Here is a 72089-nt window from a genome sequence, read left to right on the forward strand (position 1 = left end):
CGGTCACTGTTGCGACTACTTTGTTGACGAGTCCAAATGATGAATGGATGTTTTCCATTTCTGCACCAATTACATCATACGTGCGTCTACCGCGAATTATTCTACATGCTAATGCAGCCGTGTTGCGTTCTAATGTAGATCTATTGATCTAATGGAGCGTAACTCCCATATAGCTTTTGTTATTAGCAGTCCAAATATCCGCGGTAGTTGACACAAAATCGACCTCATTTAGCACGGCCTTCAGATTTTTTTGTATCTTTGCATATTCGCTCTCTAAATACATAGAAAAATGTGTTCAATGGGGAAGCTCGGCTTTCGCAGAAGTAGGAATCTTCTTTATTACGGCACGAAACGAGGGTGAATCAACCGTGTTTATGGGCAGCATTTCTTAAACAAAATTATGCCCAACAATTATCTTCAGCTCTCCCCCACTTACAAGTGTTTTTGCACCAAAGTCCAACTTTTGTTGTTTCAGAGGTGGACATCCTGCATCAGTCGCTGGCGCTGCTACCACCTGCTTTGCAGGTCGGACTTTCTCGACGAGTTTCACTGTACTGTGCTTCAACTCCGAATGTATTTTTAAATTTGACGTCGTATTTTTATAGCTCGAGAGGACTTTGTTTCCAGCACATAAAGTACAACGAACCTTGATGTTGTCTTCTTTGACTGACAGAAACTTAAAATACTGACTGTATTTCCAGGTTGAAAACGCAAATCCCCGTCCTTCCTCCATTGTTTGTGCCGCTAGTCTAGTCTTGAGTCGTGCATGCTGAAAACGTGACTTGTCGCATACCTGACGTCACTCCCCCTAGCGAGAGAGCCAAGATGACCTCATCCCATAATGCTTCACGGTTAAGGATGGAAATAGATTATTTTTACTACTTTTATGGTCCATAATGTACACTTTTTTGTTGTGTGCCCGTTGGTTGGTAAAACTAGTAGTAAAAGTATCATCACTTTTGTTTTGAATGTGCAAACCATTCACAACCAGATCATGGCTGACTTTGGTGTGGTGATCAAGGACTTCAGCCTCATCTTCATCGTAAATATAGCGGCAGTTGTTTCTGACTGCAATGGGGAGCTACTTTGTGACTCGTCAATATAAATGTGGAGTAACGCATTGAATCCCTGAATCGTAACTTTAATCAGACTACTTTGTACAATAAAATAACGCGTTAGACTACTAGTTGCTTTGGAAAGCAGATTTATTTGAGCAACGCGTTACATAACGCATTGCTCAAATAAATCTGCTTTCCAAACTAACACTGCTTATGTGACAGTATGCCGCTATCTCCCTGCATTAAATTATACGGTGAACTACTGAACTGTATGAAATGCTTATGAAATAAGATCAAAACAATAAATGTAGCAAAATGGCGAGAAGGCAAGTTTGCAGGAGGTCAAAATTAATATAAAATAAAAACAATTTATCACTACCCGCCATTTTGGTTGTTTACTTTAGTCTTGAACGCTTTCAGGTAGGAACTGAAGAAACCCAACTTGCATATATCCGACTTCCGACCATCCTCGAATGCAGCATTACTTAACTCTTTTACTGCCAAACGTTATCCAAAAAAACAACCCCAACAGTGCCAGCCGATTTCGAGCATTTTCACTCATCTTTCAAAGCAAACAGAATATTGTGTGCTACAGCTACATAAACATGGTGGATACCATATGAAAGATTGGATTATATTCTTTCATTAGAAAGGAACAAGTATGTTTCTACCTTATTCCGTTCTTTCGTAATCACCATTTGAAAATAGGTCATTTGAGTGACATGAAGCGAAAATGAAAAATGTTTTTTGTGAAAAGATACATTTTTTGCACAACAGTGACTTTGACACTAATATTTTTTGTTTAGTGACGCTCTATGAATTAGATTTTATGTGACAAACGCTTTGATCATTCACGTCATCCTTGAAAACGTTCTATTTCCTAAGATGTGCCATGTTTTTATGTAATTTGATACACGGCAGCCAATTGAAAATAGATACAATGCTCCATCTGCTGGCCATAGTTAGTGGGTGTTTTTGGATTTTCCCACCCCATTTACAAAGCAGCGCTGCACAAGACGTTGCACTGCCCATTGAGGAGAAACAAAAAACATAGTTAACGTCTCTTGACGTTATTGGCGGTATTCAGTGGGCGTGTCCTTAACGTCAATTTATGTTTTTGGCGGTAAAAGAGTTTTAAAAAAATGCCAAGCCTCCTTAGGCAGAAGGTTCAGTTACTTATACAACCCCCCACCCCCCTTCTGTCATTGTTTGCATGTTATCCTCATTAAAAATATTAAAACATATACATGTCTAGATGTTTTTAGTTAAAGCAAACACTGTTTTTTCATCCGTGTGATTTTAGGAATTCCAAAAGCTTCAGATACTTTTTCAGGCCATTGTGTGTAATATATCAATTTAAAGAGCTTATTCATTCTGCAAATGTTTAAAACAGAACACAATACATAATTTAATAAGAAATATACCATCAGTTTAAAATGCATATCCATTGTGCTCCATTCTTCCCTATGGTTCCTGCACATGACAAATTATTACTATTCTTGCCAGAAAGCGTGGGTATAATACAGGGCAGAACATTGAGGAGGCAGTCTTGGTGGTGAAAGTGGTTATTGGTGTTGGGGACAGTTTCTATATCATGCAGAGATAGAAGAGGGCTTGGAGGGGATCAGCACAGAGGTACTGAGGCTCCTCTAGCAGAGCAGAAGAAGGTGTTTTAAATGAGAGAGTCACTGTCACTGGTTATACTTCACAAAGGTAAAAACTAGAGCTAGAGACCAGCTCTGCTCACTTTTAGCTGATGGCTGGACTATCTGTGTGCTGATCTGCAGTCTCTGAGGGTAAGCTGGGCATCTCTGGAGGATCATCTGTGGTGGTGCTTGTGGAGGCTTGAGCAGGGTCCTTGTGCAATGTTGTCTCACCCTGAATCTCCGTTCCATCCTCATTCTCTTCCGACTGTACAGCTGACATGAGGTGTAGGTAGTCTGGGAGTTTAACGGGGCAGAATGCTGAGCCAGTTGGAATGAAGTTTACCTTGTTTTTGTCGGGACAGGAGAAGAGGGGAACTGATGCTGATGTAGACTGCCTGGAGCTGAAATACAGTATGTGCAGTGTCACAAGGGAACATATGCAGTGTTAAGATTTCAGAACAGCTTACCTCAACTCCTCAAAGGCTTTAATCTTCTCACAACCTTCAGGCGGCTCTCGCTTGAACATGTAGCTGTTGTTAGGTTTGGGTGAGGAGGCAAATTTGGGAAGTGGCGAGCTACTTTCACTGTCTGTAATAATAAAGACATGTTTGAAAGACTAGAATATTAAAACACATTTACATTCCAAATAAAGAGATCCTTGACTCATTGAGCCATTTTCAACAGTAAGAAGATAATATTTTGTGATAACTTCATTATTTTTCATGAAAAATGTATACCTTTAAAAACGAATTTTGCCACTTGCTGTCGACTGAAGATGACATAACCCGTGTTAAGGAAAATGGTAACGACCAATCACGGCTCAATTTGTTGACCAAACCCTGAAAACAGGTGAGCCGTGATTGTTTGTTACCTATTTCTTCAGCACAGGTGAAGTCATTTTCAGCGAAAATCTGAACTTTTTACTGTTGAAAATGTCTCAATGAGTCAAGTATCCATTTGAAAAAGCTGGCTCTTGATTTGTATCAAATAATGTTGTATGTTGCAAGTACACTAGTAAAGTAAACTACTGCCTAGTTGTGGTTCGCGAATCAACAAATTCACCTATTCACATATTTCCTCTGTGAAACCTATCGCCAGATACTTGCTGAAACGCACACACCGACACAACACCAAGCGAGGTGGTGAGATACAAGCCCGTCTCCGGCCCGCTCGCTGGCTAGCCAACAAACAACCTAATGAGCTTGCCTTGCAGTCTACCAAATGTAATAAACAGTTAAGTCTCCTTTTTGTGTCTCTGGTAGCTAGCTTGCTAGCCAGTTAACATTCTCTTTAGTTCAGTCATACTCACTGCGTGTCTCATCTAACTTTTTCGTGGTTCGAGTGGCAACTTAGAACCATCTGAAAACCCAGTTAAAAAATATATATATTTTTAATATTCTGCTACACAGATATAAAGAAAATTAAACAAAAAATTTCCTCTTTTGTGAGTTAGCTTAGTTAGGTGTTAGGTATGGAGAAATAAATTGCTTGTATGCCAATATTTGAGTCTCTGGAAGTTACTGCCCATGCATAAAAAATTACATATCCAAGCAAATCTTTGTAAGCTGCCAAAAATGTGTGAGTAAGCCATTCTAAATATTGCCTGATTGTGATGTAATTGTGCAACATAATGAGTGCAAATAAAAATTACATTTATATATTTTTGCCTAGTCACATTATTTAATACTAGTATTTAATAAATACTAGGCTACATACACATAATAGCATTTTTAGGGCCTAAGCAGTGAACGCTTGCAAGGTCCCTACATTATTGTATTTGTAGAAATGATTATTCTCCGAAATTTAGCGCTAAGGGTGACCTAAAAATTTTGAACATGTTTGAAAATTCACCTGGCGAAAAATTTGATATTTGAAAGATGTCAAAAACAATTACAACAACATGGTTCTGTAGCACCCCCTACAGTGGGGGAAAAAAGAACTTAAAAAATATCGGCACGTTTGACCTAGGGCTAACTATATTGGTAGGCACATGTAGCACCCCCAGGCGTACAAAAAAGTCTATTGGGGCTAAAATGTACAGGAATTGAGCTATGCATTTTTGAATGTCCAATTTCGGCCCATATTTGCACATTTAACTGGGTTCAAACTTTTGCCCCCTGTCGGAGACGATTCATCAGAATGACTTCAAACTTGAGCTGTACCACCTCAAGACCTGGGACAACAGGCGGGGCATCGAATTCTATATTTTATATTTGCTTCGCCACAAAGGACGAAATGCTGAATAACTCCCATGTAAATGCGCCCAAAAAATCCAAAACTTCACATGTATGTTCATAGTAACGCTCTAACGACATCAATATGATAATATTCAGGTCATACATATTGTGCCACCTAGTGGTGACAATAAATGTTGTAAAAATTTTACCTTCGACACTGAGCGTGTTGAAAGGGTCCGGTTGAAAATTTGTCAGAAAAGCCTTAACTCTTTGACTGCCAAGCATTTTCAGAAAAGAGGATGTGTGGGTGCCAGCTGATTTAAACATTTTGACTGATCTTTCAAGGTCCACAGAAGATTTTGTGTTTGGACTATGGAAACACAGATACTACCAAATGAAAGATTGAACTCTCATCTTTCATCAGAAAAAAAAAGTTTGTTTCTACCTTATTCCGTTCTTCAGTAATCAACAATAGAAAATAGATTAGTTTCACCCAAATGCTATGTTTTGGACCAAAATACGGAGAAATCAAGCTTTTAGTGAAACGATATTATTTCATGCACTCTAGTGAATTTGACACTTTTTTTTTTCCATGAATGATGCCACAAACATCTAAACAGTGCTTTACTTCTGTAAAACACTACCACCAACAACGAAAAAGTGTTTTTTGATAGCAAAATACGTTTATCTACATTCAACAGTGTAACAATTTGACAAAACAATTTGGCAAACTATTTACAAATGTGTGCAACTGTGGTACTATTTACAATTGTGTGGATGTTTCAACTACACAGTTTTTCTTTTTGTGAGGTATATTGTGTAAAACTCCCCTGCGTGCAAGGGGACGCAGCAGGATTTGCACCACAGATTAGTTTCACTGCGATTGCCCTTTCGCGTGCACTTTCTTGCCGGCCTTTTTTTCCGGGGAGTAGCAGGTATATACTGCAGTGTGTGTTTGGCCATGTTGTCATCAAGTCTACTCTCAGGATCATGATACGGTGACCTGGTGTTACGTCTGGCTTCCTCATGTCCTTCGGTTCCTATACCGGGTGGTAAGAGATGTTCTGATCCATCTTATCCACTCCATTCATGGTGGCATCGTAGTCCAGAACCAGTGTCTTCTCCGTGATCAGACTGTACCCACTCCTCCGATGAATATGCATTGGACTCGGGGTACTCTTCATCGTCTGATTGAACGTCCGCCTGTGCAGAAGTGCTCGTTTTCCGCCGTTAGCATCGCTAGCCGGTGAGGCTATACGACGCGATCGAAGCCGCCGCGTCAACGCTTCCAACTTCGGCGTCAACGGTTCCAACTTCGGCGTCAACCTCGGAGTCACCATCATCATCATCAATGTGCTCTTTAGCATTGGTCGATGCTTTTTGTCTTTGAAAAAAATGCTCAAGCGTGAGCTGCTTGCAACCGGTTGCCATTTTTGCTTCTTCAGCCATTCTCCCCTCAACACTCTAGCTCCGCCTCACGTCTTCTACTGACGCCTACCCGATCTTGTCCAAAGAGAGTCATCGCTGCCATCTAGTGCCCAAAAATAGGCATTATACTAACTCGACCTGCTTGATACTTTCAGCACAGCTTGCCAAGGCTTTCCTCCACCCGTTTAAAAAAACAAAACAAAAAAACATACTGAACGTCTTTTAACGTCTTTGGCGGCACTCATTTGGATTTTACTAAACGTTATTAAACGTTTTTGGCGGTCAAAGAGTTAAGATGTTGATCATGCCTCAGATCGAATATTGTGACTTTTCCGGCAAAGAGCGTGGCCATGACGGTGCATCAAATTCTGCAAGCTGTTGCTACGCGCTGTTTGCCAAGAAAAAAGTACGTTGATATGTATTGAGGACCAAAAGTGCCAAAATTAAATAAATTAATACACCATTAAATAATTAAATAAATGTGTCATTAATTAATGAAATGTTTCATGTATTAATTAAATATGGTATTAAATAAATCAATGTGTTATTAAATGTGTCATTAATTAATTCAATTATCTATGATTATTTGTAAATATATGTAATTATTTCTCTATTTGATTAATTATTTCATGGTCACTCTGTTGCGGAGTTTCATGAATTTATTTTATCTGTCAAACTCACCCATCAAAGTTTGGTGGGTAGGACCTAACACCTGATTGGTCACCAAGTCAAGGCAAATCCATTTCAGAATAATGAATTGATGCAGAGTGAATAGCTAGTAAACACAATTCGATAGATTGGGTGGCGCTATTTACCTCAATAGGTGCGTTACCATTAGACTCAGATTTACGCTCTCATGAGGTGCTTTTTGAGACGCGTTGAAATGGAAGTATTTCGCAAAAGTGTAAAGGAAACACTTTTTTCACATTTTCTGTAGTCTTGTGACCCCGCCCGGTCAAGTAAGTAGGAAGTACAGGACCACTCGCTTTTGTGTCGGAATTGCTTCCCAAGGGGACAACAAGTCTTATTAAGCACAAAGTGGTTTAGCTGAAGAGCCAAGGCTGCCGCGGCTCCACAAACGAAAACTACTTATTCTCGTGACGTTGCATGAGGAGCCGTTAGCGTGACGTGACCGCCTACAAGAACTGCGAGATCTCGCAAAAGTCGAGGTGGGACATTGCAAGAACTACGCCTCAGAAGCAAATCACTCTTCAATGGAAACACTTCAAGTCAAAATTGTACTTTAGCGAAATAGTAGAAATATCGCTTTTATTTTGATGTTGGTTTTGCACAACAACAAGCCTTGATCACTCTATATCAGCAAAAAAATCCATCACCGTAGCCGCCATGCTTCTAACCACTTCAGGCCTAAGCAGTCGATTAGACAAGATTTTAGTGAATCAGGCTTTAGCCCCGTCCACTAACTCCAACGGAAATTTTTTACATTATTTGCAAGTTAAAAGTATGATAAAGAAACAAATTCCAACACTTCAGGGTACGCTCCAACCGCCTGTTTTAGCTAAAGATATTACCAAGCTTTCTCCGACAACAACAAAAAAACTCTCAAAAATATATAAGTTACTTTCATATACTGATAAAACGTCTTTACCCATCTCGAAATGGGAAACAGACTTGTCTATAGCTCCGGAATCTGACTTTTGGATTCAAGTTTGTGAAAACGTTTTTAAAATGACAAAACACACAAATTTACAACTTATCCAATATAAAATTATTCACAGAACATACATTACCTCAATATATGATGAAGAAAATGGGACTCTCAGACTCCGACATTTGTCTCCAGTGTTAACAAAACACTACAGACAGTTATTTTCATGCTTTATGGTTATGTACTCCGGTTATGTATTTCTGGACTAAAGTCTTAGAAAAACTTTCCGCTGTCTTGGACTGTAGGATACCGTTCTCTCCAAACTTGTGTTTGCTAGGTGACTTAACAACAACTGACTTACCACATAAACAATTTCAATCTATACTTGTAGCCCTTACTATCGCAAAAAAAACAATTCTTGTTAACTGGAAAAATAAACAAACTCTGAATATCGACCAATGGTCTAACCTCCTCATAAATCACATTTTAATGGAAAAAATATCTGCCTCAAATAAAAACCAAATGTCAAAATTTAAAGAAACATGGTCTACGTATATAGAATTTTTAACCTAAACCTGGTTACTTAATTCTGCCTGTTAGCGAGAGCCACAGCAGCGCGATAACTTGCATTGATGTTTCTGTATTTGGCAATTTGTAACTAATGGTTGTGTGTTTTTATAGTCAGGAACCTGGCTGCTGCCAGCGGGATCGAGCGGATTAGCCTCCGATGGGCACTAGGGGTTGATATTCGGATTCACGGCATGCCAGTGGGTTAATTCTGTGGGTGCTGTCCCCCCCTGGCTGGGCATGGGCGGGTCTGCCCCTCTGTTGGCTGCTGGGTGGCGGCTGCGTCTTGGCCGTTCCCTGGGTTTCTTGGGGGGTGCTGTGTTGCGGGGCTGTCCCTGGTGTCTGGGGCGGCGCCGCTCCGGCGCGGTCCGTCGCTCTGGGCCCGGCGACGCGGTTCGGGGCCTGTGGGCCGCCCCGTGGTTCCCTCTCCCCTCCCCCTTCCTGCCTCTCCCTCCTCGCCTCTCCCCGCCCATCCTCCGCCTCCCTGTCCCTTCTCCCTCGTCACCCTTCCTCCTCCTCTCCCCCTCTCTCTGCGGCCCTGACGCTGCCCCCTGCCCTTCTTGTCGTCTCCTTCCCTCCTCCCTTCCCCCTCCCCAGTACGCCTTCCTTCCCTCCCCTCTTTGGCGCCGGTGCCTGGGTGCGGGGGGTCCCCGGGGGTTGGGGGGCTGCCGGTTGGTCGGGGTGGGGTCGGCTTTGTTGGGGAGGGGGGGGGGGGTTGCGGGGTGGGGGGTGTCTGGGAGATTGGGGACCTGGGGGCGGCTGGGGCTGGGTTGGGGTGGATGGGAGCGGGGGGGTCGTGGGGGGTGCGGGGGTTGGGGGCCGGTGGGGTGCCTGGCGGGCCTGCAGCTCCCCATCCTGCTGCGTTGGGTCGGGGGCGCGTGCCGTGTTGGGGTGGGGGGCGCTCCTGCTCCTGGGTTTGCTCTCCGGCCGGTGGCCCTGGCGGGGCCCGGGGGTCGTCCTTTGGCGCTGCCGCGGCCTGGGGGGCCCTGGGGGGTTGCGCTTGCTCTGTCCTGGCAGGGGTCGACGGCTCCCCTCTTTGGTGGAGATTTTCATGCATGCCAGATCCACCACACCAGCATCTATCGAAACTCAGACACAATCTGCTTCCTCCTCAGGTCATTGAATCGGTGGAGGCTGGTGTCTGTGGATCTCACTCGGCTTCGTCTGTCCTTCCTTCCTTTCCTCAGTCTCTTTTTTGGTCTCTTGAGGTCTCCCAGATTTTTTTTTTTTTTTGGATTTGTTGGAATTTAGATGTTTCTGGGGTTGGGGAAGAATTCTGGTGGGTGGCCCGGTGGGTGGTGTCTGGTCGGTGCTGGATTTCACCTTCCTTGGTTTTCTTTGGTCCCCTCGGGTCTCCTGACGGCGGTGTTCGGTTTAGGTGAATGGTATGGGATTTTTTCTAATAGGTTTTTGGTGAGCTAACAAATACACGCACGCACGCACGCACATACACATACTCACCCACATATAAAATAAAAAATAAAAATAAAAAAAACATGCGTGAAAACTCCTGAAATTGTGAATACACATCAGGACTGGCACAAAACAAAAAATCCATATGTAAAGGTTTATTGTGCAATTAAAAAAATATATATATTCAATGTGCCATTACCCCTTGCAGCGTTTTTATTTACTTTTATTATTATTATTATTATTATTATTATTTTTAACTTTTTTTAAACTTGAGTAAAAAAAAAAAAACACAGTCATCTAGAATCTAGGCTGGACCGAGGCAGACCAGGCAAAGCTAATCTGAAGGCCCAAACAACATAAAAATTCACAAACATAACACTCTTATAAGTAATGAAGAAAGAGGTTTTCAACCTTTATCGGGATCATAGAGTAAATCTTCTGTGGAGTAAGGACTGCTGTCATGTGATCCTGATGGACATGCGGGTGAGGGACAGGGTGACAGGCTGGAGCAACTGCTGGAGCGCCCGGGGGCTGAGGGAATTTGGTCGTCGGTGCCTCTGGAGCTACTGCTGCGCTGCTGGGGAGGGAAGGGTGCCCGGCGGCCATCGGGAACCTCTAGGGACTGCATTTGTTGTGAAGGACAGCAAAGAGACAAAATATTTGTTGAACAAACCAGAGTGATTTTTTTTTCTTAAGATACGATTTTAATTTCTACAAGTCCTCCTCAATGCTGCTCTTGTATTTGTTTGTTGTGCTTTGCTTGTCTGTCTGCCTACCTACCTACCTACCAGCCTGCCTGCTGACCCACCTACCTTTAAACATGTACGACTCAATGAAGGTTATAAATAAGTAAAAATAATAATAAAAAATCAAAACAATTATTTAAAAAATAAATACATTTTAGGGAGGGAAGTAAAAATAAAATTGACTGGACACACCTTTCTTCTGAGGCATCTATTTCATATTTTTGGCTGGTCAGCGTGACAGCGTCAACTTTTTTTCAAAACAAAGGGATCCCAGGGCAGAGGCAACAACAACCCACTGGAGATTGGTGATGTTCCACTTCTGACACGACACTACTCACCAATAGTTATGGATATTCAGAGTTTACCCGAAGCCCAATATAGTAGTCTAAAAGTACTGCTTGCAGTTTTTTTAAGTATATTCCTCTGGACTCATCTTAAAGGGGAAGTCAATCCCCACATTTTCTTTACAATATGTTGTATGAAAACTGAATAATGTGCTCCAGTTCAAGTCAATGCGCGTTTCTACACTAATAAGTCAGGCCAGCCTCAATTCGAAGTCAAGTAAGCTGCCAGAACAATTGCTTCCGAGCGTCAACTTCAAAATAAAAGCTAAGTAAAGCATTGATATCCATATTACTTGTAACATTTTTTGGGGGAGTCTACCCTCGCACCACGTTGCATAATAGCCTATGAGTAACCGTTCCGGTAGCTGGCTTGACTAGGCCTGCTTTTTGCTAACGGTTTCATTCTCCGTTATTATCCAAAGGCTGATTGATATATCCTTTAGTTATGATTGTTTGCTCTGAATCTGAATGCTTAGCTAGCATTAACATTCTGGGTTATGAAATGAGTCACTATAAATACTTCCGACAGAAATGTACCAGTCTTTAAACATCCCAGATATGAATAGCAAATTAAAAGCTACTCTGCTGTTATTCCTTTGCTTGGGTAGCAAACATTTTCACAAGCTCTTCTGCTGGTATCATCAAACCTCTTAACATGTCTTTTTCTGCTCCTTTTTATTTTTCTTTATTCGTGTATTGCTGCTCCTTTATCTGTTTATTTCTGAGTTATTTTGTACAACGAAGCTTCTCACTTTGACCTGGGAAACTACTGCACACGCCGTCATCCTTATTTGGAATTACTATGATTATAAATGATAAAACAGCAATAATGCCACATTACCTTTCATTATTAATCTGTTAAAGTCTTATTAACTCATTCACTCCGCAGCCAATTTCACTGAAGCAACCTCCTTTGCTCCTGGCTGTTTTACTGGATTTTGACTGACTTTGCAAGGCCCACAGAATATTGTGCTCTATTGCTATAAAAACATGGAACATACCAAAAGAAAGAATAGAGTTTATTATTTTATCAGAAAAAAGTAAATTTCTATCTGTTTCCGTTTTGCAGCATTTAGCATTAAAATATAGCTAAGTTTCATCATTGTTCACAAATCTGTTTAGAGCTGTGGTGAAAAGAGCTTTTTTGCAACAATTTTTGGTTGATCTCTTAATCTCTGCTACCACCTGCTGGCCGTTTTTGTAATTACTACCAATGCTTCACCCGTTCTCTGCAGTTCAGAGTTTGCATCAAAGCCTTCTGTATGCTCTAGCACAGAGGTGAGCAATCTCGGTCCTCGAGGGCCGGAGTCCTGCAGGTTTTAGAGGTTTCTCACTTTCAACACAAGCTGATACCAATCAACAGGATCGTTATCAGACTTATGCAGAGCTTGCTGATGAGCTGATCATATATCAGCTGTGTTGGAGAAGAGCAAGATGCAAACCCTGCAGAACTTCGGCCCTCGATGCCCACCTCTGCTCTAGCATAAACAAACACAAAAAATGTATAAATAAGTATATTATTTCATTACGTTTTTCATTTAATTTTACATAAAATAACACATTTAATCAACTTTTGCACTTCTAAACTGCAAAACAACCTTATTCTAGAAAGACTATGCATTGATAAAACCTTAACTGAAATGTTCAACATGTTCAATCAACAGGCCTACTTTTACTACTAAACAAATGACAGAACACATATGGCAGATCAAACGGAGCCATACCTTTAACTCCTCCTTTTCTCCGTTGTCTTTGATAAAGACCTTCTCAAGCTCATGGTTGATGCCCTCCATGCTGCTGGGTACCCGAGAGATTGAGGGCTTTGAGACCGTTATGTTGGACAGTGGCATCTGGGCTGACTTAGACATGGAAATGCGCTGAAACGCACAGAGAATCTTAGGCCACATCATAATTAACCAACAATTAAACACAATTTCATATTGTACAGCATAAAGTGCAATATAGCAGTAATACATGTAAATATTAGTGATGCACCGAATATTTGGCCACCGAAAATGTTGGTCCAAAAATGGCAAAAATTAGCATTTTCGGCATTCGGCCAAAATAAATTTTAAGGAGTGAGTGTCCGCCTTGCCGCTTGCTGGCATATGTGAGTACCGGCAGCTTCATTGTGCACACCGGAGAAGGAGAGGGTTGTTTGGTAAAAAAGAGAGCGCTGCCGAGTACTGCAGTACAGGTGAGCCACTCTTTCTCTTGCAGCGCCTTCCTTTTTTTCTTTGATGAGAGCCCCTGAGCGCTTCCACTTTTTCACTTGTATTCTATTGGCCGTGCTAAATACTTAAGCTAATGTTAGCACCATTGCTATCAACAGTTTTGAACAAGTAAACACCACTATCTCCGGGTGACTACAGAGCTGTACAGGACGCCGTGTGTGACTTTGCAGTCCGTTCCCAAAGCCGATTGGCTGATGGGAAGACATTTATTATTTTTAAACGTTGGTAAATATGTGAATGTGCCGATTTTAAGTGCGCTGCACCGTGTCCCGCTCAAAATAGCCTACAAATGCGTCATCCGCACCGTACCGCACGCATCAGTGCCCGCCGGTGCGAAGTACTGTACATTGACTATAAAGAGCAATTCCACCGCCAGAAATTGCTCAGTTGCTCACCCCGCGTTTGGTGTTTAATGTACCATTCGCCAACATCTCTCTGATGTCTGTGGTGTGGACGCATTTCAATTTATATTGTGCTTTGTTAAAATGCCCCAAATAGGCCTAAATATTTGATTATAATATTATAATTTTAATTAATTATAATAAATGCAATGATAATAAAAAAATAAAATAAAAATATTTCTTTGGCGTTTCGGTTTTCGGCCAAGCATTTCTCATTTTGGGTTTTCGGTTTCGGCCCAAAAATTTCATTTTGGTGCATCCCTAGTAAATATTCTTCATATTGGCTGTGAAAAGTATTGGGAATCATGCAAATTGCCTTGCTAAATCATTAATTTCTTTGAGTTCACTTAGGTCTTTCACAACGTTTATGTCTGCGGAGAACCCCTGATATTAGTATGTGTTGTCATATTTTAGAACACAATTGTAACAAATATGTGAAAAATCATGTTTTTTTTTTTAATAATTCCACAGGATTTAAGTAAACATACCTAGTTTTGAAGAAAACTAAAATCAATGGAAGAACTATACTTTCCCGTGACTATGAAAGTAGTTCTATTTCATCCCTCCCGACCGCCATGTGGCGGTGCTGAAACAGCACAGAAATCCCTCATGCGCATGCGACACTCAAGAAATAATTTATAAAAAGACATTTCCAGGGTTCCGGCTGACGTGATCCTCATGTATAAAAGGGGATTGATTGTAGCCGGAACCGAGTCTCTGTGACCCTCTCGCACTGTCACTCGCGGTGTTTACCGCTGTTCTTCGTCGCCGTCACTGGTGGCCTGTGATCTTGTTGACCGGGGCAGTGGGGTTCCCCACCCCCCTTAGCTGCGACGGCTTGGTGTATTTTTGACGTTTGAAATATATGTATGAATGTTGGAGCTCCCCTTCCATCTTTACATGATCTCCGCTCCTCATCGCTGAGTGCGGCTTCAAGTTTGTAAATACGTATGGTGGATGTCAGCGACTGTTGAGGTCTTGCCTACGGTTGCTTTGACTTGTTTTGAATATAACTCGCTATTGTGGGTACGGTTATTTCATATCCTTTTCTAGCTTGTATTGCCTCGCAACTTATGCATTTCCGTCCGTGGGTCACCAGTCGCCGTGATGTTTCTGAGTGAGGCTTCTGCTCATTTATGACAGCACAAACGTTCACTTACGTGTTGCTTTGAGTGGATTTATTTTGTTCTGTTGGTGAAGAGGCCGGTTTTCGCCTCCTCTTCCCACGAAGATAGAAGCCGGTTGACTTGCACACACTCACTGCGCGTCGATTGGTGGCTGCTATGAACGGCGACGCTCGCTGTAAGCACTGTGGCGGCTCCTTCTTGCCTGAAGAGGGACGCACTGACTGCTGTCTTGATGGCGGTCCACACTCCCGTAAACAAAACTGATGTTGCGCCTCACCAGGACGCAGCGGCTGTCCAGGGGCGGTCATCGTTGGCGGTGGATCCCAGAATCTCGTCTTTTTTTGACAGACCTTCATTCTTGCTGGTCCAATTCTAGTGGTTATCCTCGGCTTCCGGCGTACGGCCGTGCCCTGGCAAACATGCGGTTTCTTAATCCTATTGGTTTGGACCGTATGCCTAATGTAGAGTATTCTGTGGCTTCACTCATCGTCTCCCCAGAATAAGCCCTTAGAGAAACTGTGAGATGCCCTAGCCCTCAGTGGCGCTTTTTTGAGAGAGAGAGAGAGAGAGAGAGAGAGAGAGAGAGAGAGAGAGAGAGAGAGAGAGAGAGAGAGAGAGAGAGAGAGAGAGAGAGCTCAGTATTGTTCATTCGGTAATCTTACCGATTCAACATGTCATCATCATTGCTCTCGCTCTTTTTTTGTTTTTGCGCGTGAGTATGTGCGTATGTGTATGTGTGCATATGTGCGTGCCCTAGTCTTCAGTGGCGCTTCTTTTTTCTTGAGAGAGCTCAGTATTGTTCATTCGGTAATCTTACCAATTCAACATGTCATCGTCATTGCTCTCTCTTTTTTTGTGTGTGTGAGAATGTGCGAGAGAGTGTGAGTTTGTGCTCATTAATTCACCTGAAACCTATTAAAAATCCCATACCCTTCACCTAAACCAAATACTTCAGAATCCCGATAGAGTCGTGAAGTTGTCAGGAGACCCGAGGAGTGATCAAAGAAAAGAGAGAAAAGTGAAATCCAGCACCGACCAGACACCTACTAACACAGGGTTACAAACCAGAATCTTTCACCAACCCCAGAAGCATATAAATTCCAACAAATTAGATAGACCTCAAGAGACCAAAGGAAAGACTAAAGAAAGGAAAGAAGGATAGATGTAGCCCTCAGTGGCACTTGATGGACCAACTGGTCACTAAGTCGGACAACGCGGTGACGGTGGTAGCACGCCTAGCCAACGCCCAGGCGCATCTCCTACTTGCTCTCTCCGCAGCTTTGAAAGACAACGAAGTAGATGAGGCTACATCGTTCTGTAACATCGCGCTGAGGGATTTATCCCTCCTTTCGAGGGAGCATGGCCATAGTATGTCTTTGCTCATCCCGGCGCGCCATCAGGTCTGGTTGGCTCCATCTCCCTTGCAAGAGCCCTCCCGAAAGGAACTGCATCACCTCCCGGTGGTGCCGGGTCAAGTTTTCGGTTCGGTAGCGACAGAAGCGCTGGAACGCACAGTGCATGCTAATGACGCAAGGCCTAAGTTTGCTAGCTTTGCCAGGCCCTATGCTCCATCAAACTCGGGGGGGAGCTGCTCTCCCGACCGCCCCTCGGATCAATCCCTATCCCGGACCCCTAAATCCAGGAGGGCAAGGGATTGAGCCCGAGGGGCCGGCAGTTACTTTTCCTGTCCCCAGCTCAACTACTGGGCGTCCCTCGCTTCGGACCCATGGGTTTCAACCTTGTCTTATGGGTACAAGATTCAGTTCCGATGCCGGCCCCCTCTCTCCATCCGGGTCAGAGAGACTGTCATCAGCGACCCGGAAAAGGCACTAGTTCTAGATCAAGAGTTAGCAACCCTCCTCGCCAAGTCCGCTATCAAAGCAGTGGATCCCTTGGCTAATCCAGGGGGATTCTACTCCCCCTACTTCCTCATAAAAAAAAAATCACAGGCGGATTAGGCCCTATCTTGGATCTGAGAGGTCTCAACCGTTATCTCAGGACGATTGCCCGAGGGGAATGGTTCACGTCAATCGATCTGAAGGACGCTTACTTCCACGTCCCTATTGCTCCTCAGCACAGGAAGTTTCTCCGCTTTGCCTACAGGGGTCGCAACTGGCAGTTCAGAGTACTCCCATTCGGGCTGTCACTCTCTCCCAGAGTGTTCACACGTGTAGTGAAGCGGCACTTGCAGTTGAAGGGCATGAAGGTGCTCCCTTACTTGGACGACTGGCTGATATGCACACCGTCCAGGGATCAGGCAATCCGAGACACGTTTACACTTCTACAGCATGTGTCATGACTTGGGCTCAAGGTCAACCTGGAGAAGTCCTCTTTTGTTCTCTCTCAGGAGACTCAGTTCATCGGAATGTCATTGGACACCACCTCCATGACTGCTCGAGCATCCTCACAGAGGAACGACGATGTGCTACGCCTTATCTCTCTTTTCCGTGCAAATGGGATGCTGCCTTATGTCCTTTTTATGCGTCTGCTGGGCAAGTAGATCCCGTGACGTGCCCTATTCCCACTGTTCTAGAATTCCTCCAATCTGTTCTGTTCCCCTTCTACGATCAAGGTGTACGTGGCGGCAATTTCGGCCCGCCATATTGCAGTTGATGGTAAGTCTGTGGGTTGCCATAGCCTAGTGGCCTCCTTCCTCTGGGGTGCCCTTTGCCTTTGTTCTGGGAAACCACCTCAAGTCCCCACCTGGGACCTTTGTCTGGTGCTCGACGCACTGTGTAGGTCCCCTTTCGAGACGTTGATCGAAGGGGAACTTTGCTGGCTGTCTCACAATACGTCGTTTCTACTTGCGATAGCATCCGCTAAGCGAGTGGGGGAGCTCCACGCCCTATCTGTTAGCCCTGAATGCCTTCGCTGGCACCCCAACGAGGCAGGGGTCACATTGTGGCTAAATGCTGCTTTTGTGCCCAAAGTTTTGTCTGGCTCTCAAGCCAAACACCCTATTCGACTCGCTCGTTTTGCTCCACCGTCAATGGATGGGGATGACGCTTCAGGTCTTTGTTGTCCTGTGAGGGCGCTTCACTCTTATTTGGATGCTACGACATGTTTTCGTACATCCACCCAGCTTTTTGTGTCTTACGACGGCCCGAATAAAGAAGCTACTGTGTCCAAGCAACGTCTCTCCCATTGGATCAGGGAGGTGATTCGGCAGTTGTACCAGGTCTCTGGTTGTCCCCCTCCTCCTGGGGTGCGCAGTCACTCCACCAGGAGTGTGTTTACGTCATGGGCAATTGAGAAAGGAGAGTCCTTGGAGGACGTCTGTGCGGCTGCTTCCTGGTCGTCGCCTTGCACGTTCTCCAGATTTTACAGTTTGGATGTCACCTCTCCTCATCCACTGGATGTGGTTCACGGTCCTGCGGAGGCCCCTCTGTGAGGTACAGTTTCCTGGGTCTTCGTGACATCGCTGGTATTCGGCGTTCTGTGCTGTTTAAGCACCGCCACCTGGCGGTCCGGAGGGACGAAATAGACTATGGTTCTATGAGTCCCGAACAACCGCCAGCATTGCTTGTTACTCAGAGCCCTCGTGTTGATTTGCGAGTGAAGGTTCTGAGAGACATGGTACCGGCTACGATCCCCTTTTATACATGAGGATCACGTCAGCTAGAACCCTGGAATAGCCCTTTTATGAATTCTACTCGAGTGACGCATGCGTGTGGGGGATTTCCGTGCTGTTTCAGTACCACCACCTGGCGGTCGTTCGGGACGCATAGAACCGTAGTTACATACGTAACTGACGGTTTATAGTCAGAACAGTGTCACAGTAAAACATTTTACAGAAAAGACAGAGAACTACCTGGGTGGTGTAGCTGTAGCTGGTGCAGAGTGTTTTTCACTGTCGTTTAAGTGATGATGTTAAGTGATGGTGGTATTCTCTGTCACAGCTTTGCTTGCACTGGAGCTGTGTCCAGAGCTGTGCAGTCTGCTGGAATCACATTCATCAGGGGGCAATCTAGGAATTGAACTTCAGGAGTCTCTAGTTCCTAATGTGAATATTAAAGAGGAAGAACACCTTACAGTTAGTATACTAATTGTGATGTGAGGACCAGAATTTGGACACAGAAGCAGACAGGACACAGAAGTCTTTACATACTAAAATACAAAGTAACAACAGAGAGCATGGCTGGATGCAGCTTGGCATGTGAGATAACTAGACGTTCTGACAATATGTCATCAAGCAACTCCAGCTTAAAGGCCATGCCCAACTCTGTGTGTCAAAATAAAGGATCAAATCAACTAACAACATCAAGGACTAGGGTTGTCACGACACTAAAACACCATGACCGAGACGAGAGCTGCGTTTTCAGCAGCAACCCAAATCAATTGAGGTTGAAAAAGTTCACAAAAGTAAAGCTTCATCTCCAGATTATTACGTCCAACAATGTGCAGAAAAGCACTGTGTCTGCGTGCTAACGACAACTTTATTTATCATAGAATAACAAATGCAATGACATGACAATGCATTGTGTGCTTACTGTATGCTTGTGGTTATTCTCATTCATCCACCTCATTTATTTCTCAATCATTACTGTAGTAATATGTGTTGAAAATGTGGAGTGGACTGTAGCTAATGCTGAATCTGAGTGATATTAAACATTGTTTTTTATTTTGATTAAAAAAAAATATATATATATATATTTTTTAATGTTTTTGTTGTAATTTTTGAATTATTTTCAGCGTTTCGGTTTTTGTCCAAGCATTTCTCAGTTGTGGTTATCGGTTTCAGCCCAAAAATTTAATTTCGGTGCATCCCTACTCAATACCATTTTCAAAACCGCCAGAGATAAAAAAATTTTTTTAAAAAATTAATAAAAAAAACTTTAAAAATGCATACAAAAATATTTGTATTAACATAACAGCAAATAAATAATTAATTAAATAAAATTAATAATCAGAAAATGAAGTTAAAAAAAAACAAACAAGACAATCACTTTTTCCAAATAGTGTAAATAAATTATAAATAACACAAATGAAAGAATACCTCACACCAAAATTACCAGTGACAACATTTTTGGTTGTCTGAGGAAAAAACACACAAAGGAAAAATCAATAAGAAAAAAATTTGAGGTGGTTAACTATACAAGTAAACAACAATCAGAACAATATTTTGAGGTAGTATTATGAACATCAAATGCTGTAGTTGCACTCATCTACACCTTTTTTTAAAGGCTAAACTTTTAAAGTGCAAATATCCATTAAGGCATACAAGGTTTTAGAAAGATCACTTTATTCTATGAATGACTAAGTTGCCGTCTCACTGGTCTGAAGTTTGTTTGCTGTTGGAAGTTTTTTTTATTGCGCCAAATAGCAAGGGCAAAAAAATATATATATATACAAAATATTTTTACCCCTCATGTTTTCTAAAACAAAATATGTTATACAGCAAATATATTTTATATTATTAGGTTTTTAAATGACTTCTAGTCAAAATAAATGACTATGAGATCATGATCTGGCACCCTGAACCTGACCCGCTGCTGCTGTTTACAGTGAAAGGTAGGGGAAGGGATAGCGAGTGTGAGAGTGTTAGCGCTATTGATAGATGGATGGCACGCTTGTGTGGTACAATGAAAAGGTCTAAGCCCTCAGGTGCTGCATTAAGAAAGTGGCAAAAAGAAGAGGAGGGAAAAACAGGCCCAGGGGAGAGGCATGTATGTTAGTCAATCATCATTGTCTATAAAAAATAAACATGAAAATAGCGTTAGCTTCTTAGCTTGCTTGTAACTTGTTTACTCCACCATTGCATCCATGCTACTCTGTGCACCAAAGCAAGGCAAAGCTTGCTGGCTTTAAAATGAAGCAGTCAGTCCAGTCCAGATACCTGCAAATAGATTTGTATAAATCGTTGTTTCACATAACCATGTTAGTTTATGCAAGATAAGAACTGTGTGTTGGTTTAATGTAAATAAAAAAAGGTAGTAAGTAAGATAGTCGTTCATTGCTGGAGCTCTCCATGCAAGCCAAAATTTAAAATAAATGAATTACAAAATAAATAAATAAATGATTAATAGCGACTTCCCTCTCCCCAGCCACTTCAACCAGCTCCTCAGAAGGGATCCCAAGGCGTTCCCAGGCCAGCCAAGAGACATAGTCTCTCCAGTGTGTCCTGGGTCGTCCCCGGGGCCTCCCGCCGGTGGGACATGCCCGGAAAGCCTCTCCATGGAGGCGTCCAGGAGGCATCCGAACCAGATGCTCGAGCCACCTCAACTGGATCCTCTCAACGCGGAGGAGTAGCGGCTCAACACTGAGTCCCTCCCAGATGACTGAGCTTCTCACCCTATCTCTAAGGGAGAGCCCGAACACCCTGCGGAGGAAACTCATTATATCTTGTTCTTTCGGTCACGACTCACAGCTCGTGACCATAGGTGAGAGTAGGAACGTAGATCGACCGGTAAATCGAGAGCTTTGCCTTTCGACTCAGCTCCTTCTTCACAACAACGGCCAGATACACAGTCTGCATCACTGCAGACGCTGCACCGATCCGCCTGTCGATCTCCCGCTCGAACCTACCCTCACTCGTGAACAATACCCCAAGATACTTGAACTCCTCTACTTGGGGTAGGATCTCATCCCTGACCCGGAGAGGGCACTCCACCCTTTTCCGACTGAGGACCATGGTCTCGGATTTGGAGGTGTTGATTTTCATCCCAACCGCTTCACACTCGGCTATGAAGCGCTCCAGTGAGAGTTGAAGAACATGGTTTGAAGAAGCCAACAGCACCACATCATCTGCAAAAAGCAGAGATGAAATGTTGAGGCCACCAAACCGGACCACCTCAACGCCTTGGCTGTGCCTAGAAATTCTGTCCATAAAAGTTATGAACAGAATCGGTGACAAAGGGTAAACTTGGCTGAGTCCAACACTCACTGCAAACAAATTCGACTTACTGCCGGCAATGCGGACCAAACTCTGACATCGGTCGTACAGGGACCGAACAGCCCGTATCAGGGGGATTGGTACCCAGTACTCCCGAAGCACCTCCCACAAGAATCCCCGAGGGACACGGTCAAACGCCTTCTCCAAGTCCACAAAGCACATGTGGACTGGTTGGGCGAACTCCCATGCACCCTCAAGGATCCTGCCAAGGTTGTAGAGCTCATCCACACTGCTCCTCCTGAATCCAAGATTCGACTTCCCGACAGACCCTTCTCTCCAGCACCCCTGAATAGACCTTACCAGGGAGGCTGAGGAGTGTGATCTCTCTATAGTTGGAACACACCCTTCGGTACCCTTTCTTAAAAAGGGGGACCACCATTCCGGTCTGCCAATCCAAAGGCACTGTCCCCGATGTCCATGCGATGTTGTCAACCATGACAGCCCCACAACATCCAGAGCCTTTAGGAACTCTGGGCGGATGTCATCCACCCCTGGCCGGGGCTTAGCCACCGAAGAGCTTTCCAACTACCTCAGTGACTTCGACCTCAGAGATAGGGGAGCACACCTCAAAGTCCCCAACCCTGCTTCCTCGAAGGAAGACGTGTCGGTGGAATTGAGGAGGTCTTCGAAGTATTCTCACCACCGATTCACGACGTCCAGTGTTGAAGTTAGCAGCACTCTATCTCCACTATACACAGTGTTAATGGTGCACCGCTATCCTCTCCTGTGACGCCGGATGGTGGACCAGAATTTCTTCGAAGCCGTCCGGAAGTCGTTTTCCATGGCCTTACCGAACCTCTCCCATGTTTTGAGTTTTTGCCTCAGCGACTGCCGAAGCTGCATTCTTCTTGGTCCCACAGCCCAAAAAAGCCTGATAGGACGCCTTCTTCAGCTTGACGGCATCCCTTAACGCTAGTGTCCACCAGCGGGTTCAAGGATTGCCGCCATGACAGGCACCAACCATCTTACGGCCACAGCTCCGATCAGCCGCCTCAACAATGGAGGCGCAGAACATGGTCCACTCAGAATCTATGTCCCCCGCCTCCCACCAGACAAGGGAGAAGTTTTGCCGGAGGTGGGTGTTGAAACTCTTTCTGCCGTTCCCAGCAGACCCTCCCAATACGCTTGGGTCTGCCAGGTCGGACCAGCATCTTACCTCGCCATTGGAGCCAACACACCACCAGGTGGTGATCAGTTCACAGCTCCGGCCCTCTCTTCACCCGAGTGTCCAAGACATATGGCCGCAAATCCGACGACATGACTACAAAGTCGATTATCGAACTGCGGCCTAGTGTGTCCTGGTGCCAGGTACACATATGGACACCATTCCAACCCCTCTCGAGAGGATTGGTACCAGAACCCAAGCTGTGTGTTGAGGCGACTCCAACTGTATCTAGTCGGAACTTCTTGGCCTCACACACCAGCTCGGGCTCCTTCTCTGCCAGAGAGGTGACATTCCATGTTCCCAGAGATAGCTTCAATAGCTGGGGGTCGGACCGCCAAGGTCCCCGCCTTTGGCTGCCGCCCAGCTCACTGCGCACCTGACGCCTTTGGCCCCTCCCACAGGTGGTGAGCCCATGTGAAGGGGGACCCACTTTGCCTTTTCAGGCTGTGCCCGGCAAGGCCCCATGGGTATAGGCCCAGCCACCAGACGCTCGCCTTCGAGCCCCGCCTCCAGATCTGGCTCCAGAGGCAGACCTCGGTGACCCGCGTCCGGGCAAAGAAAACCGCGATCCAAAATTGACGTTCATCATACGGGTCTTTTTGAGCCATGCTTTGTCTGGTCCCTCACCTAGGACCTGTTTGCCATGGGTGACCCTACCCAGGGGAATGAAGCCCCAGACAACATAGCTCCTAGGCTCATTGCGACACGCAAACCCCTCCACCACGATAAGGTGATGCCTCACGGAGGAGTAGTCATGTATTTCGTTATTTATTTATTTAGTCGTTTAGTTGTTTTGTTTTTTATTTTGGCAGTTTTGGTCCTCCATACTCTACACGCCCCTTTAAAAACGGTGAAATGAACTACCATGGGAAATGTTGCCTTCATAAGCATAATTTGCTTATCCCCCACACCCATTCCACATGTTACCAACAAAAGCTTTATTAGCAATCAAATCTTTACGTTATCTCATTGGATGTAGTTGGGTTTCCATCCACCCATTTTTATTCAAATTTTCAAGAAATGCGAAAATAAAACTGAATGGAAACGATAGAATTAAAAAAAAAAAAAAGGGCCCAAAATTGTCAAAAACGTTTTTATGCCTTGAGGGGATGGGTTTTAAAGCGCAAAATATTGAATTTTCGAATTTTGCTGATGGAAATCGGTTTTGCAAATAACCGCTGGCAAGACCGGATACACGTTGCATCTTGATCGGATATTACGATTACGTCACACGTACGTTTGTAGTCCCAAAGCAATATCAGACATTAAAGTAAGGTATGTTTGGGGGGACGGCGAAACAGAAATATTTTTGGAATTAATTAAAGAAGTGAATATTAACACTATTTTAGATGGAAAACAGTAAAGAAACGCTACGGTTGATCAATAATTACAAAAGCAAACTCATACGACGTCACGCAAGCCACAGTCACTTCCTGGTCTTCTTCTTCTTTTAGATTACAGGTGGATCATTATATAGGACCAAAAACTGCTAAAATTCAAAATAAATAAATAAATAAATGACTAAAAGTGAAAATAAAAACGGATATAAAAATATGTAAATCGAAAAATTAAATCCCAAAACATAATTGGAAAATTAAAGCAAAATGTATTAATTAAAAAAATAATAATAATAAAATTAAATTAAAATTATATATATATATATATATATATATATATATATATACACATACATACATACACACACATACATAAATAAATACATTTGTATTTAATTTAGTTATATTTTTTAGATCCGTTTTTATTGTCATTTTTAGACATTTATTTATTTTGAATTTTGGCAGTTTTAGTCCATACTGCCAGGACAAAATGTTATTCAAATGAGGGGGCGGTCCTAAGCATGTCTTGGGTTTGACTCCGCCGTCGCAAGCAAAGGCTTACCAAAGTAGCCGCCGGCAAGATGGCAACGGCTGTGTATGGTGTGTGTGACGCAACAACCTAGGAGAGGGTATAAGTAACGATATAATCACTAGCAAGGGCTCATTAAAGCTGCCGCCGGCAAGATGGCAACAGTTGCTGATATAACACAATACACACCATCAAACGCGTTCCAGTGACAGTTGGAGATCGTGGCTTGAACAAACCAACAGCACCACATCATCTACAAACAGCAGAGATGCAATGCTCAGGCCACCAAATCAGACACCTCAACACCGAGGCTGCGTCTAAACATTCTGTCCATAAAGGTTATGAACAGAATCAGTGACAAAGGGCAGCCTTAACGGAGTCCAACCCTCACTGGAAACAAATCCGACTTACTGCTGGCAATATGGACCAAACTCTGACATCGTTGGTACAGGGACCGAACAGCCCGTATATAACTTGACTTTTACTTTTTGAGGGGCCACCCTGCTCGCAGTCACTGCTGCAATCAACAGACGTCTGAGACAATCTAATCTGGCACATGACTGTTTATAGTGTGCATGCACACCTGTGCACCGCTTATATGCAGCCCTCACTATATGTGTGTTTTACTAGTCTAGACGGATTGTAACAAATTTTGCTAAGACCAATCAATCAGAAGACAAAACAATGCTGACGTCATTGAGGTCCAGCTCACGCGATGAATTTAAAATCTGATTGGTTAAATAACAAGTCCCACTGTAAATATGATTAATGTTACATGGGCAAACACTGCTGAATCTAAAGGTCCTGGGCAGATTATATTGATATGCAGCACAGAGAGTCTTAAATTTGATTGGACAAAAGAAAATCTAACATTCAAGTGCTGAAAGCATTACAGCTAAGAGAAATGTTATGAAATCAAGAAAATGAAGAAAGCATGTCACAGAAAACACCTGGGTACTGTTTTAAAATGTGAGCAAATGGAATGTGTCCTTTTAGACTCGTCAGCCATATCATTCTGAAATGGAGAGGCAGGAAATGAGTGCCCTTCCAAACTTCCAAGTAGCATGGGATGAAGTACGCTCAGTAACGCCTCTAATGCTTACCTGGATGAAAAACAAATAGTACTCATCGGAGAAACAAGGCCAGCAATCAGTGAGGTGGGGCCCAATGACTGCAAAGAGAGAATCAGACTGGTGAATGTCCTCTCTCATCACTACCACCAAAGAATGTCAACTGTTGAGACAAGACACCAGGAATATCGTAACAATACAGTGACAATAAAAGTGTACAAAAAGTACACAATTGTAAAATATGTTTGCATTACGTTCACCAAAACAAAGATCATTGTGAATTACAATGGCTAAACTAGGTAGAAAGCACATAGACATAAAACATCGTTATCCTCTGCATGGAACAGCTAGTTCCACACTCAGTACCATACTGATGAGTTCAGAGAAGAGTTGAGACTTTATGAATCCCACTTCGGATCCAGGCAAGACATGCCCCACTGCAATACGATTGTCTGCTGCAAAAAAGCACAGACTGCCTCCAACTCAAGTGGGAGTCACAATGGGGTACCGCACGAATGCTATTTTTAGACCGCAAGGCCATGTGACTTCAGCAGCTTCAACCGGAAGAAGGTCAAAAAGAAGCCGGCTCATTGACGAACTATGCAAGTAGTGCTTGTTTTGTTCTTGTTTATCTCCGGGGGGGAAAAAACATGCAGAGTAAACACAGCTGTTTTGGAACTTGCAGAAACCTCTCCAGACACTACAACCGTGTAGATGTATTCTTTATTCATTTCCTGAAGCAAAAAATTCAGAGGGATAAATGTCAACGGGGATCAACTTGTGCGTACGTCCAAAAGATCAGTTTAACGCCAGCAAAGTGAGCCTTTCACCTTCATATGTAGTAAACACTTTCTTGGGGGGCATGCATGCCCCTACAGATGACTATCTAGATCCCTTCCCGGCCACCGCCGTCCCAAAGAGGTAAGCGATTGTCTTTATTATTATTTTTTTGCTTGGTGTTTGGCACTACCCTGACTGCCGGACGACAATAATGAATGAAGAGGAAAAATGCTAAAAGAGCGTTGCCACTGTCACTCGGACCTGTCTTGCTCACCGCCTTATTTGTTATTTTCATGCCTTTCGTGCAGCTGTGACGTGTATGAAAATGTAGGGCCTTTTCTGAATTAAGGAAACTGGTTTATAAGCGGGAAAGATATAATAATTGAAAGAATTGAGGTATAGCAAGTGTTGTTGGTTGTGCCCAAGAATTTCCGAGTAGAATTACACACAAAAAAAAGCAATACAAATTTACCCCCAACAACTACCAAAGACGTAAGACAACCAGATATGACAGACAGGGCATATGGTGGTAAAGAAAGGATAGCTTGTTGAAACTGGAGAATGTCCGCGTCAGTTGCATAGGACGGTGTTTTGAGGGGGAGAAAAAAAAAACTTTACCTCTGGGTCAGGTTGGCTATTTTAACGTCTTTTTCAGCCCTCTACACTCAAGCCATCTCTTCAACTGAACATTATAGTATGTTCTTCGACGTCTATACCAATGAATTTGGCACCAGGGATATCATTCTCGGACAGAATTAGTAGATTTAGCGCAGTAAACATCTCGCTAGTAGACTGTTTACATCCGTCTAGCATGACTGGCCCGCCGAGTTTGACCCCCTCGCTAGCCTCATGAATATTAATTAAGTGTGGTGACGTATATCGTGCATTAATCATCAATGAACAGTATCTGTCTGTCTTATACTGCCTCCAAGTGGCCAAGGCAAGAAGGCACAGCATTTAATGGACAAAAAGTTATATTATTTTTAATCCTGGAGTGCTAAAGTTTATTTTTATAATACACACTACATTTTTTGATAGGGTAGGTTTGAAAGGATTAATGGCATTTCCATTAATATCAAGAGGTAAAGATGATTTGAGATACATGTGGTCACAGAATGAATTAAACTCTTATCTCAAGGCACTACTGTATTTCTTGTTAATCAAAGGATAAATAATATGCACCTGTGATTATTTTTATATACACTCTGTCCAACTGTGTTGTAGCACCGTTTTTGATTTGAAATCCGCTGCTTGAAGTTTAAGTTTAACAACACTGCCACATGGTTGCAAATTGTGAGGTCGTGTATGATTCCTGCAGCATCAGTCCATGAAGTTGCCCATATATAATACATTGACGTACCTAAAAAATTGACAAAGTTACAGCAATTTTAATGTTGGTAGAAATCCCTAGTTTTGAGAGAAAGGGGTTTAAAGTTTTGGTACTTCATATGTCCATAGCAACCAGTACGTTAGGAAAAAGATATGAACCTGAAATTTTCAGGAACTGTTAAATATCAGCGGAAAGTCAATTCCAATAGCAGGCAAGGCCATTGTCCGAGATTTGAACCCTTTGAAAGTTATGGAAGTTTGACCTCTCAACAGATGAAATCAGCCACAACTTTGAAGATCACATTCAGCTTACAATTCATCTTCTGAGGCATCAGCCAAAGTCTGGTTGGTTTATTGTTGCTCCTTGTTGTATTTTATTGCTTAAATGAGGTCATGTTACCACAGTGGGAAATTTGATTTAATAATTTTGTGTCATTTAAAAGATTATTTGCCATTTGATGTGGCCAGTGATAAGTGCTTTATTGATAACTTATCATGGATGTTATATCTCAAATGCTTTTGGTCACATGCAGATGGGAAGTAACGAAGTACAAATACTTTGTTACTGAACTTGAGTAGTTTTTTCCAGTACTTTGTAATTCACGGAGTATTTGTTTTTTAGAATACTTTTTACCTTTAACCGTTACATTTTTAAAACTGTATCTGTACTTTTTACTCGATACATTTTCAAAACAGAGGTCGTTACTCGTTACTTTTGTTTTACGTGCATGACAACAATGAAAAAGTGACGGCAGCTTTTGCGCTTCTATGTTTCTGGCTCGGCCAATCATATGAAGCATACATATCCCCGACATCCCCGCTTGTGATAGGCTCTATCTCAACCAATGAGATGACGCAATGGAGTGTCAAAGTTGAAACGAAACTGTCAACATTATGGACTCGACTCAGAGCTAGCGAGTCGGCTGCAGCTAACCAGTCCGCCCACTCATGGCCTTACCTGCGGGAAATATTCACGTTGGTTGGCTCGAAGAACGATTCATGGCGAATACATTGTGTCCTGTGTAAACAGTCAAGTCCACGAGCTAGCCGCCTATAGGAATTCCCCGTCCAATATGAAACAACTTATCGAGCTAAATAATCATTACCCTTTTGTTAGCTTGGCCCTGGTTAATGCACTGGATCTGAATATATGATTGATCTGAATATATAACTGGATATAACTTAAAAACTACAAAAAGGCAAGTTGTGGAAACTTAATTAATTTCCATTGCATCTTTAAAACAAGGGCATCATCTAGAGGAATATTTTTTTTTAGCAAGGTCTACATAAGGCGATTTAGTCAGTTTTAAGGGTTTGTTATGTGATGATCTTTTAAATTTAATAGTCTTCAAATTATATGACACAAAGAAGAAACATCCGGTAAAAATACTTTTTACTTTTACTCGTGAAGTACATTTTAGAGCCTGTACTTTTTTACTTTTACTTAAGTAATTATTTGAATGAGTACTTTTACTTTTACCAAAGTATTTTTATGTAAGTAATTTTAAGTAAATACTTTTACTCAAGTACAGAATGTCAGTATTTTCCCATCCCTGTTCACATGAAGAAAATAAAAATGTTGAAGTTTTTTTTTTTTTGTACCACCACCCCACCCCACCCCAAGTAGTACACGATAAGGGACACTACACTATTACAAGTAAATATAGCCTGTGTGCATTTTGGGGCGGAATATCATGGTGACTCTTTTGAGAGGACCATCCCGATCATTTTTCATCTTCAAGCTTCATATTTTAAAGCTCATTTTTATGTTCAAGTCACTCCACTTAAAAGAGTAAAAAAGTCAACAAAATGTGCAGTGATATTTGCGATGCAGGCAGTTTATTTGTGACGCATCGCTGAAGTGGCGTCTGACGGTGTCGTATGAAACTGACAACATCGACAAGCAATCAAAACATTACATTAGTATTTACAATACATTACATTAGCCTACATTACAAACAAGGCACTGGCGCATGTCATAATTTTTAATTCTCGACTCGCTGTGAGTGAAAGTACAGAGTGACAGCCTGTCAGTCTGCTCTGCGGGGGGACCTGCAGTTTGTCCCTCGTCATTGGACATGATTTTGTGTATGAACGTAGTAATTCAATTAAAAGTAGAAACCGATTCATTAAAAAAGAGATCCCGAAATTGAAGATTATCTCTGTCTGTTTGGATTACAATTCGCCGGTATTCGGAGCGATGATAACATAGCTTTCGCTCCAAGGTAGGATGACTGTTCTGTTCACTTTTGTGCTGAACAGTGTATTTAGACTTTTTTTAGTTGCTGTGTACATCCATCCATCCATCCATTAGCAGATCCGTTTATCCTCACAACATTTATATAAATCATTTGTGAATTACGTTTGAGGCTAGGAAATTCGGGTTGTTTTTAAACAGTTGCGCAAGATGCAGCGCTAGCTAGCAGCTAGGCAAAAAAAAAAAAAAACTCCCCCTAGTTACGATGCATAGTGTCTAATAATTGCTTATTTTCATACACTACTATTACAATTTTGACTTTTGTGCTGCTGGGAAATGAACCTAGAGACCTCAAGGAGGCTATTTGTGGAGAAATCTCAAAATGGACATATAATGTACAACTGTCTAATAATGTTGAATATCTCCACATTAATTCTCCCGACATGTGGACCATTTTGCCGGAGCGAGTCACAAATATGTTGAAATTAACAGGGTTTTTTTTTGTGCCAAGTTTGATAGCAGAAAGCTAACATTTGTTCTTTAACTGAAGCGTGGCTGCCAGTGTGCGCTTACGACCCCTCAGATCACCACCAAACATTCGCACCTTCCATACACCAGTGTGAGTAGCACTAGAGGCAATGTGTGTGAAGTGCCTTGCCCAAGGACACACACAACGACACATGACTTGGGGAGAGTGGGGATCAAACAGCCGACCTTCTGGTTACTGAATGACCGTCTCTACACCCTGATCCGCCAACAACTTCCCTTTGCAGAAGACTTAAGCACTTACATGGCGGGCCACGCGAGCCTTTGGGTTCCGCCATTCATGTTTACATTCAGCTTGCAGAGCAATTCATGCGGTATTTGTGAGTTCACAAACTCCCGAGCCCGCTGATTTTCCCAGATTCATACACTTTACGGACCAATCACAAAGCAGTATTGTGTTTGGGGGCGAGATATGCAGCTGTGACGAAACCAGGAAGCGGCAATGCCATTGGAAACAAACAAACCTAACATGGACGAATGGACACTGCAATTAATTCTGTTCTGGCAGAATTACTCACCGTTTCCTTGTTGAATAGCGAGAGGCGCTTTGGTGCATTTTTAGCTGGTAAGGATGTTCATGCTTTTTTTTTTTTCTATGACGAGAACGAAGATGAGATTTTCATCCGTTGCCGTGATTGGTCAAAACAAAAGTTAGGTTCGGCTATTGGGGAAAAAAATGTATCTGGTATCTGTCACACACACACCTCGATCCACAAACGCTTATCTCCAGGGCGCGCGCCCGTTCACGTCTCGAATGACGAGATGAAACGGGGAATGGTGAGGTAAATATTTATCCTTTGCTACGTTGGCGCAGCCAATGTCTGACAAAATTGCACTGGGGGAACATCAGAAGCCATTTGGCAGGAAGGTGGGCCCCGCGTCGCCAGCTAGCGGAAGCTGTTCAGAAGCGAGAAGCCGCCTCCTGGCCACCGGCTCGCTGCCTCACTCGCTGTCGGGGGACATTCGCAAGAGAGAGCGGAGACTGGTTGGTCTCACCGCCGGCCAAATGGGGACCTTGCGAGAGAGAGCGGGGACTGGTTGGTCTCACCGCTGGCCACCTCCGCTCTTTCTCTCGCAAATGTCCACCGTCCGGCAAGCTCCGTGGAATGACGGCCGTGTGGGAAGCGGAGACAGAGTTTGCCGGGGCGGGCGAGACAAAGAATAATGTAATTAATTATGCCTGTTGTAATGGCATTTTGTACATAAAGGTGGCATTTGGTGATCATCTATTTTCTTAAACTATGAAGAGCAAAAAAGCATGTAGCCTATGAATATTTATTTACGTGCAGACATGAAAGACATGTGTGTAGACAGAAGCAAGTGGCCCAGGAGCCTTGGCCACATCGAAGTCATTTTGTAAACCGAAGCGCTTGGAATCAGGCGAGCCTTGGCCATATTATGCACAATTAACACTGCTTGAATGTATGAAAATAAAAGTGTACCGTCACTTAAGTAATGATTTCATTCATTCAATATACATTAAATACATGTATTGAAAATATTGAAAATCATACTCCAATAAATGTTCAAAAAATATTTCGAAGACATTAAAGAACATCTAAAAGCATTTGAGTTTTTTTGTGGAAATATATTGAATATTATTGGGGGACTAATGCAAAGACAATTTAGTATGGATCGGATCGGTATCTGCAGATACTGAACCCAAGGTATCGGTATCGAACCAGTAATGAAAAAAGTGGATCGGAGCATCCCTACTTTTTAATGGAACAAAATGGCAAAACAGAACATTCAAACGTGAGCTGCTGATAGCCACAACTCACGGCCCATGTGCTCCTCCCTCAGCCCAACTTCCACAACCTGGCTCGTCCCCACTAACACCCGTCACCCTCTACTCAAATGGCCCTGCCTGGGGGTTGGGGAGTAGTGCTTGGCTGTTCGGCGGCAGATTAATAAAAACGCTACAACAAGACGCAAATCCCTATGTATTTTTATGTACCTGTACTAGCAGCACAAACACCAAAACAAGGATAAAAACAACGCTTTAATATGGTGAGGTCGCTATGGTATTACTTATGAATGATACGAGCAACACAAAAACTGGGGTATTTTGTAGATATAACAATAAATGTTAATAATAATAATAATAATAATAAATATATTAGCAGCGCCCTCCTTAAATGCACCAACATAAGAAGGCACCATAGAACAAATCTAAAGTCCATGAGTAATTTACTCACCATAACGCTAAATTAAGAGCCGCTTGCTGTAAAGCGGGCCATCATGCGTGGGAATCACCTGTAGCTGTAAGTCCATGCACCTTTCTTTTTCTTCTTGGTCATAGGCTCCTGTGTTGTCTCATCACAGGGCCTTTATTCCGTTGCAAAGAAACTTTCCAAATATGTCTGTTTTTTACTCATTTTGCTAATTTGTCGATTAGCATCAGCGCTGTGACTGAGATAATTAGCGTCAAGAGACTGTCGTAAACTTTTCAAAATAAAATATTTTTAAGCCTTGGCTAATCAATTAACCGGAAGTACAGTAAGTTTTTTTTATTCTTTCACCTGTGCGGCCAGCCGAGGCCTGGTCCAAAGTAGCCCACGACCCGGGACTGGTCTGCGGCCCGGTGGTTGAGGACCACTGGACTAGGACACCACAGAGTGGAGATTCCTCTGCATTGTATGGCCAATTTAGGAAGTCGTTTTCCGTTTCCGGAACAAGGAACAAAGCCGGGGGGAGAGTTGGCTCATCACCATGGGAATTAATTACTGCCAATTTGCAACAGTTACTGTTGGCCGTATAACTCGCCAAAACACAACACGCTCCGTGCTTAGCGAACAGGTTTTGGGAGGGGGGGGGGGGTGTTATCGTCACACACATCCACACAATCACACACGAACGTGGTCTCCCGGGAGGGAAGTGAATACGCTTTCCAAAAAAAGTTACCTTCACAGAAACTATCCGAGGGGAGAGAAAAAAAGAAGCTGAGTACGCCATGAAACAGACCAATCACGAGCAATGTTATGACCCACCATCTACGGCGTACAAGTATTGGAGACAGGTGTGCAGCACCCGGCCACGAGCTACAGCGTACTTCTCGGCGTAAATCACGTGATGTGCGCCTGTCATTAACGCAAGAGCAAACGCAGACTTATAAATCTGACTTTACTTGAGTAAAAACGTTGCAATTAATGTAAAATTCTCAAACAGAAAGTATATTTAGAATCAACGACTTTTCTAATAGCTTTCTTTGAGCCTTGAATAGAATAGTTCTGTAAAATACAATCAAAATTGAGTCAAAGAAACAATTCTCCGAACTTCTCGCTTACACGCTTAGTTCTGCTCATGAGTGCCACACTCTAGCAGCATTGGTTTGCGAGGCCCCGTGGACTTGAGCAGGGAATTTAACTCTGAGATGATACGCCAAAGGTGTACATATAATATCTTTTGTAAACGGCACTAAGTAGCACTGTTTTTTATTAAGCATCAAATTTTATTTATTTTATTTTGTCTTTGTAATTGTGTGAGTGAGAGAGTATTGGATGGTGAGCTGAAAGCTGTGTTTAAGGATGACTTTATGTTTATCTTGAAACAGACAAATTAAGTTATATTCTAATATGCCATTTGAATTTGGCTCTGCAAAGTGTGCAAATTATTCCAACAAGCATCAAGCAAGTAAACTATAGTCCATGTTAATTAATCTTCCCACCAGTGAGTCCTTTAAATTTGGCTGCACACTGAGTTAACTGAGTTTTAAAAAAAAAACGCTTTAATGAATTTAATCTCCAGAGTTAATGCCTTAATTTTGACAGCCTTATTGAATATATTAAATACTTACAATATCAGCTATCTATTTTCATTTGTCTCCTCTATTTTTAACCCTAAAATGCTTCTTTTTTTTTCAGTTTTGCTTTGCTAAGGGACTAAATGTTATTTATTTGTTAAATTTATCTAACTCCATAGAAGATAAAGTGGACATATGTTTAGATGAAAATGCAAAATCTGAATGAAAAGAAACCCAGGGAAGAAAAGAAAATCGGATTCTTTACATTTACAAATGTATATAACTTGCCCCACCCTACCTCTCTGAGCTCCACCAACCGTATGCACCTACCCGGTGCCTCAGGTCAGCGGACCAGACATGATTGGTGGTACTAAGGACTAAACGTAGGATCAGAGGGGATTGAGCCTTTTCAATTTTCGGACCCTCCCTTTGGAACGACCTTCCGCTAGGGATGGACAATTAATCGAAATTTTATCCTGATTGTGTTTTTGGCTTCTCTCGATCTTTAAAAAGCAATAATCAAAGAAAAACGATTAATGTGCAGAACGGCGCGGCACGTTTACACGTTTCCTACGTTGTGAAAGTTCGCTGAATACACCATGTTGCTTGTAGCAACCCCCGGAATGATTCAGTGTGATTCTGCCGTCCCTAAGCGTCCTTTAGGCTGTTTAATAATGAGACCCTAGTTGGAGTTAACAGTTAAAGTTAACGGAACACACGACTAGAAGACTTACATCCACTGTATAATTAAATACAAAACATGCTTCGTTTTTTGTTTTTTTTAAGGGACTGCCTCCCTCACACAGACTTCTTACATTATTAGGGTAATAACTTTTCTTCTTATTTATGTATTATATATCATTCACTATGTGTACATATATATTATGTATATTATACATGCACCCAAACTTTTTTTTTTGTTTTACAATTAAACAGCTAAACAACTAGTTCTCATAACATGGTCAAACATCCATCCATATCGTGTGTAAACAGAACCATGTCATCAGGTACACGCTGCTGCTTGTTCATTAAATCAGAGACGTGTTGGAAATTTACCAACTTGAACCTCACTGTGTGTATTTCGCGTTACAATTCGGCGTAATTTACATAACTGTACTAATTCTGATGGTAAATGCTGACCTACTTAGTCTTATTATAAATAATCCTCAACAAAACAAACGTGGCGTCTGATGACAAACGCTGGCAACCAAATAACACATTTAAGATTTGAATGGATTTTACGTTTAATGGTGACATAATACATAAACCGAATAAAATACAACGCTGTCAAGCTCCATATGCGGTAAACTGTTGTTTTTAAACTCGCGTAACGTTGGCATTAGCGCTTAAATTGCCTTATTTTACGATGGAGTGTTGGTACTAGCGTCGCTCATTTGAGACTGAACGGTACTTAGCTTAGCACTATGCTATCGAAACAATGATAGGTGCGTTGCAAAATACGCCTTTCCAATACCTTCAGATTCTCAAAATGGGAGTGTGCACGTCGGTGACTTCCTGGTAATGAAGGACGGACGTTCTGTGTAGACCAGCCAGATATCCGACCTGCCTGCAGCCGGACTGGCAGGACTTGAGCGAAGAGACGAAGTCAATCCAGCGTTGTTTACAGCTAACGAGAAACAGAAGACAGTTGGGGTGTGCTGGTTTCCACGCAAAGGATTCTGCTGCCCACGGCGCGCATGAGCCTGCAACTGGATCGCGGTGCAGGAGGAAAGAGCTAGTGGATGAAAGTGACACTTTGCAGGAGCGATTGCAATGATGATGCAGATTCAGATTAATCTAAAAACCTCATGTACGCATCATGGTAGTATCTTAAAACGGCACATGTTGTATCTGCAAACCCATACACAAACAGTTCCATAATATGTATCTGTAATACAACTCTTAACTCCCGCACCGAGCTTTTGTGTGACAAGGATTAATTTTAGGACGTCCTCTTAAAAGCTAATGACACAATTTCTAAGAGCTTGTCACTTCACTCACTGTGGTCCTTTATTGACTTTGCACCACTTCCTGAACTGTGTCAATTAGAATGCTGAATTATTGGCAGAGGTGGACTTTACTTGTAGTAAAGATAGTAGTAAGATAAGTAAAGTAAAGATAAGTAAAGTAAAGATACAGAACACTGGTAAAAGTAAAAATATTGCTTTATGTTACGCTGTCATTTCCCCAAAATTCTATTTCCATGTATATTTTCAACCAACACAACAAATAAATGAATCTGTACTACAATGAACAATATATATTTGTTATTTTATTATACAGAAATGGTTCAGTCTTATAGGTTATGATTGAACCATGATTAATACTGTGTACTTTAATTACAGTTGCTAACATACTAAACACTTTAACAGTCACTGCGGCATAAACATAACTCAGTTGGCTAAGTCACAGATCTGTGGCTATATCACTTAAACTATTTACGTTTCATGAAACAATTATATGTAAACATTTGGGCTGTACTTCTATAGCGCTGACCTTATATAGACACTATACACATAAATAAAATACAATATACGAATATAGAAGCCTACTGATTGACAAAATGAAGCTATTTTTCTTTCCAAATTGTAGCCTTTGCAATTTGAAAAATGCATTATAATACATTGGTTGATTTGAATTCAATTAGTTGTTTGGTCCTAATATAGACTGAAATGTACTTCAGTATAAAATACAATTTAAAAAAAATCTTCCCGTCGGTAGGTTTACCATGATGTCATACACCACCATGTTGAAGGTCGACACATTTTTTTTTTCTCTTAAAGAGCTCAGTATTGTTCATTCGGAAATGTCATCATCATTGCTCTTTATTTTTAATTTTATTTTTTTAATTTTATTTTTTTAATATATATATATATATATATATATATATATATATATATATATATATATATATATTTTATTATTATTATTTTTTTTTTTGTAAACCTATTAGAAAAAATCCCATACCGTTCACCTAAACCGAACACCGCCGTCAGGAGACCCGAGGGGACCAAAGAAAACCAAGGAAGGTGAAATCCAGCACCGACCAGACACCACCCACCAGAATTCTTCCCCAACCCAAGAAACATCTAAATTCCAACAAATCCCAAAAAAAAAATAAAAAAATCAGGGAGACCTCGAGACCAAAGGAGAGACTGAGGGAAGGAAGGAAGGACAGACGAAGCCGAGTGAGATCCACAGACACCAGCCTCCACCGATTCAATGACCTGAGGAGGAAGCAGATTGTGTCTGAGTTTCGGTAGATGCTGGTGTGGTGGATCTGGCATGCATGAAAATCTCCACCAAAGAGGGGAGCCGTCGACCCCCGCCAGGACAGAGCAAGTGCAACACCTCAGGGCCCCCCAGGCCGCGGCAGCGCCAAAGGACGACCCCCGGGCCCCGCCAGGGCCACCGGCCGGAGAGCAAACCCAGGAGCACCCAGCCCCCAGCACCCCCCACCCCCAGCACCCCGCAACCCCCACCACCCCCCCAACAAAGCCGCCCCCCCCGACCAACCGGCAGCCCCCCAACCCCCGACCCCCAGCCCCCGGGGACCACCCGCACCCAGGCACCGGCGCCGACGAGGGACCGGACAGCGGAGCGGAGATGGCAGCCGCGCCCACCCCACCCAAAATTGGAGGGGAGTTGTAGGGTGAAGACGGTGTTTCCACCCTACCCCACCCCCCAAAGTGTGTTATGTGCCCTATATGTCTATATATGTATGTATATATGTATTGTGCAAACCTAGTGTAGTGAGTTAAGAGGAGCGACCAGCGGGGCCCTCCCCAACCGGGCGGGGGCAGTAGGCGCACCCGCCCACCAAGCCCCCACCCACCCCACCGGGACCCCGGCGGGCATATTGGACCAGCCCGGCGGGGCGATAGGGCTCGCCCCCGGATACTGAGTCCCGCCCGAGGTGCCAGGACGCCCACCGGAGCGGGCACGACATCAAGCCCCAGCCACACCCGCCGGCCCCTGGAGCACCGAGACCCGGGCCATGGATGGAGCCCCCGGCCCAGGGGAGGGGAAGGAAGGCGTACCGGGGAGGGGGAAGGGAGGGGGGAAGGAGACGACAAGAAGGGCAGAGGGCAGCGGCAGGGCCGCAGAGAGAGGGGGAGAGGAGGAGGAAGGGTGACGAGGGAGAAGGGACAGGGAGGCGGAGGACGGGCGGGGAGAGGCGAGGAGGGAGAGGCAGCAAGGGGGAGGAAGGGGGAGAGGGAACCACCGGGAACCCCGGCGGCCCACAGGCCCCGAAGCGCGTCGCCGGGCCCAGAGCGACAGACCGCGCCGGAACGGCGCCGCCCCAGACACCAGGGAAAGCCCCGCAACGCAGCACCCCCCAAGAGACCCAGGGAACGGCCAAGACGCAGCCGCCACCCAGCAGCCAACAGAGGGGCAGACCCGCCCACGCCCAGCCAGGGGGGACAGCACCCACAGAATTAACCCACTGGCATGCCGTGATTTCGAATATCAACCCCTGGTGCCCATTGGAGGCGAATCCGCTCGATCCCGCTGGCAACAGCCGGGTTCCTGACTATAAAAACACAACCATTAGTTACAAATTGCCAAATACAGAAACATCAATGCAAGTTATAACGCTGCTGTGGCTCTCGCTAACAGGCAGAATTAAGATCCAAGTTTAGGTTAAAAAATTCTATATACGTAGACCATGTTTCTTTAAATTTTGACATTTGGTTTTTATTTGAGGCAGATATTTTTTCCATTAAAATGTGATTTATGAGGAGGCTAGACCATTGGTCGATATTCAGAGTTTGTTTATTTTTCCAGTTAACAAGAATTGTTTTTTTTGCGATAGTAAGGGCTACAAGTATAGATTGAAATTGTTTATGTGGTAAGTCAGTTGTTGTTAAGTCACCTAGCAAACACAAGTTTGGAGAGAACGGTATCCTACAGTCCAAGACAGCGGAAAGTTTTTCTAAGACTTTAGTCCAGAAACACATAACCGGAGTACATAACCATAAAGCATGAAAGTAAGTGTCTGTAGTGTTTTGTAAACACTGGAGAAAAATGTCGGAGTCCGAGAGTCCTATTTTCTTCATCATATATTGAGTAATGTATGTTCTGTGAATAATTTTATATTGGATAAGTTGTAAATTTGTGTGTTTTGTCATTTTAAAAACGTTTTCACAAACTTGAATCCAAAAGTCAGATTCCGGCGCTATAGACAAGTCTGTTTCCCATTTCGAGATGGGTAAAGACATTTTATCAGTATATGAAAGTAACTTATATATTTTTTTGTTGTTGTCGGAGAAAGCTTGGTAATATCTTTAGCTAAAACAGGCGGTTGGAGCGTACCCTGAAGTGTTGGAATTTGTTTCTTTATCATACTTTTAACTTGCAAATAATGTAAAAAGTTTCCGTTTTTTATTTTGTATTTTTGGAGCAAGGATGTATATGATATAAACATATTATCTGAGAAGAGATGGTGGAGATGTGTAATTCCTTTCTGCTCCCACACATTCAAATAAAACGATTGGTTGTTAATTTGAAAGTCGGGGTTATGCCATAGGGGAGAAAGCCCGCAGGGCTCCACTTGGGCTTTTGTCATTTCTAGTGCCTTCCACCATGCAGTCAGGGTGGCGGAAATCATTGGATTTTTAAAGCAGTTATGTCGCTTAATCGATGTTGTAATAAAGAGTAAATCTAGGAGTCTGAGGTTATTACAATCCTTCTGTTCTAGTTCCAGCCAACAGTTAGTATCTCTATTGGGTTGTGCCCATAAAATAATATATTGTAGCTGGTTGGCTATATAATAATGCATAAAATTTGGTGCCTCTAGACCTCCTTTGGATTTATTTTTCTGAAGAGTAGATAGACTAATCTTTGCTTTTTTTTTATTCCAGTAAAATTTTGTAACGGCTGAGTCCAACAACTGGAACCAGTTAGCCGTAGGTTTAAATGGAATCATTGAGGAAAAAATAGTTTATTTTGGGTAAAACTTTCATTTTAATAGTGGCTATTCGTCCTATTAGAGAAATAGGAAGATTATTCCAGCGCTCCAAGTCACTATGAATGCTATCCAGAAGTGGAGTAAAATTTAAATTAATTAAATCAGTTAATTTAGGTGAGATTTTTATGCCTAAGTATTTTAAATTACCTATAGGAAATGAGTAGTGTGGGTCCTGGCTTGCAGGGTTCCATAAGTTTTCTGTAATAGGTAGAAGTGTTGATTTTGTCCAGTTAATAGAATAGTCTGATAACTGTGAGAATTTAGTTATTAAGTTAAATACTTCCCCTAACGAAATAGCAGGCTTTTCTAAATAAAGTAAAATATCATCGGCATATAGATTAATTTTATGTTCTGTTACCCCAGAGTGAATTCCTTGAATCCTTCTTTCCTGGCGTATGGCTAATGCAAGCGGTTCAATAAATATTGCAAATAATAAAGGAGACAGTGGGCATCCCTGTCTTGTGCCTCTCTGTAGAGTAAAACTCTTAGATATAATCCCATTAGTAGTAACAGTAGCTTTAGGAGAATCATATAATACTGACACCCAGTGAATAAATGACTTCCCAAAGCCAAATTTATTTAAAACAGCAAAGAGGAAGGACCAGTTAACTTTATCAAAAGCTTTTTCTGCATCCAATGATATAATAACTGCCTTTTTATCATGCCGCTGTGACATACTAATAAGGTTAAAGAGCCTTCTAATATTATTAGTAGAGTGACGCTCTTTAATAAAGCCTGTTTGGTCGCTATGAATGATTGTCGGGATTACTGTTTCTAATCTAGATGTAAAAGCCTTAGTGATAATTTTAATATCAGTGTTAATTAGTGAAATCGGACGGTAACTTGATGGAAGGGTGGGGTCTTTTTCTGGTTTTAATAAAAGTTTAATTGCTGCTGTATTCATGTGTGGGCGTATGTGACCATTAGTTTTAATTTCTGTTACTACTCTTAAGAATAGTGGAGCAAGCATTGACCAGAAGTGCTTTAAAAATATAGCCGGATAACCATCCGGGCCAGGTGCTTTGCCATTTGGCATACTATCTAGAGCACTGTACAACTTGTTTATAGTAAGTGGTGCATCTAACATATCTTTATATTCAGTAGTTAGCTGAGGTATATTTAAGCTACTGAGGAATGCCTCAATATGCTCTGGGTTAGGCTTATTAGTTTCTGAGTATAGGTTGTGATAATAATTATAAAAAATTTGATTAATTTCTTCTGGTGATTGTGTACATTCACCAGTTGTCCCTTTAATAGCCGTTATAAGCGATTTTTCCCGATTACGTTGAAGTTGGTTTGCAAGAAATTTACCTGATTTGTTATTATATTCAAAGTTGTTGTATCTCAATTGTTGTATTATAAACTCTGTCTTTTTAGTTAACATATCGTCTAACTGTATTTTTGTATTTTGTAAGTCAGTCCATATTTGGTTATTTGGGTTTATTGCGTACTCATCCGTCAGTTGTTTAATTTTATCTTCCAAGTCTTTTTCTAATTTTTGATCCTGTTTCTTTTTATAAGATGAATATGATATAATCTTACCTCTAATTACTGCTTTCCCAGCTTCCCAGAGAAGAGCTGGAGATAGGTCTGGAGAGTCATTTATTTCCAAAAAGTCTGCCCATTCTTTTCTTATAATTTTGTCAAATTCTGCGTCGTTTAGTAGTGAGATGTTAAAACGCCATGTAGATGGTGGTTTAAAGGTATAATCAACTTGTAGGGAAAGGGAGACTGGTGCATGGTCGCTAATAATAATAGGATGTATTTTTGTAACAGTTTTATCAGCAATAGAATTATTTGTAAGAAAAAAATAAATTCTTGAAAAGGACCGGTGCACAGCGGAAAAGAAGGTAAATTCCTTCTTATTTGGGTTTTTAAGTCTCCAGCTGTCGATGAGGCCAAAGTCATCCATATATTCCCCTATTACTTTTGTAGATTGTGATCGCCTTATACATGTTGTTTTATTAGAACGATCTATTAATGGATTTAAGACTGTGTTAAAGTCTCCTCCAATAATAATAGTAGAGTTCGCTGCTAATTCAAACAACTTAGAGAAAAATTCATGGAAAAAGGCCGGATCATCATTATTAGGGGCATATAAATTACCAAATGTATATATTTTATTAAATATAGTCACCTGAATAATAATGTATCGGCCCTCTGCGTCTGTTATTGTATTATTTAGAGTAAAGAGTAAATTCTTATGTATGAGTATACAGACTTACCTTTGTCTACTGTTATAAGGGGCAGAGTACGCTTGGCTAAAATTTTTATCAATAAGTAATTTTTCTTCAGATTTTTGTAGGTGGGTTTCTTGTAGGAGGCAAATATCTGCTTTTAATTTTAAGAGATGGTCTAAAGTTTTTATTCTTTTTGCCTGTGAGCAAGCGCCACAAACATTCCAGGAAACCAGAACTAATTTATGCATACAAACAATATAAACTCAGTCCTATGTATATATCTGTATAGGCCATTTGCCACCACTGGCATGTTATAGGATAGAATCAAAGTGGTTAGGTGATTTATATAGTTTGTGTAAAATATGAGGTAACGTGTAAGGTAACGTGTAAGTAAATAAAACAGTGCAAAAACGAGTAGGGAGGTGAAAGTGAAGGAAATTAACAGGGGATTAAACATAACAATACACCAGTAACCCAAGCGAGATTTTTTTTGTTTAAATATACTTTAGATATAATTGTGTATTAATATTATATTTATAATATAGCCTAAACATAATAAGTATTCATATTTTTGGTTTTATAACCACATATACAGTATATGTATACACCTAATAATCAAACTAAGTTTAGTTCCACCAATGCCAATTAGAACAGCCAGGGAGTGGAATTGGGGTTCCGGAATAGTTGGCCATCGATATATAACTTATCAACGGCTATCGTAGTCCGTTTACCCTCCTGCCTATTTTGTTTCATTATAGGAAACAGTACCTTTCGCCGCTCATTGATCTCTCTCGGGAATTGATCATTCATTCCAAATGAGGTCCCTTTAAGCTCCCGTCCTTTACTTTTTACAAATTATTTCTGTTTAAAATGCTCAAACTTGGCAATAATAGGACGGGGTTTGTTGCCCCTATGGGCTCCAAGCCGATGTACCCGGTCAAAAGAGATGTTATTTACCGTCTCCTGGGGAATTTTTAACGACGTCGTCATAATTTTTTTTATCTCAACCTCTGGGTTATCAGAGGTATTCTCGGATATACCTGAGAATATTAAATTCTCCCGGTCGACACATTGATTGTTGTGATGCTTGAGTGAATAGCGCATTAATTATCAAACCTTTTACACCAAGTAAAATACAGAGTACCACAAATACATGTACCACCATATGACCAACCTTAAAATACAGAAGCATAGTAGGTCTAAGTGGTAATGAAAACTAGATGACACTATTGCAAGTCACTGCAACATCATGCAGTTTGACCATTAACACAGTGTCTAAATATATGAAATATAACTGAACTGTACTTGGGATTCTTTCAAGAGGCCCCAGAGAAGGCTCAACCACCACTAGTGGTAATAGTACCAAACTTTGAGAGTCACTAGAAATAGAGAATCCTTCCAATCTCAACCTCCAACATGGCGGACAAATCAATCCTGATCACATAGTCAAAAACTGGCAAAATAGAGAAAAACAACAACAAATAAACTGCACAGAATTTGTTTCCCTCTTTAATTAACATAGATATTGCTCATACCAAAAATAAAACATTACATGTCACATTTTGTTAAGCGCTGTTTAAATAGCTTTGCTAACACTGTGAACTGAGTGACAAAGCTAAATTAGCTCATTGTAATATCTAATTTAAAAATATGTTTTTTCAGATAAGAAAAGGAATTTCTGAACGCTAAAAGCGTGTGATTTTTTTTTAGCTGACATGCCAAAATCTTTGAAATATGGCCATACATGGATGGATTCTGAGGTTTGAGTACATTTTTCACGGCGCGCACTGGAATCCGTTACACCAACAACATCTTAACCGATCAAGATCACAACCGCGGTTGACTTTAGCTACCTGTAATTTATGTGTTTTTTAGTAAGCAACAAGCCAGTTTTAATAAGGTAAGGAGTATAAAGTACAGATTAATCTTAATTAAAAATCTGGGGAGTAACTTTAATGCTTTGAACCCTTGGTAATCTGCAGTACAGTAACACAATTATTTCATACACAGTAATCAGAAAAAAAAAAGAAGCTGTATTACTTAATGTTGTTACTACTAGCTACTCACACAATGAACAAGAACCACATTGGCTGCAGAAAATAAGAATAAATCGGGGATGTTAGTAATTGATGGTTAAGAGTTTGGCTTCAAACAATAATACAACTATATATTTACTGTAGACTCAAAGGCAGTAAGGCACAGTAGGTAAAATTACATTGTTTCAACTTAAAAAATACAGTACAGATTGATTAGTTGGCAATTGCCTCATGTCTGTAAAATAGATTACCTTTAAAAAAAAAAATACAATGAAAATACCATGGCAGCAATGGGTGGTGTGGGTTACCCATATACATAATAGTAAAAATTAAACTCATTACAAAAGATGTAATTGTCTCCACTTCTCATATTGCGTGTCTGGCTGTTCACTTACACTGACTGACAGCAATAATTAACCTTTGGATCAACCTTTTGTAAATCGTTTTGATAAGTGGTGTGTTGTGGGGGTGGTGGGGGGGGGGGGGGGGGTTCCCAATGTGAAATGTGCCTTAGCTCAGTATAAGTTCAGAAACACTGTTGTCTATATGGTAACCATTTTTTTTTCCATTTCAAGACAAATCTAAAGTAAACTAAGATTAAAGATTGATTCAAAGTTTTTTTCAAACGTTTTGTTTGTAACAAGTGCTTTATTACTGTACTTTCAATATATAACATAATTGGAGTTAGTATGATTGTCTTTATGTCTGACTGACAGCATTGGTGCAATTTGTCATCTGAGATAGACTAAAGCCCATTAATGAACCTCAACAGAATATACAGTAGCAAATGCAAGACACAAAAATATTATTTTCAGTTGGGTACGGTGAAATGAAGGACTGATTTCTCTAAAGTGAAGTCATATTGAAAATACATTAGATTAGAGTTCATGTCCTTGGACAGCAGCACATCGGGAATATAACAGAACCCTCTTTGCATTGCCTGAACGTGAGGCGCCAAAGCAAATGGGATGTCACCAAGGACATCAGGAGCAGGTGATGAAGCCTCTACTACTGAGGAACCATCTTCTACTACTAAGGAACGATCTCCCAGGTGCGTGGGTGATGGATCGGTACTTAAAATGGTTTCCACTGGTAAAGCAGGATATGGTGACTATAAAAAGGAAAAACAGAATTAGTCAAATCATATTAACTCATTCACTCCCAGCCATTTCCCCTTTGCTCCCGGCTGTTTTACTGGATTTTGACTGACTTGCAAAGCCCACAGAATATTGTGTTCTATTGCTATAAAATGTGGAACCTACCAAAAGAAAGATTAGAGTCTCTTCTTTAATCAGGAAAAAAAGTATATTTGTATCTATCTCCGTTTTACAGCAATTAGCAATAGAATATAGTAAGTTTCATCATTATTCACAAACTTGTTGAAAACAATGGGGAAAAGAGCTTGTTGCAACATGGCCCTGGTTGATCTCTTATACTCTGCTGCCACCTGCTGGCCGTTTCTTGTAATAACTACCATTGTTTTGTTTTGTTTTTTGCATGCGTGTGAGTGTGTACTCATTAGTTCACCTAAAACCTATTAAAAATCCCATACCGTTCACCTAAACCGAATACTTCAGAATCCAGCTATAGAGTCGTGAGGTTGTCAGGAGACCCAAGGAAGGATCAAAGAAAAGAAAGGAAAGTGAAATCCGGCACCGACCAGACATTACCTACTACCCACCGGGTTACCAACCAGAGTCTTTCACCAACCCCAGAAACATCTAAATTCCAACAAATTAGGGAGACCTCAAGAGACCAAAGGAGAGACTGAGGAAAAGAAGGAAGGATAGATGAAGCAGAGTGAGATCCACAGACATCAGCCTCCACCGATTCAATGACCAGAGGAAGAAGCAGATTGTGTTTAAATTTTGATAGATGCTGGTGTGGTGGATCTGGCATGCATGAAAACCTCCACCAAAGAGGGGAGCCGTTGACCAGGACAGAGCAAGCACAACCCCCCAGGGCCCCCCACGCCACGGCAGCGCCAAGGGACAACCCCCGGGTCCCGCAGGGGCCACCGGCCGGAGAGCAAACCCAGGAGCCAGGAGCGCCCCCGACCCCAACACGGCCCGCGCCCCCAACCCACCACAGCAGGATGGGGCACGGCAGGCCCGCCAGGCACCCCACAGCCTCCCCAAGACCCCCCATCCACCCCCGCCATCCACCACAACCCAGCCCCAGCCGCCCTCAGGCCCCCAAACCCCCAGACACCCCAGCACCCTCCCCGCCAGCCCTCCAGACCCCGACCCCCAATCCCCAGGGACCCCCCCGTACCCAGGCATCGGTGCCGGAAAGGGGCCGGACAGCGGAGCGGCGAGGGCACCCACGCCCTCCCCACCTCCAGCCGCGTGGAGAGACGGAACAACGGGGGCAGAAGGAAAGATGGGGGCACCGGGGGACGGGCGGCACCCCCGAACCCCAGGCCCAGCGGGGAAAGGCCCCGGTCGTCACACCAGCGTTCTTAGTGAAAGCTAACCCAGTTACTGAGTTTGCCAGCTCGCTGACTGGCGAACTTTACCCCTACACCGTGAATGTAACCCCACCCAGTGTATATACAAGTGTGTGTTGCTTTAAGCAACCCCTTCAGGTCAGAGGCTGCATCAAAACCTTCTGTATGCTCAAGCATTAAAAAAAAAACACATAAAAAAACATAAATATGTTTTTGGAACCATGGCAATATTTAAAATAAAAAGTTTTTATAAATTTTTGGGAGCAAATTAGTTTGTGTCTTCTTTTATTGTTGCTAAAGTAATCACCGTGTGGCTATAAGGAAGATGATCACTGGCGTGCACAGGTAGACCCCTAGTGGTGCTCACACCTTTGCCCCTCTGCCCTCTCTCCAAAAAAGTGCCCTTTGAAAAGTTATTTTTTTCTTTTTCTTTTCTTTTCCGAGGGATTACAATTTCTACGATGAGAGGGAGTGCGAAAGAGGGTGAGAGAGAGAGGGAGCGGGATTTTTGTATTTGAGCAAGGATTTTTTCTATTTGTAGGATGCCCGGGTCCCTGTCACCCACAAATAGCAGCGGCACATTGTATAGAATATATATTGTGGTGATATCTATTTTGTCTTCATGAGCATACTCAATATTGGAGTAATCCAAAAGTAAACCAGTTACATTACTTTAATATTATGGTACTTGGATTACGTTACTAACTACATTTTTTTAGCAGGTAGGCAGATTATTTTTCTTCTTTTCCTTTCGGCTTTTCCCTTCAGGGGTCGCCACAGCAAATCCTAGCCTCCATCTAACTGTCCTCTGCATCCTCTGCTCTCACACAAACTACCTTTATGTCCTCTTTAACTACATCCATAAACCTCCTCTTTGGTCTTCCTCTAGACCTCCTGCCTGGCATTTGGAAACTCAGCATCCTTCTACCAATATACTCACTACCTCTCCTCTGGACATGTCCAAACCATCTCAGTCTGGCCTCTTTGACTTTATCTCCAAAGCCTCTAACATGTGCTGTCCCTCTGATGTACTAATTTCTGATTCTATCCATCCTGGTCACAGGTTGACTGCTGGCTAATTGTTTGTTAATTGCTTGAATTGATACGCTCGGTTTTTAGCCTGCCTTCAGTCACACATGGTGAAAAGTTTGTGATGATGATTCTGAATTAGCAGGAGTTAAATGAGGGCTTATTGGTAGCATTGGTTGAGGTGTGCATGTTTACAGGATAAAAAAGGGGAAAAAATAAGTTAGAATTTTTTTTTTACAATTGAATGAGGTTTAAACATAATTTAACTATGTGTTAAAAAAAATGTAAATGAGTTTTAAAACTAACTTAATCTATTTTTTATTGAATGGGTTGTATTGATGTAAAAATGGTTTGCAAATGAATATGGAATATTGATGAATTTTGCTGAATCCAGATGTGTTCAATGTAAAAATAGTTTTTATTATTGTGGATAAACAAGCCAAGGAAAGATGGAAAAATCTACAAAAGACATCAGATTACAGATGAGACATTCTTATAAAATGTTTTTTTTAAATGTTAGTTGCCATCATTTAGACATTTACACTTTCAAAAAAAACAAATAATGGCAACTGCAAAAGTTTGGGCACCCTGCAGAGGCTTTAGCATGCACCTCCCTTCTTTGAAATGCTGAGACCTGATAATGTCATGGATTTTTCATCATCATTGTCTGGAAAGATCATGTGATGTCAATATTAAAGATTTAAAATGCTCAGACTCATCTGTAACCTGGCAATAGCCAGATCGATAATTGTGATTCACTCAAGGGAGCTTTTATTTTTATAACTTTTATTTTGTTAAGTTCAATACGTTTGCACATTGTAAAATGACGCAACTTTACTGGAAATGAACAAAAGTTCGTTGTGTTCTTTTCATATTAAGAGCTATCAAATTTTTAACATGAAGTAACTTGCTAACGTCTGCACATTTTCAAGCGACAGTGAGCCAAGAGTACGACTGTGTTACACTTAACGAGCTATTTTCTGGAGTTACTGAACAAAATACGCCTCACATCTAAAGATCGAGTGGCTTGGGGTAACTACAATTGACAAGACGGCTGCCGTTCGGTTCTTGGCTCTCACCATGGCCACCTCTTGGAGAGCTGGAGCAACCTAGCTCGTTGCTTACGGCTACCCGAGTGTGTTTTCAAAGCAGAGAAGAGGCGGTAGTGCTAAATGTCTCATCAACGCTAACATTCTGCCCCTTAAACATTGTGTGTTTTAGCTCCATCAGTGGTTGAAATCTCAATTTTGCTATTCAATGTGTTTTAATGAGGTATAATATGCAAATTTTTACCTGCAAACTGCGAAGTGAAACTGCTTATTTCGAGCCTTAGCAGTGACTACTATTATTAGTGAGGGGGAGCTTTTGGACGCTTAGCCTGGCGGGGGCAAGAAAAGCCTGGTTGGCCGCCAGGCTAATACAATGTTGGGGGAAACTCTGAACAGTGTGCATTATAATTCCAAGCAACTTACTTTTTGATATGGGTTAAGATTACAAATGGAAAATGCTCACCTTTGATGGCAATACAATAACATTTGTTGAAGGTTGTGCAATGTTCATCGATTGCATCTTCCTCCTCTGCTCTTCAACTGTTTCTCCTGCAAAGAAATAATGTAATTAAATATTAAACTTAAAAAAAAAGTTGATAAACATTCAACATACATTTTCCACAAAAAAAACTTTTTATTTACAGTGCTCAGCATGTATGAGTACCCTCCCCTTGAAAAATTTTAAGATTCTATTCAATATCTCAATGAATATAAAAATAATTTCCAAAATGTTGACAATTGTTTTCTGTAGAATATGCACTTAACTCACGACATGAAAGTAAGGTTGCTAATAGAATGCATAGGTTACAAAGATCAAACCAAATATTTACTAGTGTCTACAAAGACCTGCCGCTACTAAGAACAATACCGGATACCCGCAAAACATGTCCATTCTCAAAAAGGGTCCGGCTAGAAACGATGAAAAACTGCGCAAAGCAGAACAGTTGACATGACATTGCGAATCGATAATTTTTTTTTTTTTACATCAATGCATATTTTAAGCAGTGTACATGGATATTAAATCGATTTTCGATGTATCGATCCATAACCAGGAATGCTTCATTAAAATTTGTGAAGAGCGCCATTAAACCATTTATTGAAAATTGCACAAGAAATCTAAAAAATATTGATGTTAAAAACAGGTCTGATGTGTGTGCAAAGTTTTCAGCCATGTTTAGACCCTCAAAAACAGCATAATTGTTCTTTGCAAACAGTGCATCATCAACAGCGTGTGACGAAATAAAAAGCTTTTGATAACTTACGATAGGGCTTAGCGTATTGAGGAGTGAATCATCTTGACAAAGTTGATACGCACTCTTGGGGGCGGTGCTGTGCCAAAGTAGTTAGTTACCCCCGAAAAAATGTTGTATCCCCTGCGCATGTTTTTCAATAAACGCATGAAGAAGACGTGTGTTTTTGAGTTTTAGAAACAATGTTTTGTAACAAGAAAAATAATATTTATCGCAGATAAACCAAAGAAAAGCAAGAACACGCTTGCATTCTGCAATGGACTCTAGGTGTGTTCAATGACCACGCACGCGGTAGGAAATATCAGCATACATAGAAAATTTTCATAGCCGTAAGTCAAACGTAAGGGGCCAGGGCTCCGTTAAACACATGTAGTTACAGATCTATTTTTTGGTACTCGTGTATGGCAACTTTAAAATGTCTTAGTTTTCACTAGGCCTGATGTGTGTGTAAAGTTTGGTGAGTTTTCATTCATGTTTAATATCACAAAAATCTGATTCTTTGTGGATAATAATAATAATAATAATAATAATGATGATGATGATGATAATGATTCCTACAGAAACAATAGGGACCTCGCAGTGGTCGCTGCTCAGGCCCTAAACAGCATTGCATCTGCCCCAAAAGACACCGGCTCCCTGGGCAGCTGCCCTGTATGCCCAAGCCCTGCTTTTAGATGATTTTCAGTAGCCGATTTCACTGACTGAGAAATTTTCACTGGACTGTTTGGGCCACTGTCTGATGGTAGGTGGTGGCCTGGGTGTCATAGTGGTTCACTGGCCACGGGCCACCGTTTATGTCAGAGGTGGGCATCGAGGGCCGAAGTCCTGCAGGTTTTGCATGTTGCCCTTCTCCAATGCAGCTGATATATGATCAGCTCATCAGCAAGCTCTGCATAAGCCTGATAACGACCCTGTTGATTGGAATCAGCTTGTGTTGGAAGTGAGAAACCTCCAAAACCTGCAGGACTCCGGCCCTCGAGGACCGAGATTGCTTACCTCTGGTTTATGTGACACCCTGATATTCAATCACCTAAACATATTATTACAAACACACAATTGCCCCAGTATTTGATCATTGTTATACATGTTGCCAACAAATGTAATTTTTAAAAAATCATGAAAAACAGCGGCAACGAAAATGTTAATTTCTTGTTTAAAAAGGATTTGGTGAAAATAAATGTTTATAAACAACGGTTAAAGTCAAATTCCAAAATGAAAATAAGTCACACTTTTTTTTGTTTCAGTGTGCCACATGGGTGGGTGGGATCAGGCTATGGAGGTAAATTTGGTGCAAAACTAACTTGTGCAAAAAATTTGTACCTGTAGAAAAAAAGTCTAAATTTGTATCTGTAAAAGTCGTGATTTGTATCTGTAAAAAAAAATGTGTGCCTGTAAAAAATTTTTTTGTGTCTGTAAAAGAAATTTGTACCTGTAAAAAAAAAATGTGTATGTGTAAAACAAATTTGTATCTGTAAAAACAAATTTGTACCTGCAAAAGTCATGATTTGTATCTGTACAAAAATTGTTTTGTACCTGTACAAAAACTATAAATTTGTATCTGTAAAAGTTGTGATTTGTACCTGTACTCTTACTATCATAATAAAATGAAAACAAAACGTTTTTACTGCGAGTGGATCTTTAAGCCGCTCCAGGTATTTCAACCTCAACCCTTTATCCTCTGTATTTAATCATTTTATTTCAAATATTATAATTTATTGATAAATGTCAGTATTTTGCTCTTACACTCTTAGTTTACTCATCACTCACAGTACTCAAATATTTGTGCAAGTATTTTTTCTGCGCTTTTAATTTCTACTTGAGTTACATTTTCCAATGTAACATTACTCTTATTTAAATATTGGCTATTCTGCTTTTGAAATGCCAGTCTATCTGTATTACTAAGATGTGAGCAGTGTCACTGTCACGCAGCTACTTTAACAAAAGTAACTAGGTCAAATGTTAGTGTATTTATTTTTAATAAAATGAGAATCTCATATATTTCAAAATATTGCTCAAAAGGTGGAGACAACTGCTGGAGACACTGCTGAAGCATCAGTGAAAAGGATGACCCACTCCATCAGAAAGCAGCCAAGAGACAGGAGATGACACCTGGGGTATTCCATCAAACTGGATTATGGAAAATTATTTTGCAGATCTACCTGTGGCAGTGGTCAGTCTTTTTTTCTGGTGGCTACAATAATGGGCAACACCTATTTAGTCTTATTTTTTATATATATATTGTTATAGGCTCCTTGCCGACTTGCTGCCATGATCGCTTTTGGCTACTGTTGAGATGTAACAGTGAAGAATGAATATGTAGGTAAATTCGAGGTGCTTTACATTAAATCAATAATTAATAACACGATTAATGTGAAATACACATCTAACATGAAACAATTATAACTTATATATTTAGTCGTTCTGCTTTTTTCTTTTTCTTTTGCCAATCATATTTCCCCCGTCTTAGTGATAGCAGCAGTATTGCCTTTTTTGGTGAGTCTTGAATTCCTCATACAGCTCCATCAATAACTTTTGTTCTGTTTGTGAGAAGAATACTGTTCTCGTCTTGGATGGATGCAGAAACGGCTCTTCTGGACATCAAATAAAACATTTCAAATGATGCACAATCTTGTTTATTGAATGATACATGTTGTTATTTGATCTGACTATTTCAAATAACTCTCAATATGGATTAAATTGTACTCCTGCAACATTTCAAACTCAAAATTGGAAGACATTTAGAAAGCATAATTTCTTCACTTTCCCAAAGGTGTTTGCAGTGAAATTATCTCAGAACCGTAACCAGTGTATCAAGGATTCTCATTTGTTGGACTTCACAGCCACTTTGAAGCAGGTTTGATGTCACACCATGTGCCACCGTCTAGCGATTGATCAAGAAGTAGCTTTGATTGACTGCATGCTGGCATCTGTGCGAATAGAATGATTGGGTCAGCATATTCATACAATAAAAAATAATCATAGCTTCCTAGCTGTGTCATCAAAACAAAGCCACTGACATTATACGTAATCAGTTAAATGTTTAGCTTTATCTTGTTAGCCAGAAAAAAAACAAAGATTTTGTCACATCTTAATATCAGAAATAGTGGTAATACTGATAGACACAGACATTGTTTATAAACATTCCCATTTGCATTATTTTTATTTGGCTTCAGTGTTGAAAGCAAATGTGTATGTTTAAAAGTGTAAGAGCCTTTTATTTTAACTGTTTGCAAAGCATACATTGCAAAAATACTGACATTTATCAATAAATTATAATATTTGAAATAAAATGATTAAATACAGAGGATACAGGGTTGAGGTTGAAATACCTGGAGCGGCTTAAAGATCCACTCGCAGTAAAAACGTTTTGTTTTCATTTTATTATGATAGTAAGAGTACAGATGCTTGAATATAATGTTAGTCAAATACAAGTAGCTGAGTACTGTCCACTTTTTTTTTTACAGGTACAAGCTATTGATCGTATGTTTACACTGGTAGGCTTCAAATCTTGAAATACAAATCGTGACTTCAATGTGTTCAGTTTTCGTGACAACAACATGAGATGAGCTAGCTAGCTAGCACCGGATTACGAGCTATGTTCGTACAATAAATCTTACCTTCATACTAAAACTTCTTTCTTTCTGCCCACTTGGAGTGCTCTGCATGTCAACCAACGTTTAAGCTGTTCCACACGGTGTTCGTATATTGAACCATGTTGAAATTTTCACGCCTGGGACGTCCTCTTCTTCCAAAATGACGCGTAAACTAGTGTGGCTACTCTGTTTGGAATTGCGGATTTATGGGCGTCATTTGAGTTCAACCCACGGTCGTTCGCTCAACCAATGAGGTTGAGCTTTAGCCCGCCCAAATCCTCCAGAGCCCGCCCTCTTCTTCTACGAGTACAAATCACGGCGCTCTACAAGTACAAATTAGTTTTGCTCCATTTGTAGCGCGACAAATGGGGCAAAACTCACGTCACTGAACAGCAGCAGAAAACCCACTTGTGACTCCTAGTGGCGACTTCTTTGACTACAAGTTGTCATTTCTACAGGTACAAATCACAACTTTTACAGATACAAATTTATAGTTTTTGTACAGGTACAAAACAATTTTTGTACAGATACAAATCATGACTTTTGCAGGTACAAATTAGTTTTTACAGATACAAATTTGTTTTACACATACACATTTTTTTTTTACAGGTACAAATTTCTTTTACAGACACAAAAATTTTTTTTACAGGCACACATTTTTTTTACAGATACAAATCACGACTTTTACAGATACAAATTTAGACTTTTTTCTACAGGTACAAATTTTTTGCACAAGTTAGTTTTGCACCAAATTTACCTCCATATCAGGCCCCTAGCTTGGAATTGCACACCCGTGGCTTCAAGGCTACAAAGATTGTGTTTCTTACCAATGATCACAAAGCCTCCATCAGCTTCTCTCGACTCTGAGGTTGACTTCTTTGAATCTTTACGTAAACGCAGAAAAGAGAACATGGTCGCCCTGTTAAAAAAAAAAAATCTGGATAAGTCAACTGTAGCGTTTAGTGTGTCAAATGGCATTTTTCAATAACCTCAAAGACGGAAATATGTAATTACTTTAAACGTCTATATGTTTTGTATAACAACATCCAACATTGTACAGTAAAACTACCTTATGTAACGTTAAAAACACTTTCGGTCCTGCTTTGTTATGAAGTCGAGAAATCAACAGTCCTAAACTTGTTTCTTTGTGTATTTAAATGGTGTTACGTTGATATTTGACAAGCCGTTTCTCATAACAAAGACCAAATATAAGCAATGATCTTGTCAGGTTTCATTTGTTTCGTATTACCGTGTTGTTGTGACCTCTGCGTTATTCGTGTCCGTGTAGAAATTACATTTACTATCAAAGGTTCCAGATATTTCATGTCCTTGGGGAGCAATTTAATACATTATTTCATTCTTAAAGTATATATATATATATATTAAGACTATGTTGGCAAAATATGTCTATTATCGTGGCGTAACATTCTTGCCAAAGATATAGTCCGGAAGTAAATATTTACGGACAACGGATATGTCGTAAAAACGTTGGGTATGTTCTATTATATAACCCAGTTCTTGCCGTAGTAGCAAACCTGGTGGATTATTTGCTGAAGTGTATACTCTCCACCCACGCGGCGCACAAATTACATAAAAATAAATTCATAACATTTTGGCGCCATATGTTGGTTTGCTGGGCGTCACTTATCGTCCTCAAGTGTATCAGTTAAGATGTCTTCCATCCTGGATGTTCCAAAGCCTCGAATTAATTTATCTTTGCTGTCGCGATATATTAACAAACCAGTTTGTTTCGTCGGACGTGTTGAGAAGGTAGCTGTCGTGTCTAACTAACGCGATTTAGAACACGAGAGACGGGATATTACTTAAGTAAAGGTTAACGTGATGTACTTTATTGTTGTACGTTTGTATTTGGTTAGGTACACCCAACTGGAAAAACCTTCACTGTTGCAGATGGAGAGGGACAATGTGTGTGTGTAGAATTAAATGACCCGGTGAGTATATTTTTGTTCTCGTCCAATCTCCTAACCGTAACCCACGTTTGACAGATCGTATAACTTGATCTCTTTTTGGCTATTACACGTAAAGGATTAATTGTGTCGCAATATACTGTGCATCAAATTTCTCAGGTTACAATCTAATATAATGTAGCTGTGTGTAAAACTTTAAAGACTAATTTATTTATATAAAGTGGATATTTTGCCGTGATCGGCAACTCGCCACCTAGAACTATTTCGCCGTGAATCACGTGAGAACTACAAGTACTAATTATGTGCCAGTAATGTCTACTAGTTCGTGGCATAATGGTTAAAGGTGGTCACCCCGAACGTGGTTACTGTCATGTTTTGATTCGTTTGTTTTTTGGCAGTGAATATTTGCGGTGACCGGCAACTGGCCTGCTACGTTATTTTACCGTGAACGTCTCTGATTGGTCAATCGCCAGACGGAGTCATGCACCGGGCGTGGTTCCTGGCTCATCCCCTTCTGTGTCTTTTCGTGAAGTTTTCATTTTGTTTTACTGAAGATAGGTTGCTATATACCAGCATAACGATAACCAGCTGAGCATAGGCTGTTATCACAATTACCTGCCTAACCATAGTTGTCAGGGCTGTTGTCAAGAAATTGTAGTAAAAATTAAAGAATGTACAGAGCAGGAATCAAAACTTACTTTGTGCTTTCAGGGTGACCACCATAAACATTAAATTAAAAAAAAAATATTACATTCTTTAAAAGGAAAAAAGAAATGAAAGTGGACAGAAAGAAGTCAAATTTGTGATATCTGACCCTAATCAGCACAAAAAAATTATAAACACAAAATAAATGACAGTGAAGATGCTTTCAAAGTAACAATTAAACAAAATAATTAAATAGCATGACCTTGTGCTAAATATATTTTTCCAGTAATCGTGCTTTTATACATTTAAAAAAAATACAAATGGAATGAGATAATTTATCTTTATAATCCAGATTTGTCCACAAACTGAGACCTTTAATTTAAATACATTGTTCTTTTTGTTTTGTTCTGTATTCAGGTTTGGGAAAAATATCTGAATTTGATTTGCATTTTAATTGGTAAAATTTCATGATGGGCTTTATACATTAATTTAAGGTGGTTAAATGCCATTCATCCATTAAGTTGTAAGTTTTTAGTTCTATAAATATTGGATTAGTGTGGTCTCTGTATTGTTGGAAAACGATCCTTTAAGTTTTCCGCATGTTCGTAATGTTGTTTTCAGAATCAGAGTTGAGATCGGTGAACAGTTCCTTCGAATATTTTATTTATTCAGAAATTTCTGGACAGAAGCACATGTGTGACCAAACGCCATTATCTCCCCATGTGTCTGTAAAGCTCCTCCCACTTGCAGTCGCCATTATACTCACAGCATTCCAAAAAGCCCCTCCCCTTCCTCTTCCTGCCCTGCTGCCCTGCTGCCCCCTCCCCTTGCTCTGCCCTCTGAGTCTCAAGACAATAACAGATGTTCAATTGATATGTAAACATTGCCCGGCCACGATCCGGCCTCCCCGCAGCTGATCAACCAGGCGGAAACACAGTTTGCCAGACATCCTGGCACTTTTGTAGGCATCATAAAGCTTTACAAAGGAATTGATTATAACACATTTTCTCCCCCGAAACAGATGGCTAATTAAGTGATAAAATGTGGAAGGAAGAATCTTCAAACATTTGGTCCCATTATTACCCTCACCAAGCTTTACTAAGGAAATTAAAACAGTTATGACTAAATCCAAACAGTTCTTATTAAATTGAAGATTCTCTTCAGTATCCACAGCCGAAAACGACACGAATAGCACGTTTCTGTTAATGATGGATGGGTTTAGTGTAGGTTTTGGCTGCACGCCCCCACACTTCAATGCAATAGGTCAGGTATGGAGCAATCAATGAATTATATAACAATAACAACGCATTCTGTTCAATAATTCTTTAACCTTGTTTAAAACTGCTACGGTTTGGGATACCTTAGATTTGACATATTCTGTATTAGGGCTGGACAATATAAACGGTATATTCAATATAAGGTATAAATTAGTGATTTTGACTCTACCATCTTACCGCGGTAGCGCATGTTGATGATGTCAGCTTCACTCGTCCTCACGCGACTGTCGACTTCCAACATCAACACGACGCCACCTCAAAATTATATTTTAATTGCCAATTAAGGACGCTAAGAAAGTTAATTAGTCTGTCATTGTATTGTATGATACGACACAAGTCTGCAGTGTTAGCAACTCGCCGCTAACAGGAGCGTAAACAAATGACAGCGTTCGGCGAGCTAAACTGCAGCTGCATTCAAATACTGTCGGACATTTCAAACTCACACAGAACAAAGTCCATCAATGCATTAACCGTTAATAATTGCAAATATCTAAACAATGTAAGCTTTCTATCAATCTATAAAAGCTGGCATACATGAAGAATGATGGGTGTGATATCACGTATTTATTTTTTACTTAATTACAATCAATGGTCCACTAGTCACTTCTGTTTACAATACCGAATCATCTACTAGGCTTCCATCCTCCATTTTAATTGTTGGTGTGTCAGTCAATGAATCAAAAATCAAGAATAAACCTGCTGTTTAATATAATTCTTATAACATTTACCATATAAAATAGGAGCACCTTTACTATAGTCCATTTTAAACAGGCATTAAACAAAACATTGAACAGGAAATACACAGTCTGAGTCATAGTATGGCAGCTTTATTTTATTTTCATCAGTTACCCTGATTTTCCATATTATACTCCCTGCAATGTGTTCACATACTCCTGGTTGGGAAACACTGCATCGGACAACCTAATCCAAAGTAATGTTGAAGGGCCAAATTTGACTTATGCTAGGCATGCTAAGAGCTGCCCCCTTTGCATTGAACAAACTAATGTTCACAAAGGCATTGCCTTTTTTCCCCCAATTTAGTTTGTTTGTTTGGTTCTTTATTGAACATATAAACACAAAGAAAACACATTACAAGTCTAAAATATAAATTGAACCAAAAAAGAAAACAAAATAGGAAGAAAGAAAATAGTTCAAAAGGGGTAGGAGGAAGTTAAAAACGTATCTAGTCCTACCCCTTATTCATTTTATGTTAATAAAATAATAAGGTAATGTATTTCAACAAAAGGAAATGTATAAACCTAATCATATATACAAGTGCACTTTAACATACGCACATTTGCCAGCGACATATGTACATGAAATTCCTAGACATATACCATAATACATTTATATACTTGCTTAACATTTGTTTTTGTTTAAAAAAAAATTTAAACACTTGTACCTCTTATGTTAAAAGGACTCCCTCTAATTTCAAACAGCTTCTGAGTACTATGGCAGAGTATATTGTTGTGTACTTTATACATTATTTGTGCTATTTTAAATTCAACTAAGTCGTTGAACTTTGTATTGTATTTAATTTAATAAATAGAGAATGAGTTGGTCCTGTATATTTTGATTGATTTATAATTCTTATGGCTTTTTTTGCAGTTTGAAAACAGGATCTGTATTTGTTTTATATGCGTTTCCCCAGATTTCCACACAATAGGTCAGATATGGTAATAATAATGAACAATATAATGTGTATAATGATTTCTTATTCAGGACATTCTTAGTTTTAGAGAGTATCCCTATAATTTTTTACATTTTCCTTTTGACATTATCTATGTGTGACTTCCAACATAATTTTTCATCAAAAACTACTCCAAGAAATTTATTTTCATACTCTTTCTATTTCAATTGAATTTACCATAATTTTGACCTGTTGTGTGGTTTGCCTAGTACCAAAAACTATAAACTTGGTTTTGTTTAAGTTTATTGATAATTTGTTTAAGTCAAACCAGTTTTTTAATGTGTTCAATTTATTCTCCATAGTAGTCAGACGCTGCTTCAGGTTCTCTCCTGAACAGTAGAGAGTTGTGTCATCGGCGAATAAGACACTTTTGAATATTTTTGAGACACAACAGATATAATTTCATATACAATATAAATAATTTGGGGCCTATCACAGACCCTTGGGGGACTCCATGAGTAATGTTCAAGTGTTTTGAATGTATATTGTTAAACCGTAAGTACTGCTTTCTATTATCCAAATAACTTTTCATCCATTTATATGCCAAACCTCTTATGCCATATCTTTCTAATTTATTCATTAGTATAGAATGATCTATAGCAGTGGTGTCAAACATACGGCCCGCGGGCCTAAAGGGGTTTGACCCGGCCTGCGGGACGATTTTGTGAAGTAAAAAAGTTTTTTTATGTCGGACCAATTAATCAACCAGCCACAATCAAAACATATAAATTGGTAATTTCACAAGCAGTCCTCAAATGAACAATACTACTTGTACATGGAATCGTCCTGGATGTTATTTTACACACATCTTAAAGTTACTGTTTGTTTAAAAAAAAAAAATCATAGACCGACATACACATGTTAAATATGACACAAATTCAATAACTGGTAACATAAATACATATGACAAGGATTAATGTCCTTATAACTTCGTTAACTGCGCCACACAATGCATTCTGGGAACAATATATATGCAAAACAGGTATATTTAACACGTCCGAAACTCATACAGGAAAAGTGTTGGCGCGTTCCGTTTGCATTTGTGTTATTTTTTGGAACAATATGATTACAGTTGAGCTCCGTAATTTAGGGCTGGCCCACAAATAGCGATAATCTGCATATAATTGGGGACAATTGTTTTTAAGCTATACCATTATTTTACTGATCCGGCCCACTTGGTAATATGTGTTTCTCCATGCGGCCCCTGTGCTAATATGAGTTTGACACCCCTGATCTATAGTATCAAATGCTTTTTTTTTAAATCTATAAAAATTCCAACAGTAATTGTTTTATTATCTATGTTAGTAGATATTGCTTCTACGAGTTCCATGACTGCCATTGAGATGGTCCGTTTTTCTCTAAACCCATATTGATTTTCACTTAAAACCTTATGTTTTTCAATAAAATTGTCCAGTCTATATGAAAATAATTTTTCTAGATTTTTTTAGAACTGTGGTAGTAGTGATATTGGTCTATAATTAGTGAATATGTCTTTCTCCATTTTTATGAATAGCAATAACTTTTGCTATTTCATTTTTGAAGGAAATATACCGGCTTTAAACGACAAAATACATATATATTTGAAAGGTTGCACAACATATTCTATAATACTTTTTACTAATGTCATATCAATGTTAAAGCAGTCAGTGGACTTTTTATTTTTTAATATTTTAACAACATTAAACTTAACATTATTTAACAATTTATTTTTAAAGTAATATAAAATAATTGACATGTTTTAGTGCAGACAAATCTTGCAACTATATGTTGAGTCGCTGTCATTTTTTATGTCATCTGAAACTACGCTATGCAAATTGAGACAACTGTACATGAGCAAATACAGTCAAGCTGTATCTCCCCCAAATAGGGTTCAACCAAAACCTGTCGTGCGACCAACTGAAAAAGTTGGTAGTACCAGTGCTACATGTTTTTTTACACTGCAATTTCTTGACAACAGCCTATTGACAATTCCGAACATTCAGGCATTTCTGCTATTTCCGCAATGCAACGCTTCATTTTCACGGCGTATTGTATTGCTTTTTCCTGTGACTAGCACATAAACCAAACATATTGTTATGGTAGTCAAAAAACATTATATCACATTTTCAAATAAAAACTATCCTTACAAATGAAATTACAATGATCGTAAGTCCAATGCTTTTCAATGAGCGGAGAGAGTCATTTCACCAAGGAAAAATGCTGCATTCGAGAAAAATGGGAAATCTGATATAGAGTCGTGAGGTTGTCAGGAGACCCGAGGAAGGATCAAAGAAAAATAAAGGAAAGTGAAATCCAGCACCGACCAGACATTAACTACTACCCACCGGGTTACCAACCAGAGTCTTTCACCAACCCCAGAAACTTCTAAATTCCAACAGGGACAATTAGGGAGACTTCAAGAAACCAAAGGAAAGACTGAGGAAAGGAAGGAAGGACAGATGGAGCAGAGTGAGATCCACAGACACCAGCCTCCACCGATTCAACGACCAGAGGAAGAAGCAGATTGTGTTTGAGTTTCGATAGATGCTGGTGTGGTGGATGTGGCATGCATGAAAAACTCCACCAAAGAGGGGAGCCGTCGACCCCTGCCAGGACAGAGTAAGCGCATCACCTCAGGGCCCCCCAGGCCACGGCAGCGGCAAGGGACAACCCCCGGGCCCCGCAAGGGCCACCGGCCGGAGAGCAAACCCAGGAGCGCCCCCCACCCTAACACGGCCCGCGCCCCAACCCAACGCAGCAGGACGGGGCACTGCAGGCCCACCAGGCACCCCACCGGTCCACAGCCCCTGCTCCCTCCAGTGTATATACACAAGTGTGTGTGTGTGTGTGTGTGTGTGGGGGGGGGGGGGGGTGTGTGTGGGTGTGGGTGTGGGTGTGGGTGGGGTGCGTTGCATTGCATTAAAATTGGGAGCAGGTAAGCCGGAGCAGAGGGAACTGATATCCCCACGCTCCGATCCACCTGCCTCCCAGTCATGTGAGTGTATGTGGTGCATAAAAAAAAAAATAGGGGGGGCACGGCGGGGACAGGGGATCGCAGCACTGCTCTATACTGCGGTCTGCCCCAATCGATGGCACCCCACCCCGACACACCTGCCCCACCCCAGTTGTGTGGTGCATTAAAATTGGAGGGGAGTTGTAGGGCAAAGACAGTGTCTCCACCCTACCCTCCCCCTCCCCCAAAGTGTGTTATGTGCCCTATATGTCTATAAACAATGAATGACTTTTCTAATTTAACTTAACTCGATTGTTAGGACGTTACGCATGTTCCCCGTCCCCAAATTACTACTACCTGTTTAAAAGTTGTGTTCATAACTACTTGATAAAAGCTGAGTTAAGTATACTTTTAATCAATTTGTATATTACCATTTACAGTGAACACTTTCCCCCCTTAATCTTCCAGCTTCAAGAAGAGTTGTCTGGAATTGTGGAAGTCATTGGAATGGTGTCTAACAAAGGAGCTATAATGGCCAACACATTCAACATGCTCCGAGAAGAGAAGGGCATTCCATTTGGTAGGTCATCGTGTATGAACATGTCAGATGAGCTCTGATTTGGTTCTTACTTGTAATCATATTCTACCCATGTGTCCAACAGACCTGGAACTCTACAATGAAGCTGTAAAGGTCATCCATGATTTTCCCCAACACTACCCTTTTGACGTGGCTGCAAGTGCATAAACAAATTTTTTCAAGTTTTTTTTTTGTCTGGTTTTGTTATTGAAAGGAAAAAAATGTGTGGCACTAAAAATACTTTAAAAATAAATGTTCTGAAATGTACTTTTATTTCACAAGTGCAAGTTTGTCCTTAACTCCGGGTCATTGGATAAATTGATCCCCTTTCTTATGTTTTCTATTTGGCTCCTGGATTTTGTGTGATCATGTTTAATGTTGTGCCTTGATAACCTTGTCCACCTGGGGGCATAACATTATTCACTTTTTATGTAATTCACTTTAGATAGTATAGTACAACACAAGGTTATTTTAGTTAACTAAAACTAACCAAAAAGATAATAATCAAAAAACAATTTCGTTAACGAAATAAAATAAAAACGAAAATGCTTTTTAAAAAACGAAAACGCTTCATTTTATGTTTACAAAACTAATTAAAACTAACTATAATTATAGCAAAAATTTCCTTTGTTTTAGTCTTTGGTAATTAAGTTAATGCATGAGTCTTTGGGGATGATTTTAAATGTGATTTTAAGTAGATTTATTTTTATTTTAACCGGAAAGTGTGTCACACAACGGTGACGTCATCTAGCAGCTGCCAATAGAAAAACACCTTCAGATGATGTCACTCCCATGGTGGTTTTTAAATATTGCGCACAAGTAATACACTTTTTTTTAAGCTATAACATACACTGAAACTAACTAAAACTAAACATTTATGAAATAACTAAAACTAATAAAAACTAACAGAACCACCCTGAAAACTAATTAAAACTAACAAAAAACCTCAAAATGAAATAAAAAGTAACTAAAATTAAAAATTCCAAAACTATAATAACCCTGGTACGACATAACCCAGGTTTCAAATATTGTTTATGATTTTATTTAGATGCAAAAAAATAGCTTACTCCCATTTGGAATGGTAGTTCGAGAATTTTCATTTTTTTCCCGATTTAGGGTACAGTGGAGTACTTTGGTCATAGTTTCCCTAATATTCCAGATAGAGAGCTCTTCTTGGACTTAAATTGAAGGTTATAAATGTGGGAAGTTTTTAATATACATTTGGGGCAATGAGATATATAATAAAATGTTTGAAATGGATCACTCTTGTCAGGCGGAGAGACATTTTTTGGTCTTTTAGGGTATGCTTGGGGTGATATTTGAGAATTGAAACACAGGAAGCCCAATTATTATTTTCCTGCGAGTTCCCCCATGTGTCAGGATACACCATGCAAAATTTTAGAGTTTTCTGACCATTTATGCAGTTGCTGTACCTTGTCATTTGCAATTAGACAATTTCGCCAGAAGCTTTTCCCAAAAAGGTTTTTTGGCTTCTGTGACCAAACGGCCTTGAGTTGGGGGTGGTCCCTATCAACTTGTGATGGCCCACGGTATGAGATAACAGGAAATAGTAGTCAAAAAAAGGTAACAAAAAGCCATAGAAGTGCAGCACTCTTCCTACCAAAATAATTACCAGAACAGAGGTCTCAATCTCTCAGCCCAGGGGCCATTTACGGACGACTGCAGGGTGATATTTTGTGGCCCTCTACTAGACATCAAAGTTTAATATTAATGCAGCAAGAAGGTAAAATTTGAATATGTGAACTTGACTTAAGTGCTGAGTTTTAGACTCTTGTGTACTGAAGTTGAAGTCAAGTCAATGTAAAGTTCTTAGTAAATGCTAGATGGCTGTGTTTAATACTGATGACTTTAACATGGGGCTCATGGCTCAAAGCCTTGTCATGGTGAATGGTAACATCCCATTTCTGGATTTGTGTCAAATAGGTCATCCTTTGGATATATGTTGTGAAATGTAACTCACTTTGGTGACCCCTGACTGTTAAAAGTTGCTTCTTTCTTAGAAAATGTTAGTAATAAAATTTGCATTCTGTTTTATCACACCTACACTTGTAACCTCCCTTGTTACTTGTAAGCCAATTATTGCTTTAATTTGTTATTATATATATATTTATTTTCTTTTTACCCTTTGTTGGATCAAAATCTCAACCTGCACTAAACAACCCAGCATTTCACACTCTTGAAGAACTTTGTGTGGACACATTAGTCATCTTATACAGAGTGACCTGATGGGCAGGCGAAACTATCTGGTTGGGACAAAAAGGGGCTGGATAAACTGGTGAGGAGGGCCAGCTCTGTCCAGTACTGTGTCTTGGATTTAATTGGCACACTGGAGGACAGGAGAATGATGGCTAAACTGTCATCCCTGGCTCCAACCATGCACATCCGTTCAACGACTGAGGATGTAGCCGATTTTGGCAGAGGTGCCAGGCATCAATGGATGGATAGATTTATTTATGTTACTTATACCAGATGTTCTAAGTTAATTATTATTTATTTTGGTCAAAATATGACCTAGGCAATAAAGAGAATGCTGATGAGAAATTAGATTAAGGTGAGTAATGAACACGAACCATAACCAAAGACATTCGTTCATGAAATATTTCCATTTTTGGATTGGAATTGGTCGCCATGGGTCCATCGTGTCATGCCTCAGTCACTGCTCTGTTTTAAGCTAAAGAGCAAATAATTGCCAACATGGTAGTTTTAGGCAACTTGTCTCACTTGTTGTCACTTATGCAAAGAATGGGCCAATGAAAAATGCACCTCTGGCAACTCGGTTTACTTATGCCAGAATTGCCCTTCAGATGATGAGTCTTAAGAGTGAGGAAATTAGTTTTGTTTCATTGCTTAGAATTGGATTTTCCAGTTGTTGGAATTACAGTATACCTACGTCAGGATTGGTTTAAGTTTCATGATGAACCATCCATCAATCCATTAACCAAAATGCTTTATTTTTTGAAATTCCATTTAAACTCAAATTTCCAGTTTAAGAGAAGCAAAACAGGCATTTGAGGCTGAGAGCTATGACCTACATGCCAGCAGTTCCTAAGAAGGTAAATCTATTTCATAAAATGTTATGTTAAAGTTTTCTCAGTGACTATGGTCAATTTTCAAGATCAATGACAATTTATCTGGCTGTAAAAACAAACAAACAAACAAAAACCCAAAACAAAACAGGGGAAAATGGATTTTGTCCATGCATTATTAGTTGCAAAATCCAGTATGACATCTTACCCCATATAGTGTGGCATGTCACATGTTCACTCCCTCTATTTGATGCTTTATAGCACTGACAGAAAGTATAAAAATGACATGAATACAATGTAGTTCCAGGATGTCATATTTTTGGAACTTTTAAGTAGGTTTCAGTAACACTAATGCCATGCTTATTTTACCATTGGATATAAATACATCTCTTGATGTTAACATTCACCAAACTATCCTACTTGGATCTAAATCAATACATTGTTTTTCAAACATTACCCAAACCATCACAAACATTTTAATGTGAAGATATATTTTTAATTTATTTACACATTTATAAACATATTGCAATGAAATAAAAAATAACAATATTACCAATATAATATAAACACTTGTTTTGTTTTGAAATTGGGGTGGAAAAGTGGCTTAAAGTCTACAAAATTACCAAAATATTGTTTAAAAAAACAAATCCAGACACTACTTGCCTGGGATGCATAAACCAAAACGCAGAAGAAGAAAAAAACCCTACCAATTTCTAATTTTCCAGGACATAATGTCAAAAGTCTGCCGAGTCTTTAATGGGCAACTGTCCACTCTCAGCTTTGATTTCTCACCAAGAGTTGAGGCTCTTTATCCCATCCAAGGATGGCCATTAGGGTCTCCACAACTACCATCTGAAACTCTAAGACAAACAGACATAAAAATAACAGAATAACTTTAATTACTCACTTTAGTGACCATTTTTTTTATGAAATTAGTTTAATCATTTTAAGTACCTCCTTTCTTTTCTCCGTCATGGCACAGTTGTACACCCTCTTCCTAGTTCTTGAAGAATTAAATACATTTTAGCTGAAACATTTTCCAATTACAACAAGTCTTTGCCTTATCACAAAAAGTATGTAGCATTCTGTCTGTGCGTTTGGATATGTTGTAGTTTGATTTGGTTGTACATATCATGTAACATCTTTCTTTTTTTTTAAGTAAAGGTATGGTCCAAAGGTTTTGTTTTGGCCTGATAGGACGTTTCTGGATGGAGACTCGTTGTTTTCCTTCCAGCCAGCCGACCGCTGACATCTGCAAAAATACTGCCATTATTTATATCACAGCTTTTGGTTTCAGATCTCCGAGATACATTGTATAAAAAAATATTCTCTGCACTGGAGTGCAAATATTTGTTGATGAAAAATTACACCCTTCTGAATCTCTCTTGCAATCACGGCTGCACAAATATTACCTTGTGGGGTACTGGCTGCGAACAGTGTGGAGTAGAAAAGGCAATTAAATTACCTTTTTTTTCTCTTTTTTTTAAACACTCACCATTGTGATCAGGTGCTTGTCAACAAATTTGAATATCCTCAAAAAGTGAAATAATATCTGTAATTCCATTTAAAAAGTCAAACTTTCATAGAGTATAGATTCAGGGCCCACAACTTAAATGATTTCAAGTATTTATTTGTTTATTTTTACATTATTTGGGCTTCCAGCTAAAAACAAAACGAAAACCATGAAAAAAGGATGTCAAAAAATTTGAATAATGTGAAGAAATCACCATGCATACTTCCCAGTCTTTTGCATGAAAAAAAAAAGATGGATGGTATTTTCAAAACGATATGCCAATCTTCAATAGTTGGTTGGATTCCCTTTGTCTTAACAACTGCTAGACAAACAAACAACTATATGTGACGTGTTGTTTTTGGGTCTGGTGGCCATCATTTTCCTCCTGATAGTATTGTATTACAAGAGGAAAACAAGGGCCACAATAGAAAAGAAGAAAGAAACAAACAAACAAAGAAAGAAAATGAGGGCCACCAGACCCAAAAACAAAGAGCTGACAGAAAGCATGAAGAAAGACTGGGCTTCCAGGACCCCCAGGCAATGCCACGGCGCATCGAGGCAGTTGTTAAGGGCAAGGCAAAGGGAATCCAACCAAGTATTGTAAATTGACATATCATTTTGAAAATATCATCTATCCATCCATCTTTTTTCCCATGCAAAACACAGGGAAGTATGCATGGTGATTTTTTCACATTATATTGTAAATTGACATATCGTTTTGAAAATATCATCTATCCATCCATCTTTTTTCCCATGCAAAACACTGGGAAGTATGCATGGTGATTTCCTCACATTATTCAAATTTTTTGACATCCTGTTTTCATGTTTTTGTTGTTGTTGTTTTTTAAGCTGGAAGCCCAAATAATGTAAAAATAATAAACAAATAAATACTTGAAATCACTTAAGTTGTGGGCCCTGAATCTATAATCTATGAAAGTTTATCTTTTTGAATGGAATTGGAATTATGGAAATTATTCAACTTTTTGTGGATATTCAAATTTTTTGACGAGCATGTGTAATCCACTTGTTTCCCTGTGGGGTCCCGACAGTAGTATGGATGAGACTGCGTCTATTGCATCCTGGGAGATAAATAAATTGCATAAGTTACATATCTAATTTGCAACCCATACCAAAGCAGTCCAACACTACACTGAATTAATGTGTACCTTCAGGAGTCCTGGCTGCGTTACGGACACGAGGTGCATCTTGCCGCCAATATTCACTGTCGGGGGATATTAAAATGGATATTTTTACTCACAGTGTTACCATTTTGAACATTGTGATACTTAACAAATATGGTACCTTGTGCCTGTCACGTTGCCAGGTGCTGATGTGTGTGCGACTTTGATTACCTGCTGGAAGACAAAATGGAAATCATATTGCAACATTAGTCACGTTTGTTTGATATACAGTATGCTGTATAGGCGGCTTAGCTAATAACTTGTGTACTTTGTCCTCCTGCTGCACATCAGTGTGTTGTGGATGACCTAAGGTTGAAATTATCAATAATAACTTTGTATACAATAATATTAAGATTGGCTGAGATTTACTTGTGCATTAACTAATCACCAATTTGGATAAAGGGAATGGTTTGAAATCAGAGAAGATGGTGTATCAATTTATTATGCACAATATTTCCCCCAAAAAATAGTAGCATCCTAAACAGCTGATGTACAAGCCATAATCTTACATACATAAAAATAAAAAAAAATTGAGCAAGCAAGAAACAAAAAGCTAATTAACTCCCTAACTCCCCCGCCCCCTTTAACCTTAATGTTTATGTGTCAGAAGCACTTCTCTTAAATTCTTCTTAAAAAAAAAGAATAAAGAAAACACCATGATTGATGGAAACCTAAGCTAAGCTAGCGGGTATCTTGCAAACAGGTGAACAATTAAATGAACAAACATTGCAGGACTAAACATTTCAATAACGTGGCTTCGAGCATTCACTTATAGGCAGCCCTTTTCTGTCTTTGAGAAATTATTTTTTTTGTTTTCGAAGCAATAGTCGTCCAAGAGGACTACAAATCAAAAGTTTGCCCCGGATGACTGTTGGCACTACTTGTTTATCTTCCTTCAGACTTACCGGAAGCTTAAACACATTGCTGATGTTAACATTGTTAACATTTTTACTGTTTTACTTTATATTTTAACCATTTTGAATTTAGTTATAACTGTGTAGATGTAGGTATAATTATGTTAACTCAGTATAGCTTAGTATACAATAGTATTGTCTATTGTATTCTTATCTGTCTCTCTTGCCTGGGAAAGAGAAAAGTAACAGGTTTCTTTTCTATATTATCTAAAGGGAGTATAGTTGGTACCAGTCTCTGTCCGGTCGAAGAGAGTCCAAGGACAGGCTGATTTACTATTGTTCAAGTCTAATCTGATTTGTACCCATGGGAACTTGCTTATGGGAGGGGAGAGGGAACTTTTTGTATTCACTGACTTTCAATAAATATCTGTGTGCAAGAGGAGGAGGGACACACACTTTTTGAACACTGCTTTGGGTGTCAGCATTTTGTGTGATCAGAAGCTTCTGAATAATTATACCTTTGCAAAGGGACTTCTTCACCAGAATCTCACCATTCAATTAATTGAACACGCAAAGAGTACAATAATAATATTGTCAACTCTATCACTGGCTCCTAGTGGTGGGGAGGTATCATACAGTTATAAAGACCCGCTGACAGTACATGACAATCTCGTACGCACATATGCGTATAGTATTTGGCTGCTTTATCCGTGAATCGTGCGATCTGGCATTTTGTTTCACACTGATGATGCAAATGCTTAAACAGTAAACATGTTGCTGCCTCCTAGTGGTGGGGAGGTCTCATATGGTGGGGAGGTCTCATATAGTTAAAAAGACCCGCTGACAGTACATGACAATTTCGTACGCACATATGCGTATAGTATTTGGCTGCTTTATTCATGAATCGTGCGATCTGGCATTTTCTTTCATACTGATAATCCATTTGGTCAGTTATTTATTTACTTTATTGTGTCAATACACATTTTTCAGTGTATTTAATTAAATCGTCCGAATTTGGTCTAAAGAGACTTGATTTAGACATCTAAATAAAGTCTAAATATGAACTACCTTGTACATTGATCAATAACTGTTTAAAACGTAAGAATGCGAATGAATGTTGCCATCATTTATACAACCTACAGTTACTTTTTATATTTAATAGTTAATATTTACTTGATGAATTGTATCGTCTAGATTCGGGCTAAAATATAGACCAATTATAGACGGTCCAAACTTAGACGAGACGTCTAATAGACGTCCATGGCTCAGTGGGTAGCCTCATCCGGTGGCCCATATATCATGTAAAATCCACTTTTTTATTTCTTAGGTTGTAGGTATACAAGTGCTTTTTTTTTTATTGCATTGAATGAATTCTATTTGACTGACGTATTAATTACAAGCAAAGCACATGTAGATACAAAGACTAGTGTTAAATCCTCTTCCCCTGTCCAGTGACCTCTTAACCGTGTTACAGAGACTGAACAGGCATGTTCTCTTTTCTTTTCTTTAACTTTATTTTAGCTTTTTCCACCAACGTACAGTGCGCTGCGAGCAGGCTCCACAGCTCCCATCCACTCTCTGAACCAACATTGCCCCACTGTGCCAAAGTGCGGCACTGCAAAACTCTATTCCCCATAATGGACTATATGCACAAAACACTTCTGCATTCCACGTATGAGTGCACCCAACCTTCCGGTGCGGGGAGACTTCAGCGGAGCGCGCTGTTGATGTGATGTAAAACTCTATGCCTAAATCTTTAACCCACTGAAAAAGAACAGGAGTCGCTCCTTGCTTTAACACTATGTCTATCAGAATTTTAAAACGACTAATTAGATTACCCAGAGCCGTAATTTTAATGGCTTGAGCTCTGGTAATGATGTCATTGCTTAAAATTATTATTACACGTAAATATAGCCGTTTTAGTAGCTACTAAAGCTATTTTGTTTATTACATTTTTTATGTAAATGTAAATTATGTATTGTAGCTCCTCTCCCGGGACTACTGGAGTCTACACAGTACCCCTATCCCCCCTACCAGTCAGACGGTAAGGGTGAGGTGTTGGATGTTTCATTTTTTCTTTTCTTTTTTTCTTTTCTTTTTTTCTGTTTAAGAGCTCAGTATTGTTCATTCGGAAATGTCATCATCATTGCTCTTTATTTATTTATTTTTTTATTATTATTTTTTTTATATATATATAAAAAAAAAATTTTTGCGTGTACGTGGGTGAGTATGTGTATGTGCGTGCGTGCGTGTGTGCGTGCGTGCGTGTATTTGTTAGCTCACCAAAAAACCTATTAGAAAAAATCTCATACCGTTCACCTAAACCGAACACCGCCGTCAGGAGACCCGAGGGGACCAAAGAAAACCAAGGAAGGTGAAATCCAGCACCGACCAGACACCACCCACCAGAACTCCTCCCCAACCCAAGAAACATCCAGACCCCGACAAATCCAAAAAACATAAAATCAGGGAGGCCTCAAGAGACCGAAGGAGAGACCGAGAAAAGGAAGGAAGGACAGACGAAGCCGAGTGAGATCCACAGACACCAGCC

General features: G+C 40.4%; 3 protein-coding genes and 1 long non-coding RNA gene across 6 annotated transcripts; 1 reads left to right on the forward strand and 3 right to left on the reverse strand.

Annotated features, from left to right (window-relative positions):
- Positions 1-2441: 2441 nt before the first annotated feature.
- glcci1a (glucocorticoid induced 1a) lies at positions 2442-35963 on the reverse strand. 2 transcript variants are annotated; one of them, XM_086062418.1, is made up of 7 exons: positions 35812-35963; positions 25777-25844; positions 18562-18748; positions 12713-12865; positions 10310-10520; positions 3172-3292; positions 2442-3105 (listed from the first exon to the last, which is right to left on the reverse strand). In XM_086062418.1, exons 4-7 carry the CDS (start codon positions 12854-12856, stop codon positions 2808-2810), a joined length of 774 nt encoding a protein of 257 aa, XP_085918544.1. In that variant the 5' UTR covers positions 12857-12865; positions 18562-18748; positions 25777-25844; positions 35812-35963; the 3' UTR covers positions 2442-2807. The 2 variants fall into 2 exon arrangements, with proteins under 2 accessions (XP_085918544.1, XP_085918543.1); XM_086062417.1 differs by lacking the exon at positions 25777-25844.
- An 8012-nt stretch (positions 35964-43975) lies between these two features.
- On the reverse strand, positions 43976-55306 carry umad1 (UBAP1-MVB12-associated (UMA) domain containing 1). Of its 2 annotated transcripts, none has more exons than XM_086062419.1 (4): positions 55144-55306; positions 54722-54813; positions 49515-49600; positions 43976-45635 (listed from the first exon to the last, which is right to left on the reverse strand). In XM_086062419.1, exons 2-4 carry the CDS (start codon positions 54804-54806, stop codon positions 45336-45338), a joined length of 471 nt encoding a protein of 156 aa, XP_085918545.1. In that variant the 5' UTR covers positions 54807-54813; positions 55144-55306; the 3' UTR covers positions 43976-45335. The 2 variants fall into 2 exon arrangements, with proteins under 2 accessions (XP_085918545.1, XP_085918546.1); XM_086062420.1 differs by lacking the exon at positions 55144-55306 and adding an exon at positions 54964-55137.
- On the reverse strand, positions 52919-54709 carry LOC147158166 (uncharacterized). Its single transcript, XR_015091174.1, has 2 exons — positions 53919-54709; positions 52919-53228 (listed from the first exon to the last, which is right to left on the reverse strand). It is a non-coding gene; the product is annotated as an uncharacterized LOC147158166 (long non-coding RNA).
- Positions 55307-55431: 125 nt separating the features above from the next.
- rpa3 (replication protein A3) lies at positions 55432-63210 on the forward strand. The gene is made up of 4 exons (XM_086062421.1): positions 55432-55664; positions 55772-55846; positions 62835-62946; positions 63029-63210. The coding sequence occupies exons 1-4, from the start codon at positions 55566-55568 to the stop codon at positions 63109-63111; spliced, it is 369 nt and encodes a 122-aa protein (XP_085918547.1). The 5' UTR covers positions 55432-55565; the 3' UTR covers positions 63112-63210.
- Positions 63211-72089: the final 8879 nt, after the last annotated feature.

This window comes from Leptonotus elevatus, chromosome 19 (genome assembly GCF_054856555.1).
Source record: "Leptonotus elevatus isolate MCC_2025b chromosome 19, RoL_Lele_1.0, whole genome shotgun sequence".
NCBI lineage: Eukaryota > Metazoa > Chordata > Actinopteri > Syngnathiformes > Syngnathidae > Leptonotus > Leptonotus elevatus.

What these genes read in the sequence shown, in the direction of transcription:
- glcci1a (XM_086062417.1), bottom strand. Translation starts at nt 12,856, where the DNA reads ATGTCTAAGTCAGCCCAGATGCCACTGTCCAACATAACGGTCTCAAAG. An exon ending in GAGAAAAGGAGGAGTTAAAG is followed by an intron (nt 10,521 to 12,712) that starts GTATGGCTCCGT and finishes CAACAAATGCAG; the next exon opens with TCCCTAGAGGTTCCCGATGG. An exon ending in ACTCTATGATCCCGATAAAG is followed by an intron (nt 3,293 to 10,309) that starts GTTGAAAACCTC and finishes TTATTATTACAG; the next exon opens with ACAGTGAAAGTAGCTCGCCA.
- umad1 (XM_086062419.1), bottom strand. Translation starts at nt 54,806, where the DNA reads ATGTTCTCTTTTCTGCGTTTACGTAAAGATTCAAAGAAGTCAACCTCA. An exon ending in TGGAGGCTTTGTGATCATTG is followed by an intron (nt 49,601 to 54,721) that starts GTAAGAAACACA and finishes ATTTCTTTGCAG; the next exon opens with GAGAAACAGTTGAAGAGCAG. An exon ending in TTATTGTATTGCCATCAAAG is followed by an intron (nt 45,636 to 49,514) that starts GTGAGCATTTTC and finishes TCCTTTTTATAG; the next exon opens with TCACCATATCCTGCTTTACC.
- rpa3 (XM_086062421.1), top strand. Translation starts at nt 55,566, where the DNA reads ATGTCTTCCATCCTGGATGTTCCAAAGCCTCGAATTAATTTATCTTTG. An exon ending in TCGTCGGACGTGTTGAGAAG is followed by an intron (nt 55,665 to 55,771) that starts GTAGCTGTCGTG and finishes GTATTTGGTTAG; the next exon opens with GTACACCCAACTGGAAAAAC. An exon ending in AGAGAAGGGCATTCCATTTG is followed by an intron (nt 62,947 to 63,028) that starts GTAGGTCATCGT and finishes TGTGTCCAACAG; the next exon opens with ACCTGGAACTCTACAATGAA.